Source organism: Melozone crissalis, unplaced genomic scaffold, assembly GCF_028551555.1.
Source record: "Melozone crissalis strain CALT ecotype California unplaced genomic scaffold, PUWL_Pcris_2 ptg000016l_1, whole genome shotgun sequence".
In the NCBI taxonomy this organism is placed as follows: Eukaryota; Metazoa; Chordata; class Aves; order Passeriformes; family Passerellidae; genus Melozone; species Melozone crissalis.
The window spans coordinates 155,283-223,040 of record NW_026535794.1 but is presented as its reverse complement, the minus strand read 5'-3'; the positions used below and the strand labels follow the sequence as shown (position 1 = coordinate 223,040).

Sequence of the window (67,758 nt, the reverse complement as noted above, 5' to 3'; positions counted from 1 at the left end):
GCACACGGACGGCTGCGGGGCTGGCTGCAGGACACTGCTGCTGCTGTGCAGGCATGGCTGCAAGCACACCGTGTCCGTAGGGAGCTGAAGGACGGGTGCGGAGTGTCGGAAAGGTGTCCAGAGTGGGATGACAGAGCCTCGGTGGCAGCTGTGGGCACAGGGGCACGGCAGGGGCTAGGCAGAACATACCTGGGTGTGACAGATGTTCACTGCTCACACAAGTATGTTCTCATGGCAGTGCTGATACTCGTGTCCTTTTGTGCATGGGGCCCAGGCGAACTGTCTCAACTGTGACTGTGACAATGTCCTGTCTGGCAGGGAGGAGAAGGAGCGCTGGATCCGGGCTAAGTATGAGCAGAAGCTCTTTCTGGCTCCTCTGCCCCAGTCTGACATCCCGCTGGGGCAGCAGCTGCTGCGGGCCGTGGTGGAGGATGACCTGCGGCTCGTGGTGACGCTCCTGGCCCATGGCACCAAGGAGGAAGTGAATGAGACCTACGGAGACGGAGACGGGCGCACAGCGCTGCATCTCTCTTGCGCAATGGCCAATGTGGTCTTCACACAGCTGCTGATCTGGGTAAGGCAGAACCCGCACCTCCACCACAGTGCTTCTGGTGCTATCCCAGTGCTTCCCCACCTCCCTGCTACCTTTATCCATCCTGCTTCCGTGGTTTCCCCACATGCCCACTTAACTGACCTGCCCCACTCTCTTGGTGCCCTGTCCATGCCCTCCCTCCCACTCTCTGCCCCCTGCCGCTGCCATGCCCGTGCCTACAGGGTTCCCAGGTAGCACTGACCAGCTGCTTGTCTCCCATGCAGTACGGAGTGGATGTGAAGAGCCGGGATGCTCGGGGCCTGACTCCACTGGCCTACGCCCGGCGAGCAGGCAGCCAGGAGTGCATCGACATCCTGCTGCAGCACGGCTGCCCCAGCGACAGCGCCGCCACGCTGACCCCCAGCCTGCCGCGCCGCAACGCCAACGCCAACAACAACGCCGCGCCCGTGGAGCTCAGCACCGGCCCTGGCACGGGCTAGCCCGGCACTGCCCTCTGCTCACCGCGCCCGTGGAGCTCAGTGCCAGCCCCAGCACGGGCTAGCCCGGCACTGCCCTCTGCTCACCGCGCCCGTGGAGCTCAGTGCCGTTCCCAGCATGGGCTAGCCCGGCACAGCCTCTGCTCACCGTGCCCGTGGAGCTCAGTGCCGTTCCCAGCATGGGCTAGCCCGGCACAGCCTCTGCTCACCGTGCCCATGGAGCTCAGCCCTGGCACGGGCTAGCCCAGCACTGCCCTCTGCTCACCATGCCCGTGGAGCTCAGTGCCAGCCCCAGCACGGGCTAGCCCAGCACTGCCCTCTGCTCACCGCGCCCGTGGAGCTCAGTGCCAGCCCCAGCACGGGCTAGCCCAGCACTGCCCTCTGCTCACCGCGCCCATGGAGCTCAGCCCTGGCACGGGCTAGCCCAGCACTGCCCTCTGCTCACCGTGCCCATGGAGCTCAGCCCTGGCACGGGCTAGCCCGGCACAGCCTCTGCTCACCGTGCCCATGGAGCTCAGCCCTGGCACGGGCTAGCCCGGCACTGCCCTCTGCTCACCGCGCCCGTGGAGCTCAGTGCCGTTCCCAGCATGGGCTAGCCCGGCACTGCCCTCTGCTCACCGTGCCCATGCAGCTCAGCCCCGGCACAGGCTAGCCCAGCACAGCCTCTGCTCACCGTGCCCATGCAGCTCAGTGCCGTTCCCAGCATGGGCTAGCCTGGCATGGCCCTCTGCCCATTGTGCCCATGCAGCTCAGTGCCGTTCCTGGCACAGCCTCTGCCCGTGCACAGCTGCCCTCCGGCCCTGCCGCGGAGCAGGGCCGCAGGAGCGGCTCCGAGAGCCCCACAGTCCGTGCCCCAGCAGAACCCCGCTCCGGCCAGGAGAGGCTGGGAGCCAGCTGGGAGCCAGGTCTGCTCCCCTGCGCTGGTCCCAGCCGCCTCTGGCCGTGCCGCTGTGCAGAGCCCGTGCTGGCAGCTTGTGAGGGCTCCTGCGCAATCCTGGGGTGGCTCCAGGGCGCCCCGCTCCCATGACCGGTACGTGCATGGGGAGCAGCGTCTCCTGCTCCCCCCACACATCTGTAGATAAAGCAGGGGCTGGGGGCAGCTCAGCTGTGTGGCCTCCCCTGCACAGCAGCCCCGGGGAGGCTGATGGCTGCGCCTGCTCCCTCAGGGAGGTCAGTGTGGTCACTTCCCTCCTGCTTTCCCTCCGTGTTGGCCTTGCCACACCCCCAGCGCAGTGCTGAGGTGGGGGGCAGCAGGAGGTGCGTGTTCCTCCATTGCACCCCAAAGCTCCTCTGCTTCTGGCCAGTGCAGGAGGGCTGCACGCACCCAGACTGCTCCCCGTGTGCTGATGCAAGGGTGGCACCTCCCCAGCACTGCCCCTGGACAAAGGCCTCCCCGGCCTCCCTGCTGACCTAGAGGGGAAAGAGGATGGTCACCTCGGGATCCCCAGCTCTGTCTGTCTGTCTGTAGAGTCACTGTCCTTCCAGGTTAAAGCTCCAAGCCATACACAGTGTCTCCATCAGAGCCTCCCGCTGGCTCCCGCTGCTGCCCAGGTGGGGCTGGTCTCCAGCTGAGCAAGAGGAGAGGAGAGGAGCATCTCTCTGCATTGGGGTCAAGCCTCTAGCTGAGTGCTGGAACCTCAAGGCTTTGGACACTGCTATGGAATGTCTCTGTCACTTGTGTATAAAATGTACATTGGAAATATTTATATGGACGCTCTGTATATACGGTTTCTTTTCCATAAGTTGCCCTGTGTGTGTTATCTGCAGCCAAGGAGATAAAGGCCAATAAAGCAACCCACCTCCTGCCAGGCCAGTGTCTCAGTGTGCTGCCTTTGGGGCCTCCACGCAGCCCTGGTTTGCAGCTGGCTCTGGTGACTCTCCAGCCCACACTGACCAACGTTCAGCCTCTTCTCCTGTGGCTCGGGCTCTGATAACAGCAGTTCTGTGCCAGAGCAGGCTCCTGGGACAGGCAGAGTGCTGAGGTTGGAGGGGAGATGTGCCAGCCTGGGGCACTGAGGGACAGTGCCAGAACATGGCCCCAGAGGAATGCCCAGCTCTGGGGATGGGAGATGGGCACAGCAGAGGGCTGTGCTGGAGAGGGGACATGCAGGGCAGGGACCTGGGCCAGCCGGTCCCTGTGCCCAGGATGGCAACGTGGAGCTGGGCTGGGGAAGGCAGGGAGTGATGGGCTGCCACACGCACCAGGAGTGCGGGCTGCAGGATCATCGAGTCCCGAGGACAGACCCCGAGCAGCGCGGGGAGCCGTGTGTCTGCCCTGCCTTGGCCTGCTTCTCGTGGCCATGGGCACGGCAGGGCCCCAGTGCTGGGCTGGCTGCGCCCAGGCCGCACCACAGCAGCACTCTGGGGTTCCGGCTGTGCCTGGAGTGTCCCTGTGCTGTGCTGGGGCCGGGCCGTGCTGCACTGGGAGCGGGCACTGCCCTTGGGCCCCACGCCCGTGCGGCAGTGCTGCAGGAAGGGAGGTGCCAGGACACCCCCAGCTGGCACAGGTACCCTCAGATGTCCCTGCCACGCCCTGCTGCCTCCTCCTGTGCCTCTCCCGTGGCAGAGGCTGCCTTGCTGGGGGCTGCAGACCGTGGCCCCAGCCCCTCCACTCCTTGATGTTCTGGCTATGCGTGCCCATGTTGACATGGTCCTCATCCTGGTCCTGGTCCCGGTCCTGGTCCGGTTCCAGTCCAGCCCCTGCGCCCATGTCACCCCTCATTGCCATCCCCTCGTGGTGCCCATGGGTGCCCCCACACCAGCCCTGGCCCCAGCCCAGTGCTGGGTTTGGTTAATTTCCTGGCGACTGCATTAACGGGAATGGAAGCCGAGGGACGGCAGCTCCTCTGGGGCCCATTAATCATCCCCCTCAGACAAGCTGCCTTGATTACAAGTGGCAAGAAATTCATTAGGGCTGCGGCTCTGACAACTTTTATCTGCGCGGCTGGATCTGACTCATTAGGCAGCCAAATTAAAGCCATGATGGGCCCTGATGAAATTCACTGCTTGTTTATCTTGTGCGATCTGATACATCTGCCCATACATCATCTCCTGCGCGGGATCCCGCCCTACCCAGCCCTGGCGCCTCCCTTCCCATCCCAGCCCTGCCCCAGGCCCCCAGGTGCCAGCCCAGACCCAGCCCTGCCCCAGGCCCCCGGGTGCCAGCCCAGACCCGGCTCTGACCCCAGGAGCCCCCGGGTGCCAGCCCAGACCCGGCTCTGACCCCAGGAGCCCCCTGCCTGTCCCCACACTCGGCTGTGGCACTGGGGCTGGAGCTGGGGCTGCGAGCCATGGCCATGCCACCAGGAGCCATGTGGGGACAGCTCTGGAACCAAAATCCTGCAGCACCCTGAACTGGAAGGGAGCACAGAGATCATCAATGTCCAGGGTCTGGGGCCACACAGCCCACGCAGTGCCCATGGGGTGCAGGCTGCTCAGGGCACATGGAGCCCTGGCCAGGTTCTGCTGGCGGTGGCACTGCTGGGGGCACACAGCCCCGTGGGGACAGGCCCTGTGCCCTACTGCTGCTCAGACTGCAAACGGGTGCTGGGGATCCTGGTGATGCCCTTTGCTGGCACCTGGGGCAGGGAATGCCACCAGGTCCCTGCGGGCTCTGATAGCGTCCCAAGGAGCCAAGAGTGGGCCAGACCCAGCCCAGCGTTACTGCAGTGTTGGGGCACATCTGGGGGCCAAGGTGACCAACGTGGCTCCAGGTGGGCCAGGACAGGCTGCATGAGGCAGGAGCTCCATGTCCACGTTCAGGGGAAGCGGTGTGTGTCCATGTTTAGGGGCAGGAGCCGTGTCTGTGCTCAGGGGCACTGTGACTGTGTTTTGGGGCAGGAGTCAGGTGTCTGTGTTCAGGCTGATGCCAGGGAGGGCACAGGCCAGCCCTCTGCTGTGCTGTATACCAGAGCATGTGCCAGGGCAGCAGCAGGGCTGTCTCTGAGTTAGGTGGCCCAGCAGCAGTGGCCATGGCAGCTCCACGAGGACCCTGCCCCAGGGAGGACTCCAGCCCCAGCAGCTCTCCCATCATGGAGCTGGGGCTGGAGCCGGGGCAGGGAGGTGGGTGCCACAGGACAGGAGCCATGGGTGCAGCCCCGTGCCATGAGTAAATCCAGGGAATGCAGCCCCTGGCTGGAAACCAGCCGTACCACAGGTTTGCAGCACTTCCCAGAGAGCCTGGGCGCAGCCAGGAAAAACCCCACAGGGCACAACTTACAATCAAAGCCCCACAGGACTTCCTGCAGCCCCAGCTGAGCAGGCACAGCTTCCTGGGCATCGGCAGGTGGGCACAGGTGGGCATGGGGCAGCACTGTCCTCCCTGAGGCTGCTGGGCTGGTGCTGGGCACATGCAGAGGTGGCCAGGGCAGGGGCCCTGCCTTCCTGTGTCCAGCCTTGCCTCTGGGGGAAAAGGCTCAGGTGTGACAGTGCCCCAGCCCCCTCAGGCTGTGCTCGCTCAGGTGCAGCACCCACACCCCACTCCCACACCTGACCTGTGCCCGTCCATGGAGTCAGGCCTGCAGGTGGGTGCAGACCTCCACAGCACAGGGAGTCCCAAAGCCCTGAGGGGAGTTCCAGCCTGGCTGGTGGGGACCCTGGACAAGCTGGCACAGGCTGCAGAGCAGCTGGGGAGGGTCACAACCTTTCCCAGGTGCCAGCCATTGGGACATTGTTTCTCTCCTGCACCTTGAGCTAGTCCTGGAGCCGCTGGCTAACGAAGAGTACCAGCACCATATTGTCTTGTGGGCCATCACATCTTCATACAAGACCCTGTCAGGGAATGCTGAGGGCCAGCTTTGTTGTGCTGAGTGATTAAACTCTATGTGGGATGCAATCCCTGCTCCTTCCCCAGTTTTTTGAGAAGTACCATACAGGTAAACAAGTGGACAGGTTTGGGTAGGGAGAATTCCCTTGTAAATGCTGAAAATGCCTTCCTTAGGGCAACAAAAGCCTTGTTTTATGAATGCGTGTATATATATATATCTGTGCATAAACATATTTATATAAACAAATGCATGTCCATGTATAAGCACATTCTATGTATTTATCTGTGTGTGTGTCTGCACCTGTATCTGCCTTTTACTCTGTGTGCACACACACGTGTGCGTACCCGGGCACATACATGGGTACCAGTGCTTGTGCGGAGATTCATTCCCCAGCAGCTCCCACTCCGGGACACAGGGTAACAGCCAGAAGCTGTGGATGGGAAATTCCAAATAGATGCAAGTGAAAAAACGAACTAGAGACGTGGTTGGGCACTGGTACAGGGCCCGAAGAGGAGGGGCTGCCCACCCTTGGAGATCCTGGAAGTCAGATGGGCAAATTCTTCAGCATCTGGAATGGGACAAGCTTCGAGCAGGTGTTGGAGCAGAGACCTCCCAAAGCCCCAGCCAGGCTCATGGCTCAGCTGCCCTGGGTCTGTCTTTGCTGCCCAGTTTCTCATTGTGGCCAGTTTCTCATTCCTCATCGTGGCCCTCCTTCTCCCACCAACCCCAGGCTGACCCAGCACCCAGAGCTCAGCTCATGGGGCCCCACAGCTCTCCCATCTCAGGAGGGGCCACAGCTGCTTTGGGCAGTGTGGGCAATGCCCTCACTGTGCTCACTGTGCTCAGTGGGCAGTGTGGGCAGTGTGGGCAGTGCCCTGCACCCTGCTCCCTGTGCAGTGTGGGCAGTGCCCTGCACCCTGCTCCCTGTGCAGTGTGGGCAGTATGGGCAGTGCCCTGCACTGTGCTCACTGTGCTCAGTGGGCAGTGTGGGCAGTGTGGGCAGTGTGGGTGGTGCGGGCAGTGCGGGCAGTGTGGGCAGTGCCCTGCACCCCGCTCCCTGTGCAGTGTGGGCAGTGCCCTGCACCCCGCTCCCTGTGCAGTGTGGGCAGTGTGGGCAGTGCCCTGCACCCCGCTCCCTGTGCAGTGCGGGCAGTGTGGGCAGTGCCCTGCACCCCGCTCCCTGTGCAGTGTGGGCAGTGCCCTGCACCCTGCTCCCTGTGCAGTGTGGGCAGTGTGGGCAGTGCCCTGCACCCTGCTCCCTGTGCAGTGTGGGCAGTGCCCTGCACCCTGCTCCCTGTGCAGTGCTTTGCTCTCCGTGTGCAGGAGGCACCAGAGCCGTCCCAGCGCTCAGGGTTCACAGGGAGCTCGGCTCTGCTCTGCTCGGTGCCAGAACACTCTGCTGCTCTGCAGCTCTCTCCAGCAGCGCTGGTGACAGCAGGAGTCTGTCACCTCCAGCAGCTCTACACAGAGCTGCACCTCTGCAGCATTTGTGGGGATTTCAGCCTGGCTGTTTGCAGGGCTGCAATGTGTGTGGGCTCTGGGATTGGTCTAATACAACAACAACAACAACAATAACACCTTCCATGCAGCTAAAAACTGTAGGTGTTGGATCCACCTCAGCAGCAGCCCATGGATGAGCATGCATGAGCGGGCTGCTCTGCACACGGATTTCGGGTGGGTTGTGGCCTCTGTGGTGGGGGACATGGGTTAAAGACACAATAAACCAGTGCTTCCACTGGGGCAGGACATATCAAGCCAGTGTCAGCTAGAAATGCCTGGTGGGAATAAGGGAGTTCTTGGACCTTAAAATAAAATTTGACTCCTTTTGATGTCACTGGCCCAGCCCTGGAGCTGTGGACACTTTCTGGAGTGTTGTGGTTAGCGTGCACTGCTGTGCTGTGATCGGCTGCAGTGGCACAGACCCCTCCTGTGGACACATTTGTAGTGGCAGAGCCCTGTGTGCAGCTGTGGAATGGCTTTTCCCGGCCCCTGCCCTCCCACACGGAGGTGAGTACCTGGCACAGTTCCTGTGCCCTCGCCACGGCTGCTGTGTCCCCTTTGCAGCACGGAGCACGGCTGAGGGCAGTCCCTGACCCAGAGCAGCCCCACGAGGATGGAGCAGGGGTGCAGCTCCAGCCCAGCCTGATGGAAAGGGAGCCGACAGATTTCCTGAGAGCAGGGCGCCGGGGGCTGCTGCCAAAGGACATTTCCTCCCCTGATCCACAGGGAATGCCAGCAGGTGCTGCTGCCTGCACAGGGCAAATCCATGCTGGGGGTGCTGTGAGCAGCACCGGGCCAGGCATTTCCTGAGGAAACTTTCTTGTTCCCAGGTCAGTGGTGCAGGGACAGAGGCAGGTGTCCTGTAGTGGAAGGCAGCTGTGCTGAGAAACCAAATCCTGAAAGGATCCCACAGGACCCTCTCGGTACCTCCAGCAAATATTTCTGTGGAAAAAGCCACCCACCAAGGACAGGTAGAAGCACAGCTTTGTCCAAACGATTGCTCTGATCTGAGCTGTGCCTGTCTGTTGGCCACACAACGGGAGCCAAGAGCCAAGGGCAGGGACAGCCACCCCAGGGCTCAGAGCTCCAGGGCACTGCAGGAGGACTCTGCAGGCTGAGCACGGACCCCACGCTGCAGGTGAACAGAATGCACCTGCCAAAGAGGAAGGGACATGCAGAGGGAGCACTGCTCCCCAGGCAGCGCAGAGATGGCCCGGCCCTTGCTGTGGCACCGGGGGAAGGTGGAGTCAGCTCTGGCTGTCGGGACAGCTCCTGCTCTCCCAGGGAAGGGGACAGCAGCTGGCTGGACCGTTTGTGACCCAAACTCCCTATCAAACCTGTGAGCAATCAGTGCCCCAGCCAAACCTTGGAGAGAGCCCTCCCCCTCTCCAGGAACCTCTGGTGACACTGCAACGGGTGTTGCTACCGCAGCACAGGCACGGGAGCTGCCCTGCTCCCTGGACTCGCCGATGTTTGTCACAGCAGGGCAGAGTTTTCCCAGGCTGGACACCCAGGGAGCCCCACGGCCCCTGTGCCCTGGGCTGGGCACGCAGCTGTGCCCTGTGCAAAGCCAGGTCCTCACGGGCTCCTGGGGCTGGGCTCAGTATCGGAGCTGGCCGGCTGCGGGAGCACCGTCTCCAGCACCAGCTCCCAGGAGCACAGAAAGGCGGCCTGGATGTGCGAGCCCCTTTGGTTGTTGCCCCTGTCCCAGGGCATCAGCGCAGGGAGCCGGGCCGGGGCAGGGGCCGCAGCCGTGCTGGGAGCCTGCAGCAGCACAGCACACACATTCGCACCCTCCGCACTCCGGGATGAGCTGCGGAGGCGCTCCCGGAGCAGCCCTGGCCCCGCTCCGCCGGCGGGAGGGCCGGCCTGGGGATGCTCCCGGCGCCTCCCGGCCCGCCCTATCCCCTTCTCCCTCCCGCATCTGGCACCGGCACAGCAGCGGGTGCAACGAGCCCGCACAGCCCCGGCTCCGCGGGTCCGGTACCGGCACTGGCACTGGCACTGCCCGAGGGGCGGCTGAGCCCGGCGCGTCCCCTTCTCCCCGCCCGCCTGCCGCCCCGACCTCCGCCGCCGCTGGCCCTGCCCGTGGCCCTGTCCCTGTCCCTGTCCCTGTCCTTGTTCCCATCCCTCTCCCTTCCCCGTTCTCCTCCTCTGCCCGCGCCGGGCCGGGGCCGCGGGACGCCCGTTCCTGCAGCGAGGAAGAACGTGGTCGTGCTCCATAGAAAATAATTTATTGAAATCACAGCTATACACGGGCGGGCGCCAGCGGCAGCGAGGGCCCGGCCCGGCCCGGCTCAGCCCGGCCCAGCGGGCGGCCAGGGCCCGAGGGCCAGGCGGCCGCGCTCCCCGCGGCACGGACAGAAGGACACGCTGCCGTATGTACAGAGTTTACACGGAATAAATAAGGGACATGTACACAGGAGGGGGAGCGCCGCCGCCGCCCGCCCCAGGGTCCGGGAGCCGGCCGGGCTCAGGGCCGGGCGCCCTGCTCGATCTGCTGGTGCTGGCTGCGCACGGCGAAGCGATTGACGTGCACCGGGATGGGCACCACGATCTTGGGGTTGCGGACGGGCTCTCCAGAGCGGTTGCTGACATTGCCAGCCTTGATGCGTTTCCACTTGGCGCGGCGGTTCTGGAACCAGATCTTCACCTGCACCTCGCTCAGCTTCAGGGCGTGCGCGATCTGCGAGCGCTCCGTCAGGCTCAGGTACTTCTTGCAGTGGAACTCCTTCTCCAGCTCCAGCAGCTGCTCGCTGGTGAAGGCCGTGCGGCGCCGGCGGCTCTTCCCGGCCCCGGAGCCCGGCGGGGGCTGCTCGGCGGCGGGGCCGCCCTTGCCCTTGCCCTTGGCTCCCAGCGCGGCGCCGGCGGCGGCCCCGTCCAGGAAGGGCTCCTCCTCGCTCTCGCCCGCCGAGCTCTCCTCCTCCCGCTCGCTGCACGGCGTCGCCGCCGACTTCACCTCCAGCTTCTCCTCGTCGGAGCTGTACGCCTTGCCGTCTGCGGGGCACACAGCGTCAGTGCCCGCCGCACCGCACCCCGCACCCCGCATCCCGCACCGCGCCTGGGCCCCTCCGCTCCCAGAGCCCCCCAGACGCGGGGAAAGCTCTGCCCGCTCCCCGGCGGGGGCTGCCGCTCCTCCCGCTGCCTCGGAGCCCGTCACCACCGCGTCCCGCAGCCCCGGCCCCAGCCCTGCGCCGGGTCCCAGCGCCCTTGGCCCCGCAGCCCGCCCGGTCACAAGGGGCAGCGCAGGCAGAGCCACGCTGGGCTCTGACCCAGCAGCAGCTGCCCCATCCCCATTCCCAGCCCCATCCCCGGCCCAGCCGCAGCAGCACCACGGTCTCGGTCTGGCAGAGAACATCACAACACTTCAGGGCTTGTCTGGATCTCTGCACAGGATAGAACGCCCGTACCTTGTCTCTCAGCTCAGCCCTCCCTGTCTCTCCCCAGGGCACCAGTCCATCGATGCTGTGAGCCAGCCAAGAGCTGAAGAACTGTCCTGGAAACAGCATCCAGAGCCAGCTCCAGCCCAGCAAACCTCCCTGCAGGGCTCTACAGGACGTGGGGGCCCCACTTCTGGCTCTCCCTCCCTAATCCAAGGATGCACCACAGCAGACAGGGAACAAGGGGCTGAGGCAGCCGATGCTCAGGGCTCAGCTACGCCCAGCAGTGGGCAGAGGGGCAGGACAGAACCTGTCAACATCACCCAACAGACAGCACCTCATCCCAGGCCATCAGGGAGAATGCAGTGCTTGGATCATGGCAGACACCTCTGCTAAGATGCCTCTGAGGATACTGATATGGTACTGGGGTGTGAATCTCTTCCTTGCAAGCTTCCTGTGTCCCAAACTGCTGCCTGAAGGATGAAACAGCCATGGAGCAAGGGAGGACACAGTGGGAGACAAACGGAGGAAGGAGGTTTGGAAGACAGTCCCTTCCATAGTAGAAGGGCTCAAAGTGAGAAGATGCTCTCAGCCACAGACAGGGGTCATCAAGGGAGGACCCACAGCTATGCACAAGCAGGTGAAAAAGCTTTTCTGTCATGCTGAGATTAGAAGAGACCAGAAATTTCTTCAAGTCTGACCCAAGAGCAGCAATCACGTCTGGAAGGAGTTGTCCTGAAGCACTGCTGCTCTATACAATCCAACATGCACAAGGAGAAGCAGCAGCTCTCCAAACTTGTAAGCAGTGTACAGGCAGTGGCCCATGCAGCCAGGGCCCCTGCTGGCCACCTCACCTCACCTCAGGGGGAAAGGCAGAAGGCCCCCAGAAGCCTGACAGCGCAGGGTTTAAAAACACAAACAGAACTGCAGGAGACTATTCGAGCCCAGAAGACATTCCTGGTAGCCTGGTGACTGTGGAGCTCCCACACCCCTTGTCAGCTTCCTGAGACCAGGCTTTGGAGATCTGGAATCTTCTCCCTGCTCCTCCAAAGAACACCTTCATCTCTATCCTGCTGCAGAGCGTAGGGTCAGGGGTAGGGGAAGAGATTTCCCATGTGCATAGAGGGTAAAGACCCAGAGATTTCGTGCTCGTGGGGCTGAGGATCAGCAGCAGGTGGCAAGGAGCACTTTGGCTGCCATTGCCAACCTGATGTCAGCACTTTGCTGAAGAAAAGAAGAGCTCTCACTTCTGTTTACCAGCTCTCTCTGGTGGAGCATGGGGCCTGACAAGGTAAGAGAGCTCTGATGAGGAATTCTGTCCTCCCCAAGGGCTCTTTAGGTCCTGTCCTGGCACTGCAGTTCCCCAGGGATGGAGGATGGCATCCCAGCAGCGAACAGTGCTCATAGGGCAGCTTGCTCCTGTCAGCCCAGGCTGTGCCCCTCAGTTGCAAGAAGACTGAGCAACACGATGGTTTGTAAAACAGGTGCTCTCTGAATACCCTCTTCTGAACCAGACTCCAAATTTTAAATGGAGCACTCTCACATTTGTGTCTTATAAAAGGGCTGGGTTTGCAGTAAGGAACTTGGAACTACTTGATAACATAATCTAAATTGGATGTGTTCACAAAGAAAATTGGTATATTGGTCTGTTAGTCACCTACTATGTCACCAGCAAGGAAGGAATGAAGGCAGGGGATCCCACCCATGTGGGTGGGGTGTACTGAGACTTTCAAGGCCTTTGAACATGAAGTGAAGGTGTCACGAAGCAAAGCATCATGACTGAAAAATCAACGAGAAGCAGTAAATGAAGAACAGGGTTGACCCGCTGGTTTGTTTTTCACAGAGTCACAGCTGTTCATTGATCTTGTCAAAGACATTGAAGAGAATCCAAAGGGGGTCACAAAAATGTTCTGAGGGCTGGAGCACCTCTGCTGTGAGGCCAGGCTGAGAGAGTTGGGGCTGTTCAGTGTGGAGAAGAGAAAGCTCCAGGTAAACCTTATTGCAACCTTGCAGTACTTAAGGAGGGCTTATAAGAAAGACAAAGAGAGATTTTAAAGTCTCTTGTGGTAGAACAAGGGGTCGATTAAATGAGGTATAGAAAGAATTATTCACAATGAGTGTGGTGAACACTGGGTTGCCCAGAGAAGTGGTGGATAGCACATCCCCAGCAACACTCAAAGCCTGTCAGACAGGGCTCTGAGCAACCTGATGTAGTTGAAGATGTCCCAGCCCATGGCAGGGGGTTTGGACTAGGTGGCCTTTAAAGGTCCTTGCCAACCCAAACCATTCTGTAACTCTATGATTATGGATGTGGAAAGCATGGTGAAGAGACCTGAGTGTCACAGGCGACAAAGCTGTCAGGGAAGCATCAGGAGGAGCAGGGTCAGGAACGGCTGTTGTGATGAGCCCTGTGCTGGTAAGGGAAACAGAAACTTCCCCCTGTCCCTGATTGAATGTGCTGTCACTACACCAAACCAGGAAAGAGTCTCAGACTTCTGCCTGAATCTCAGAGGAGATCTGAACAGCTCAGAACAAACCTGCTCTCACAAGAGGTGTGGGGAGCTAGGGATGTTAAGGACCCTTACACCAGGGGTCATACCTTTGTGGCAGCTGTGGAAATAAATCAGACTTCAAGCTTTGCTGCTTCTCACCACCAGTTTCCCTGCCTACTTCTCCCTGCTCAAGAAGGGTGGCAGTTGCTGGAAGCAAGTTTCAAAGCCAGTGGATGCAGAGAGAAGTCCTAAAATAGTGCATTAATTCCTTTGGCTGATCCAGGATGCAACTGATCCTGTGTCCACAGACACCTGCATGATGGAGATATAACAGAGCCTAGGGACAGCAGCAGTCACTCCAGAGTATAAGTCACTAAATGTCAGCAAAACTGTCAAAAGGGAGCATTTATTTTTCACAAGGTTCTTCTACAGGTAAAAAAATCTGTGTAACATCTTGCCATCTTGATGTGGCTGATGTCAAGGTTAGCCCTCCTTTCTGGTGGACTCCAGGGGAGATTAGATAAGGCCACAGAAAACAAATTAGTAGAAGTTTACTAAATATACAGAAACAACACTTGGCACAGGAAGTCCCCGATGTGCAGATGGTTGGATGTGAAGGAAGTATCATTTCAGAATTGACCATTGAACAGGTTGTGCTCTCTTGCTCTTCCCTGGACAACTGCTTTTGGTCAGGGCCACAGACTGGATGCGAGAGCAAACCGCATTATAGATAGTTTTTGATGACTCCTGTTGACATGAATCATCTTTCTATTCCTTAGTACTGGAAAAAGCTCACAACAACCCTCCTGAGTTTCCTCTAAGATGGCTGTAAAACAAACCCCACTGTCCATCTCCAGTTTTGTCTGGTACAGCCAGGAGAAGCAGCAGGTGAAGGAGAAGGCAGGCACATTTGGCCTGACAAATCCTCTTGGACATGGGCAAAGCAGCCCACAGAACTGGGTCCACATGGGCACATCTGTGCAGAAGGACAAGCTCCCCTCATGGCTCCAGAGCAGAGCCAGTGCTCAGAGGCAGCAGAGGATGAACAGCTGCAGCAAGACATCTTCCCTTCCATCACACCGTCCAGTTGCAACAGGAAAAGTCTTAGAGGTAGGATTTATTGGATTCAGAAGTGGCCACGGCCTGGGACAGTTCATCTGAGTCCCTTGGGAGGAGAGAACATATTGGGCTCAGTTCTGGAGAAGCCAGAGAGGGAGATCAAGCACAACACAGTTCATCTGCTCACAGATGGGAAAGGTGAGGTTGTATAGACCTGGTTTTGGCCAGGGCAATGCTGCCCTGAGAAGACTTCCACAAAATGTAAGATTGCATTGGGCTTTTGGCTCAGCACAGAGCCCAGGGAGCACTGGAGGAGCACCCAATAACCCACACAGGAAGGGGGAGGCAGAATGCCCCCATTGAAATGCCTGGTCTGAGAGGTCTAAGGGTACCTGATGAGTGAGTGCTCTTCTGAGGGATGAACAAGGCACGGCAAGGAAGGCACCTGGGCTTACCCAGGAGAGACTAAAGGGAGGATGGACAGCAAACAGCCAAGCACTGCAAGAAGCAGCAGAGATTCTCAGCACACATCCATGCCAAGAGGTCTGTGAGACAAAGGTGGATCCCGGGAGCGGCCAGGAGAGACAGCTCAGGAGAGGCCGCACCACAGAAGCAGCAGCTGGCTCGTCTGTGTCTGGCCGCAGGGAGCCCGTGCTGCAGGACCCGGGAGAAGAGCTGAGCGCTGGACCTGGCTGAGAAATACGGAGCAACAAGTCTCCGAGGCTGGTGCTGGCGCTCTCGGGGAGCGGCCGCAGCGCACAAAGGCGAGGGCCCCGACGGGAGCCGTTCCTGTCCGCACCGGGGGTCCCGGAGGGGCGCTGCCGCCTGCCCGCCCGTCCGGCCGAGCCGGTGCCGAGCGGGCGGCCGGAACGGAGGAGAGCGGAGCTGCTCCGCCTCGGCCCTGCGGGGCGGGCTCGGGGGAAACTTTGGAAAGCCGGTGGTCGCAGCACGCTGGGGACAGCGCAGCCCCCGCCGCACCGAACGGGACCGGGACGGGGACCGGCACCGAGATCGGCGCGGGCGGGGAGGGCTGCGGAGCGAGCCGCGGGACGCGCCGCCACCTCCGCTCGCTCGGCCCGGGCCGAGTGCCAGGACCTCGGAGAGCTCCGCGCAGCTGGCCCGGCCGCGACCGGTCGCTCTCGCCCCGCGGCCCGGCCGAGGCGGGCGGAGTTTGACTCCAGCCCGGGAACGCTGCGGACCGGGGCTGGGACAGAGTCGGTTCGGCGCTCCGAGCCGGGCCGGGAGCGCCGCCGAGGGCAGGTCCCGCCGGCTGCCCCGCCGTCCTGCCCGCCGCGCCCGGCCCCAGCGCTCGGCTCCGCGGCTGCCGTCCTGCCGAGCTCCGGCCGCGGCACCGCCCGCCCCCGGTGCCGCCGGGACGGCGGAGAGGAGCGGGCAGCTCTGCCCGGGCTGCGGGTGAGGCGGGGCGGGTGCTCCCCGCCGGGCAGGACGGGCCCACGCCGCTCTTACCTGCCAGGCCGGGGAAGGGCTCCGGGAAGTGCAGCGGCGGCTCGGGCGGGCCCTTGTCGCGGCCCGGGGGCAGCTCCTCCGCCTCCAGCCCGTCGGCGCCGCGCCGGCAGCCCGCGTCGGGGGCGGCGCGCGGCGGGGGCAGCTCCTGCGGGGGGTAGAAGCCGTCGGGGGGCTCGGAGAAGCTGGGCAGGGCGGTGGTGAGCGCCACCATGGAGGGCACGGCCTGGCCCAGGCTGGCGCAGAAGGTGTTGGTGAGGCGGCCGGCGAAGGAAGCGAGCGGGGCCAGCGGCGGCAGCCCCGACTGCAGCGGGGCGTGGGACAGCGCCTGCGGGAGCACCAGCGGCCGGTACGGCATGAACATGGGGTACCCGGTGTAGAGCAGGTGCCCGGAGCGCGGCGGCGGCGTCCCGATGAGCGAGTCGATGGAGAAGGCGGTCCCCTGGCCGCCGGGTCTCTGCATGGCGAGCGGGCGCCTCCGGCTCAGCCGGCACCAACTTTCCGGCGAGCTCGGGCCGCCGCCAACTCGCCGCGATCCCGCCGCCGCCGGGCCCCGCCGCCGCCGCCGCCGCCGCCGCCGCCGCGGCCCCGGCCCCGGCCCGCGCCCTCCGGCTCCCGTGGGCTCCGGCGCCCGGCGAGAGCTGCCGCCCGCTCGCTGTCTCGGCGCGGCGGAGTGGATGGAGGCGCGCTCGGAGCCGCCCGCCCGCCCCGCCGCGGGGGGGCCGGGCCGGGCCGCCGAGGGGAGGGAGGGGAGGAGGGGAGGGGAGGCGGGCGGGGGTGTCGCCCTCTGCTCTCATCCATCTTCTGCACATCACGGTCGAGTTCCTCCTTCAGCGCCCGCTCCGGCGGGGCAAAGCGCCCCACTCCCCCGGCACGGCCGGCCCCTGGGAAGGCGCCTCCCCCTCCCGCCTCATCAGCTGTTATTAATGGTGATTGATGATTAGCAATTACGGGGCCACGACAAGGGTGCTTTTGTGGGGACGGGACGGGGCCGCGCTCTCCGCACGGCCCTCTCCGGGCCCACGGACGGGGCGGACCGGCTCCGCTCTGCCGGCACCACCGGGGCTTCCGCAGCCGGAGCCGAGCGGGCCCTCCCGGCAGCTCCGGATGGCCGAGCCCTCGGGGAGGGGTCCGGGGGCGGCAGCGAAGGGCGGGCTCCAGCGCCCCGACGGACCGGCCCTGGCCAGGCACCGGTAGCGCCGTTCCGTGCCGTTCCGTGCCATTCCGTTCCGTGCCATGCCGTGCCGTGCCGTGCCCGCAGACCGCCCGAACAGGGCGCGGAGAGAGCAGCCCCGGGGCAGGGTCGGGAGTGCGCCCTTCTCGTCCCTGGAGCGCTGTCGGCTCGGAGCGGGGTCTCGGTGAGACCGGTGGGCTCGGGCGCCGCGGGGCCGGGCAGACAGCGGGGCCGCCCGCAGCCGCACCGGGGTCGGGGTGGGATGGGGTTGTATCTGCAGTGCCCCCTCTCGCTGCTCCCCCGCGGCACCGGCACCGCTCGCCCCCGCGCTCCGGGTGCCGCACGCGTCCCCCGGTGGCGGCCCCGGTGCGATCGCTCCATCCGCAGAGCGGGCGGGAGCCGTGCGAGCCGAAAGCTCCCGAGCCGCGGCTCCGCCGTGCTCGCTGTGTCCGGAGGAACATCGCCTGCCCCTTGTGGAGAGTCCCCACGCTAAAACAGAGCACTTTCTGCCCCCAGCTCGGCATTCGGGCTGTCCTGTCTATAGAGAGCTGCTCACCAGACCTGCAGGAGGCAAACTGAAGCCCGGCTTCAGAAGAGGATCAGGATTTTTAAAGTGCTTGGAAGCCAAGAAATGCAAGCTGGAGTCATGTCTATGCTCACTCCAGCTGTAGTTTCAGTGACACTCCAGTGGACTGTGCCACTCCAGACCTCTAGCTCTCAGCTATGGATATTCCTCTTCTCATGTGCCCTGTGTGCTCCTGCCTGCATCTCCCCTTTGACCAGGGATGCAGCACCCCTGGCTGCTTACCTACCCAGGCTCCTGGTGGCATCGATATCTGTGTAAACACATGGATTTCTCTACCTTCACCTTCTGCTTTGTCCCTGAGGATGTCTGGAATACCACTCAGAAGTGTGTGTTTTCTGTGGGACATGACAGCCCAGCCACGGAGTTGGACGCTTGGACCCTGTGTGGAGCATTTAAGTGAGGCAAAAATGGGCCCACTGTGCTCAAAGCGGGATACTCAGCCTTCCTCCACTAAACAGGCACAATCTGAATCCCAGGGCCCAGATATGACATCACACAGCCTCCTCTTTCTTTCTTGTCTTCTGTGCCTTTTTCTGTGGCACATCCTTGTGGTCTCAAAGAGTCATCTTTCCACAGCAAGAAAAGCCCTGCTCCAAGTCAGGGAAATGGATGTGGAGAAGGTAATGGTAAAATAATCATCCAGGCTCAGATATTGAATCATAAAACTGAGGCCTGGCATAGGGAATCCCTGTCTCTGATGCAGACACCCCCTGCCCTTGGATTGCTGAGAGAGTGAGAGATGCTCATCTTTGCAGGTTATTGACTGGCTGTGGCCCCCAGTCCAGGATTAGGGCCCAGATTCCATGGTGGGAAGGAATATGGCAGTGACAGGCATTTGGGTGAATCCCACCGCAGAGACCAGCAGTGACACCATGAGGGACGTGGCTCCAGGTCTGTGACAAAATGAGGGACATGGCTCCAGGTCTGTGAAACCATGAGGGACATGGCTCCAGGTCTGTGACACAATGAGGGACATGGCTCCAGGTCTTTGACACAATAAGGGACGTGGGTCCACGTCTGTGACACCATGAGGGACATGGCTCCAGGTCTGTGACACCATAAGGGTCATGGCTCCAGGTCTGTGACACAATGAGGGACATGGCTCCAGGTCTGTGACACCATAAGGGTCATGGCTCCAGGTCTGTGACACAATGAGGGACATGGCTCCAGGTTTTTGTCACAATGAGGGACATGGCTCCAGATCTGTGACACCATAAGCGACCTGGCTCCAGGTCTGTGACACAATAGGGGACACAGCTCCAGATCTGTGACACAATAAAGGACATGGCTCCAGGTCTGTGACACAATAAGGGACATGGCTCCAGGTCTGTGACACCATAAGGGACATGGCTCCAGGTTTTTGTCACAATGAGGGACATGGCTCCAGATCTGTGACACCATAAGCGACCTGGCTCCAGGTCTGTGACACAATAGGGGACATGGCTCCAGGTCTGTGACACAATAAAGGATACGGCTCCAGATATGTGACACAATGAGGGACATGGCTCCTGTGACACCATAAGGGACACAGCTCCAGAGCTGCTGGTCAGCATCCAGGTTCTGTCTGTCCTTGCCCCAGCTCTCCTGCCTCATCCACCAGATGTGTGTGGTAAAGGAGCCTCCAGGTTGGAGTCACCTCCAATGCACATAGCTTGGGTCCATTCCCTGCCATGAAAGCACCTTAGACCATGGAGAAAGTGAAAGCACAGCCCTGTGTCACTGGATCTCGCGGCTGCGCTCCAAAGGGCCCAGACTGTGCAAGCGGCTTTCTGACTCCTGAGCAAATACAACTTGATCACTTGTTCAATGGATCTTTTCTGTGTAACCAACCCACAGCCCACACCTGCAGACAGGTTAGCAAGGTGTTTGAGAGCAATGGGAAGCTGCTGTCTTTAGTGACCTTGCTGGAGACCCGAATGAGCTGGGGATGGGCTGTGTCTCGCAGGGAGGGAGGATGGCAGCCCGTGCCCCAGGCAGCAGGTCCTGCCTGAAGACCACAGAGCAGGCTCAGTTCTGCCCTCTGCACAGCAGAGCTGCACCCTGCCAGTCCCTACTGGTGTCTCCGAGGTTAAGGTTCTGCTTCCCTGGTCATATACTGGCATTCCTGCAGCCCCATCTCCCTTCAAACACTGAGTCTGTTCCATGCTGGGAGCAGCAAGGAAAGGCTGATTCCAGAGGGGGGGAAGCCAGGCAGGAAAGGCTGTAGCAAGGCAGGGGCCTCAGTGACCAGGGTGCATTCCCACAGGACCTGAGGAAGGTGAGCAGAGCAGATCTGATGACAGATGGCTTCATCCTATGAGTTGGCCCTGACCCTGGAGAGTCAAACCTCCCCCAAGGAGGGGGGATGCACTCAGGGCCCCAGCAATTTACTCCACTTTGGTTTACTTTGTCTCATGAGACTTTGTAGTAGAGATAGAAACTCATGTGCACATCATGAAACAAAGATTCAGAGAAGGATATGTTGAAGGATTACAGAAAAAAAAAAAAGGTTGTAAGAATAATAAAGCAAAGATGTGCTGCTATACTCTCATGTGTACATCAGATGGGACAGAACTCCCTCATCCACCATCCTCACAGGGTGAGCCAGCTTGGAATGAGGGTCCAGGCTGCACGTCCACCCAGTGGACTTCCATGGGCTTTCCCAATTTCAGTTGTGTGACCTATGTTGAATCTCCCACAGCTTCTTGCTGCCTAGTGAAATGCAGTTTCCATGGCTTCCACTTGAGGCTCAGACCTCCGCTGCTCAGAGGCTTCCTGGGCATCTTTCCCTCTCCACTCACCTCTGCAGAAAGCCCCTTGATTCCAGTTTAAAGGGCTCCATGCCTCCCTCTCAAGGAATCAGTGTATTTCCTTAATGTTCCTGAAGACAGAGCGTCCAACACACCAGGTACAGCAGAAATATTAATTGTGTGTGCAGTTTGTAAAGCCCCATGTCTCATTGCACTCTCAGCTGTTGATGGAGATCCCTCAGGACCTTGACAGGTACATTACCAGACACTGAGTTTAAACAGTCTCAGGAGGAGACCTGCTCTCTCCTGTTTTGGGGTCACTGTGCCATGGCTCATGTTTTTCAGTCTCAGCAGGTGATCCTGAGTCTCACCAAGCTGGGCCCTGAGTGCTGAATTCAAGTCCAGCCTCTGCCTTCAGCAATCACAGACCAGCCTGGCCCATCTCTCCATCCTCAGTCTGCCTTTGCTTACCACCTTTCCTCTCTGTTTTCTGCATTAGAACTTTAGAACTGCTCAAGCTTCTTCCTCCTCCTCATTCTTTGCTGCAGACATGTGAACATGGACAAGTCTGTCTGCCTGCTTTTCTGGAGTCAGCAGGAAAGCCTGGGGAGTGTCCTGCTCAACACTTGGCACGTGGGACAGTGTCTGTAGTGAAGGCAGTGCATGACCTGTCTGATCAGCACAGAGAACCCCAGGAGAAAACCTTCAGCCTTTAAAAATGTCCTTGCTCAGAACCTGCACAGTGGGATCCTCAGAGGCTGTTCATTAAGGAAAATTTGATCCCCTGCTACTGAGCAGGAAAAGAACCACCCAGGCCATCTCTCCCCTCTGAGGTGGAGAGTCTGGAGCGTGTTCCTGATGCACCAGCTGCTGGCCAAAACTGGCCAATTAATTTTTGCCGTATCCGTAATGGGTAAAGTTCTGAGTAACACAGCGCAGCAACCACAACTGCAACAGTTAAAGCGTAATGACAGACTGGGAAATGAAAGCAGGTCTTCCTAATGGAAACTGCTATGCAGTCTTAACTTTATGCTTCTACCTGCTCCACTTACTATCTCTGCACGGAATCTAGCACAACAGGACTAAATCTAGTCACAGCCTCTAGGCATTCCTGCAAAATAGCTGCGAAACATATTAAAAGCAAGGGTAACGTTGTAAAATTATTTACTCCAAGTTTGGGAAGTCTAGAGAGCAGGCTGTCTGTGGCCATGGTGCTGTTTGACCGAAGCTGGGCTCCCTCCAGGCACAGACCCTGCTACTGGGGGTGCCCTTGGCATGGTCCCTCAGGCTCTGCAGCCACACACTGCCTGAGGTGGGCATCAGCTCCTGGGCAGGGGGCACCCCGGAGGCCCCCGCTGCCTTGTACAGGGTCCCTCAGGCTCCCCGTGGCTGCAGAGCTGCCCCGCGTCCTTCTGTCCTCAGCTTCTGGCAGTGAAACCTGTCTGTGTTTCCCTGCCTGGGAAGGGACCTCAGAGCTACTCCTGGCAGGGCCAGAGCTGGGGCAAGGAGAGTTCAGGATCCTCGGTAACAGCAGCACGAGCATCCCCAGGTGCATGGGTTGGTTTGCTGCTGACAAGATCTCAGACCAGAATTTTTTGTTTCTGTAGTCCTGGACAAGGTTCACATATTCCTTTCACATATTTCTCTGAGGATTGTTCTGCTTAGGAGAGCCAAGCCCTCCCTCACTCCCGTGTTTGGATCCTGCTCAGGGAGAGCGATGTTAAACAATTCTTTAGATAATTTATGGGGCTTCCAAGGCACAGGGCTGGTACCTCTTGCATGTTTAGCCCACAAGCTGCTCTCTCCTTGTGCGCTGCTCTGCCCCAGCAGTTATGTGAGCATGGCACTCCAGAACTGTTCATTCCGGCGACATCCATCATCTGCAGGTCACCACGCAGACATACATCTCATGGCTCTGTGAGAGCCTATAAGCAAAGCTGGTGTTCTCAGAGTGCAGGATGCAGGATTCAGAACAAAATGGGTTATGCAACACCATGCAGAACACAGGCTGGCACATGAACATCGTTTCTGCAGCTGGGAGCAGAGCCCAGTCAAAGGCACCTCTGAGAACAGCTTGCCTCCATCACCTTCATGCCCTCCCCTCAGGTATTTATTTATCCACACTGATGGCATCCCTGGTGCCTTCCCTTCTCCAGGCTGAACTGTTCACTCAGCCTTTCCTCACAGGAGAGGTGCTCAGGTAATTTCTCCATGTTGAGATATAGCTATTTTGTCACTGCTCAGGTTTCCTCTTTGAGGTAGCTTTTGCTGTCTTCTGAACATCCTTGCTGTCTTCTGCTGCTACTGCAAAGTTATACCAGACCAGCTTTTGTTGAAACCTTTGCTGGGGATTCTTTTAGTGACCTGAAGCACGCAGCCTTGGTAAGCAGCTGCAGGTGAGGTGGGGAATAAGCCAGAGAACAGAGGGGGCTGACAGCCAGAGAGCACCAGCGTGCAAAAGGGGTCTGCTCCCTGGGGTTCCCCTGTGCAGCATGGCACCTCAGGAGATCAGCACGGAAATATCTGCATGGAAACAGAGGTGCAGGAAGTATTTGGAGCCTCGTTCCTCACAAAGAAAGAGGAGCAGCCCTGGGCAGTAGGAGAGCTGCTGTGGGGACCAGCAAGTGCACAGCATGGCCCAGCAAGGCTCAGCTCAGGGGGGCTGTGCTGCTGTGGGGGGGGCACAGCCCCCAGGATGGCCCAGCATGGCCCAGCTCAGGGGGCAGTGCTGCTGTGGGGGTACAGCCCCCAGCAAGGCCCAGCAAGGCCCAGCTCAGGGGCAGTGCTGCTGTGGGGCGGGGTACAGCCCCCAGCTTGGCCCCCAGCATTGCCCAGCTCAGGGGGGCTGTGCTGCTGTGGGGGGCACAGCCCCAGCAAGGCCCAGCAAGGCCCAGCTCAGGGGGCAGTGCTGCTGTGGGGGGCACAGCCCCAGCATGGCCCAGCAAGGCCCAGCTCAGGGGGCTGTGCTGCTGTGGGGGGCACAGCCCCCAGCATGGCCCCCAGCAAGGCCCAGCTCAGGGGGCAGTGCTGCTGTGGGGGTACAGCCCCCAGCATGGCCCCCAGCAAGGCCCAGCTCAGGGGCAGTGCTGCTCTGGGGGGGCACAGCCCCCAGCTTGGCCCCCAGCAAGGCCCAGCTCAGGGGGCAGTGCTGCTGTGGGGGTACAGCCCCCAGCTTGGCCCCCAGCAAGGCCCAGCTCAGGGGGCAGTGCTGCTGTGGGGGGCACAGCCCCAGCAAGGCCCAGCTCAGAGGGTCTGTGCTGCTGTAGGGGGGCACAGCTTGGGAAGGGCACAGAGGCCCCCACTGCCCCAGGTCAGGGCACTTTGCAGGGCCTCCTCAGGGGAATCACAGCCAGGGCTGCCCCCGAGCTGCTCCTGTGATGGGGAAGGGATGGGCTTTGCCTTTGTGGGTCACACCCAGTCCTGGGGTCCTTCAGAACTCCTGAGGACTGTCCATCCCACACAAGTGAAACATGTTTGGTGCTGCCAAACAGCTGAGACTTCAAAGATAAAGCTTGTGAGAGAAGTGGTGTAAGACCAAATATTTAAATAACTTAATAAAAGCCGCATCCCCATTTATTTCAGACTTTCTCAGAAACCACTGCAGCCAGGACATTCAGAGCAAGGAATCTGATAGAACCAGTACAGACCAGTGGGGTCAAAATGAAGGAAACTCAGGTTAAGTCAGAGCTGTCAATGAGGTGTGAGTGGAGTTAGCAGAAACTGGAACTTATTGTCCTGAGGCCAAACACAGTCCCAGTGGTGACAGCAGCTTGTGGCAGCCCAGTGAAGGTTGAGAGATCTGTAATTAATTGGCCTGATCTCTTTGGGACTGGGCTGAACTCCATGCAGATGAACCCTGGTCTGGGCTAGGGCAGATCCCCATGCGATTTAAAAACAACGCCTGAGAAAAAAAAATCTACATCAACCATGATAACCTGTTCTAAGATGCAATTAACTAGAAGATTAATTGTCCTTGCTATTAAAATTGTCTCATTTCTAGTATGTGTTTGCCCAGCTTCAGTTTCCAGCCCCTGTATCTGGTTTTACCTCCAAGTGCCCCTAGGAAGGCCTGACAGTGCTGAATGAGACCTCAGGGAGGCTGAGCAAGGGGGCACAGTGGGGTCCACAGTGGGCGTCAGGGGACAATGAAGGGGTCCCTGGCACTCTTTGGGGGTGGCTCTCAGCCCCTCCTGCCCTATGACCCCTGTGATGGAGAACAGGCACCCACAGCTGCACACAGGGCTGAGGAGCAGCTCTGGTGTGTCCAACCCCCTCAGCTGCACAGGACCCACTGCAGCAGCCCCTGCAGCCCAGCTCCCTGCAGCAGCCCCTGCAGCCCAGCTCCCTGCAGCCCAGCTCCCTGCAGTCCAGCTCCCTGCAGCAGCCCCTGCAGCCCAGCTCCCTGCAGCCCAGCTCCCTGCAGCAGCCCCTGCAGCCCAGCTCCCTCTCCCGGTGCTGCTCTGACCCTCCACTCTCTCAGCCTTTCTGAAATCCCCACCCCTGAGCAGAGAAGAGAGACCTGCAGCACTGGGCACCTGCCCCAGGTGTCTGCATGCAGCACACATTCTGCATAATGAAATCCAGTAACTCAGTAAATATTTCTGCTCTGCATTTGAAACAACTGTGTGCAGTATTCATATTTTACAGTGGTAATGAAATACTTTCTATTCCATCAGTAATTAAGGAAGATGCTAAACTGTGTAAGTAACAATTTTTATAATGTGCAGAAGAAGAGCTTACATCCAAGAGTATTTAATTGGCTAATGAGTTCACTGAACCATTTATTTTTTTCTTTATAACAAATCATGGCACACTGGGGAACTTAAGATTACTAGGGGGAAAAATACCAATGTCTTGTCAGTATTTAAATGTGTTCACATGGATATCCGAGAAACTACAAAGCAGTTAGTTCAACATACCTCCCAAGCAATCAAAGACAAGCATTTAAAGGATGTCCTGGGTAAGTCAGTGAAAACTAGAATCCAATGTAATTTGAAGGAGGTACTTTCAAATTATTTTACGTAACTTTTTTTATAAGCGTACAAGTTTTATAGAGCTAATGAGAGAGATGGGGCATGCTTAGAAATCTGTAAGTCATTTGACTAAGTTCTGCATGGCATTCTAATAAGAAAAATTAGCTGTATGCTGCAGTTGGTGTCCTCAGTATGAAGAGATCCAAAAGAACTGGGTGGCTGAGGAGACTTATCTTGCACAGCCTTTGACAGGTTCTGCACATATTCTCTGCACATATCAGCGCTGTATGCTATCAGCAATCAGGGAGAAATAAAAAACAATTGCTGATAACATTATTGGAATGGATAAAAGTGAATTGTTGGGATGGTAGAAGAGGTGCACTTGCTCAAGAGAACCTGATCTGGGTTGCTGCAAACACCAGGCTGAGGAGCAGCCAGGTTGGTTGCATTGCAGTGTAAGGTGCAGTATGTGCACAGGAATGGGGCTTCACTGTAATTCAGGGACAGTATCAGGGGTGTAACAGGTCTGAGCAACATCAGAGGCTGCAACATCTGCCATGGAGCACACACTGGCTGGAGGGCATCGCTGCCCAGGCCTCCTGCTGGGCTATGAAATGGGCAAATCCCATCAAATACGGGCAAATCCCAACAAATGCGGACCCAGGGCTCCTGAGCATTTGTGTGATCTCAAGTGCCCAGCAGAACGGCCCCCACACAAACACTGTGCACAGCTGTGCACAGCTGTCCTCCCTCCATCTCAGGGGATACACTGCAACAAGGAAAGCCCAGGGACTCCCTGTGTGTGGAGTCAGGGCTGGGTGACAGCTTCCACACAGGAACAGCACAGCTGAACACAATTCCAGCCCAAATAAGGGGAGAAATAGCACAGATCTGTGTAGGTTTAAGTTGTATGATGAAGAGAAACAGAAAATTGTTGCCCATATGTTCTTACATGGCATCAAATGAAACATAACAGTGATGGCAGAAAGATAAAGAGAGGGAGGTGATCAATGCACTGTGCAATTCTTCTCTCCTTCCCATAAGGACATCAGAATGATCAAAGCTCCAAAAAGTGACTGGTCAAATTTGTGGCAGAAAAAAAAAATCTCTCCACAGCCAAAAAATACAAAGATGCTTTTTTGACTCAAAACTACCTAAGAAGCAGGTTACAACTCAGGGTGAGTACAGACATGCTGGGAAAGAGCTTTTCTCTGCTTGCTTTGCCTGTAAGTACCTTTCTGTTAACCCTCATGACGGCCTCTCATGCTCCTTACTGAGGAATAGGAAAAACTGAGTGAGAGTCAAGCAGGTGCTTGAGGCTGGGCAGCCTGCAGTGTGCTGGCTGTCTGTCAGAAGGGATCCCAGGGATGGGCAGGGCTTTGGCTGCACAGGGAGGGTCACAGCAGGACCCAGTGGCTGCAGCTGGGATGGAAACTCCTGTCTGGAGCTGGGATGGCTCTTTCCAGAGCACACCACTGGAATGGCTGCGCTGAAAATGCAGCAGTGGACTCACATCTCCCCAGGCACTCCTAAGGGTGCATCTTGCCATGACTGCTCTGCTGACAAACCCGGGTGGATGCTGGAGCAGGAGCACCAGCCTCTGCCCAAGAGACATTCCCAGCAAACCCAGGGCACAGAAGGAACTGGCAGCTGCCCGTGCCTGCAGCACACTGATAAAAACACACCAGAAACACGTGTCCCTGTGCTAACAACCCCCTAGGTTCAGTGTGCTCAGCAGACAACACAGCCCTCCCACTCAGGATGGTTGAATTTCCTTGGCAAAATTGTCCCCTCAAGTGCATCCAAAGCTGCATTAGGAATTTCCCCTTCAGAAACCTGAGAAAATAGCAAAGCTTGTTGAGTTGCCAGAATGTGCTCTGGAACATTAAATCTTTTTAAATCTGTTATTGTAAATGTTTTTGAAAATCAATTGCTAATCAATTAGCATAACTGAGTTGAAGTCAGAGCATTTGCAGTCAGCCTGCATCTTAGCTTGAACCTTTCTGATTGTTTCCATTTGCCAAAGGGCTGGAGTTCCCAGAAGCTTTTCTGGTGGATTGGATTGATTTAGTTCAGTTTTTTCCCACCAGTTGCATTGGTCATGCTGTAAAAGGTTCTCCCTTTTTCCTACCAGCCTCACATTCCTTGAAGAATGTTATCCAGGAGTATCTTTACGCATAATGAACTCAGGCCCCTTTCAATTTTGGTAGGAGCACAGACAAAACTCAGTTTCTGGAGATATATGGCCAGGGATGGCCTGTTCCGCTCTCCACCCAGCCGACCTCAGCCCTCCAGGCACACCAGCATGCTCTGTCTGCAAATCTGATGGCTCTGGAAGGAGGAGGAGCCCTGGAAATGTACCTGCAGCCCCACGGTGGGTCCTCCATTGCAGCAGGTGCCTGTCTGGGCCACCTCCATGCAGGAAGGACCAGGGAGTGCCAGAGCTCCATCTGCTCCTGCCTTTGCAGAAACCAGACCCTGTGTGTTCACTTCTTGCCACTGGAGGAGCTGGAGCTGCCTCCATCAGCCTCAGAACTGGCAAAGCAACCAGCGAGACCCAGGAAGCAGCTGTAAGCCTGACAGCCACAAGTAACAACTGCAAAATAAAGCCAACTGTGAAATTCAACTCTTCCCTGTTCTGAGGAGGTATTACTATGGCTGAGCATGCATTACTGAGCACAAGTTAATGCAGGCATAGGGACAATGTTGGAGAGAGGGGTGGTGTACCTGTCCAGGTGTGCAGGCTGCCTTCTGAGCAGGACACCAGGCCAGGCTGAGGCAATCCCAGATTGTGCTGCCACCAGAAAGGACAGACCTTCCTGTTTCTGTTCGTCCTTCGCTCACAGACATCATCTGGCTTAAAATGAACTCTCTAAAGTGGTGATTAGACTTTGGGAACAAGATCTCCGACCCTGATCACATAAACGGATGACCTGAGCAGACAAGCAGGTTCAGCCAGTAGGAAGGAGGTAACTTCAGACTCCCTCCCCACACTGGTGCAAGGGAGATGCACCACTGGCCCATGGTCAGAGGGCAGGCCATCATCCACGTATTTCAGAAACTTTGGCTCCCCTGTACATTTCATGCCAGTTTTGCAGATGGTTGTGGTCACCCCAAGCCAAAACCTCACCTCTCTGACCCTATGTGTCATAAAGCACATATCCTGAGATAAACCATCTCTATGCTGCAATAGCACCTACATAAAGGCAGGCACAAGTGCTTCCTGCCACCTTGTGTGCACCTGTAGCACATGAACACATCCCTGTTAGCATTCCTGCTGTGGCACATCAGCAGTGCAGGCACATTAGGAGCAGCAGGATCAACCTCTCAGTGTGGTTTGGGGCTCACATCCCCAGAGCAGCAGGGCTGAGGGCACAGAGCTACAGCCCCTGTGCCCAGAGAGGCAGGAGCAGAGAGCACCTCTGGGTCTGTCACACAGCTTTCCCCTCAGAGCAGCACGTTGCAGAGTCCTGCTGTGGCCGTGGCCGTGGAGAGAGGCCCGGCAGAGCGACTGCAGCAGGAGGAGGGACCCACTGCCCTGCACACCTGTGCCAGCCACCGCCCTGGTGCTCGGGCATTCCTTGAGCCACAGGCAGTAATGCAGTTTGCTTACAGCAGATCTTAAAGGAGGGATAGTGCTTCCTTTTCTTCATAACTGTGTCTTATGTCACAGGATAAAACATTTCCCTTCACCTTGTCAAGGGAGTGGTGCAGCCCAGGCAGTGTGACCCTGCACAGTGCAACCCTGCACCATGCCCTGGCTGGGCGCAGCAGCCCCAGGACACATTCCTTCCCACCAGCAGCAAGGTCCTCAGTGCTGCACAAGCACAGCCACCCTGCCCCAAGCTCCTGAGCCAGGTAACCCAGACATTGCACTTTCATAAAAGGGGCTCGACTGAACACCCACCACACATTTCCCTGTGAGAAGCAGGTGGGTGCACAGCTCTGAGTGCACATTCCACCCCCCCTTGGCATGTCAGGTGAGCTCTGTCAGGACAATCTTAAAAGAAATGAAGTCATGCTCAGGTTGGTATAAAGAACAGGATTTATTCCAAACACCTTTGGGTACAGACCAAGCAACTTGACTAAAGACAGGACCACAGCAATCATTCAGGGCACCAGAGTTGCCTAGTACAGGATAGGGTATTTGGATTTGGGATAGGGAATCTGGTATCCTGCTACCAAGCCTGTGATCCATGCAGTGTCTTTGCTCCTTGTACCACAAAATTCCCTAATTGCCATACCTCCTTTCGTTAGTCTGGAGTCTGTCTGGATTAGCATGGACAAACAGAACACTCCCAAACCGGTGCATGATGCAGAGCACAAGGCTGGGTGGGACTGGGACCCAGCAGCAGGCCTGGCACAGGGGGCTGATGTGGCCAGGCAGGATGGATTGAGGGGAAGGGGGGAGCTGCAAAAGCACAGACTGCACTGGCAGGTGGAACATGTGCACAGAAAGGCACAGCAGGACTGGAACTGCCACCCCTAGTAGAGAACGTCCTCGAAGCCGAGCAGCAGGAACTGGTGCAGGGCGCTGGGCAGATGCAGCTGGGACAGGACCAGCAGCAGCCGGCCCTCCAGGAGGCTCCTGAGCACGCAGCGAGCCAGGTGCTGCAGGGAGCGAGGTCTGTGCCCCAGGGAGAAAAGGGACTGGTAGAAACATGGGTATTTCTACAGAGAGAAAAAAGGAGCAGAGGCATGCACAGCTGAAGATGTCACCCTGGGACCAGAGGTAGAACCAGACATCCACTTGCCTCACTATGGAACATCCTCCCCATCCCCAACAGCCCATCCCTGTGCCTGCAACCCCCCTGGCCAGCCCCAGCTCCACCCAACCCTCCCTGGCAGAACCCACCAGGGCCTGGACACGTGTTCCTCAGCAGCAGCCAGCACTGGGTCCCTTACCTGCACCACCTCTGCTGGAACTGCTGCCAGCCAGTCCTCGGAGACGCGCACGTGGCTGTAGCTGTTCACCAGGGCCTCGATGACACGCGGGCAGCTGTGGCAGCACCGCAGCACCTGGCACGGACAGACAGACGCCTTGAGAGGCCACCTGGAACAGGGGCTGGACAGTGCTCAAGGAATAAAGCAGGGATTGATTAAAAGGCCTTCAAAGGATGCGCCTTGGGCAGTACAAGAGCCTGCCTGAGGCTACGCCCAAGATGGACTCCGAGTCACGGGTTGTCATATTTTTATAAGTTTTGGTCCATTTACATACTGGGGTTAATTGTCCAATTCCAGCTCCAGGTTATGCAGCCCCATCCTCCCAGTTTGCTCTCCTCAATTCACTGTTGTTTGCACTTTTTGGGCCTGAAGCTGGAATGGTATCCTTGGTTCTGGGGCTGGAAAGGGATTGTTTTGTCTGACTAAGCTGTGAAGAGAGCTTGCTAACACTTTATGTAAAGTTCAGAGTTATACACTAACGCAGTACAGAATCTGGAAAATATGAAAGCTAAAACTTAAGGCATCAAGAGCAGGTGATCATCATCATTTGGCAGGATCCTGCAAGTCCCACTCACCTCCTAAAGTACTGCTCAACCAGATGTAGTAAATCTGGTGAACTCCTGTCCTTCCCTCATTGTGACCCAGGAGAGAAAAACCAATGCAGGTATGGAGTACCAGAGCATCCCTCCTTGCAAAGAGGAGGGCTGAGCCATCATTCAACATGCACAGCATGGCTGCCTTCAGCACAACCCACAGCTCCTCCTCAGTCACAGAGACCATTGTGCATGGCTGGGGTGATGATCCCCACCAGCTTCACTGCTGCAAGGAGCTCATAAACACCAACACTGCTTTGAACCAGACTCCTTACCTCACATTGCAGTAGTTAGAGCATGAGCCATTCCAGGGCAGGGACTGGCATTCACTTTGTGATCAGACAGAGCACAGCACACCATGCCTCTTTTGAGGGCCACACCGGGGGCTCAGGGATGCAGGATTGTGCCTCTTTGGCTGCAGAGACATCTGTACCTGTGTCTAGAGCGGTGCTGGACCCATATAAAGGGTGGCACAGAACCGCAGAGGACTTCACAGGTATTTGTACATCATCTCTGGTGTGTCCCACACTGGTGTAGGTGCAGGTGACACACCAGCGCCGTGTACCTAGCAACAGTTCAGCCTTTGGAGAGCACCCCACCCAGGCAAAGCTGCACAGAGGCAGATTTCCCTGGCTCCGGGCTGCCACTCCCCATGGCCCAGGCCAGCAGTAGCTGTCAGAGTCTATTCTGGCTGTACCAGTGATCCTCATTATCTGGCGTTAATAGGAGATTAATTAGTGTTAATTGTTGATTTTCCTGTATTTTCCCAAAGGGGAGAGCAATCTGCTGATCTCCGGGCTGGGTAATTATTGCAGTGCTCAGGAATTAAGACAGGAAATTAACCCTTTGTCTGCGGGTGTTTTGCAGAGACAGCAGGAGCTGGAGGGTGTACCCCTGAGAAGAAACACCTCCAGAGGAAAAGGACCAACAATTTCTAGAGCAAGTAATTATGGAAACTGGGGTGAGTGCTGTCTACACATCTTAGCAGACAAGCACGAGAGTAGTACAGCAAAACACCCCCCAGGAGAAAGCATCAGGGATTCCCATGCCAGTACCGGCAGTTCTCCCGGACAGGGCAGGGCAGCGAACAGGCTGCCTTGGAACAAGCCCGGCTGTGACAAGAGGGCCCAGGGGGCCCTGGTGCTGCTCACAGCCCTCCCCTCCCGCCCAGTCCCCGCACCTTGAGGAGGGAGCCCGGCCAGACGCGCACGGCGCCGTGGTTGAGCAGCGCTCGCACCACGAGCTCCGGGCGGTGCTCCCGCCGGTAGGCAGCCACCTGCAGGATGTTGTGCAGGGCCGTGTTGCCGCCGTAGTTCATGACATTGACATTGGCACCCCGGGCCAGCAGTAGCTCCGCGATCTGAGCGTTGGCATTCTTGCAGGCCAGGTGCAGCGGGTGCTGCCGGTCGCGGTCCTCGGCGTTGACGCTGGCGCCGCTCTCCACCAGCAGCTGGCACACGCGGTAGTAGCGGTCCATGTCCTGGGGCTGGTGCTGCTGGGCACAGGCAGCATTCAGCGGCGTTTGCCCCTCCTTGTTCCTCAGCTCCAGCTGAGCCCCGTGGCGCAGGAGCAGCTGGACGTGCTCTGCCAGGCCGTGCCGCGAGGCCACATGCAGCGCTGTGTCCCGCTCCTCCGTCTGGCTGTTCACACTGGCACCGTGCTGCAGCAGCTGCTGGACACACCTGTGCGGGCCAAGGCGACTTGCTGGCCATTCCTCATCTCCACCTCCCAGCTCCCACAGCTGTACCATCCCAGCTTTTCCCCAGAGTCCGAAAATCCCTGCTCCTCGTGCCCTGGAGCAGTGCTTTTAAGCCGGGATGACTGGTGAGCAGAGATGCTGCCCACCCTGTGCAGCTAACTCTGCACAGACCTCCCAAGTGTTGTCACACCTGTGCCTGCTCACACGCACAGCGGATCTGTGCAGGAACACCCTGAACATTACAGTGAGACCACTGGCTCCTCAGCTGCGCCTGCTAAGGACACGAGCTTGCAGTCACCTGCTGGAGCTCAGGGCTGATCCGGGTGCAGGAGCAGGCACCAGGGCCAGCCCGCTCTGCACCCACCAGCCCTGAGTGAGGAGGGACCCTCCCACACGGGATTAGCCTTGAGCAGGCACCAGGGCCAGCCCGCTCTGCACCCACCAGCCCAGCCTCAGGGGTGAGGAGGCACCCTCCCACACGGGACTAGCCTTGAGGGGCGGGAGGCTGGCTGCTCCCCGGCAGGCAGGACTCACCCGATGGAGTCGGAGCTCTTGCAGAGGTGCAGGGGCCGGTGGCCCTGCTCAGACACGGCCTCGGGGTCGGCCCCGGCGCGGAGCAGCAGCCGCGCGCAGGCCGCGCTGGCGGCCGCGCAGGCCTCGTGCAGGGCCGTCCTGCCGCCCGGGGCCAGGTCCACGGCGGCGCCGCGCAGCAGCAGCAGCCGCAGGCACTCCGTGTAGCCCCGGCCCGCCGTGATGTGCAGCGGCGTGGTCAGCTCCTGCTCGTAGCTCAGCGACCACAGTCCTGCGGGGAAACAGAGCTCAGGCAGCCACGTCCAGCCGCGGTGCACAAACACGTGCCCTTTTCCTTGAGGTACATCCCCTGAGAGACGGGTGTTTCCCCTCAAGGGACATCAAGGCCCTTCCCTTGCTGCACTGGGACTGGCCCCAAGGCAGAGATCCCTGGAAGGCGCTCAGGCCACACAGCCGTGCAGACAGGGAGCTCCAGGGAGCAGCAGAGGCTGCTCTGGGCAGCGTGCCCTTCACCTGTGCCTCAGGGGCGACACGGGGCTGTTCTTCTCAGGGGTGCAGCAGATGGAGGGTCTGGGGCACGAGCAGGGCTGATGGCAGTGAGGTGGCTGGGCTGCACACTGTGTGTGAAGCACCACAAATACAAGGAACCAGGCTGTAGAGAGGTGTCAGAGCCAACTACCACACACACAGGGATTCAAACAAGCCCTGAGCAGGGTGCAGACAACAAGCTACAGCAAAGCTGGACATCTAGGGCCTAGGAGAGAGCAAGGGGCTGATATGTGCCAGCTCTCAAAGATGCTGACCCAGCACAACCCACAGCTGAGCCGGTGCTTTCTGCTGGCTGACAGCCTGCAGATGCTACAGGGAAAATTCTCCTTAAACTGTGCTTCTTACTGCCTACCCAAACTGAGCTGGAGATAACCCAGACTGCATGGTGTGTTCCATACTGCATCCTCTCAGCTCCTTCTTGCAGAGGCAGTACGTCACCTGTGTTTTCCAGGGCCAGGTTCAAACTGCACCGTCTCAAAGGTCTAACTCCTGTTGTGATAGCCATCACAGGCTGTCCTGTTGTGACAGGACCATCTCAAAGGTCTAAACCATGTTGTGTCAGTCTGGCACAACCCGCAGTGGGAGCCCACAGCTCCCAAGCACTCAAGACAATCCCTGTGGGAGGGACCAGGGTTCCTGGATGCACCCTGTGCTCTCAGAAACAGGAACCCCTTTCCACAAGGAACACAGGGGAACCTGACCACATCCCCATGCTCTTGTTCCCGTTCTCACTGCTCTGCAAGCCAAGGAGCACCCGTAACCCAGAACCCCAGCAGCAGTGCCCTGCAGCACACAGCCCAGGCTGAGCCCCACAGCCCAGGCTGAGCCTCACAGCCCAGGCTGAGCCCCACTGCACGCAGCCCAGGCTGAGCCCCACAGCCCAGGCTGAGCCCCAGTGCAGCCATGCCCCACAGCACACAGCCCAGGCTGAGCCCCACAGCCCAGGCTGAGCCCCGCTGCTCCCCATACTCAGCCCGCGGGGGTTGAAGCGGTAATTCTTCCACTCTTCCAGGTCGCTGCTGTCAAACACAGTGCTGGCGCTCAGGTTGTTCTGAGGATCTCCGAGGATCTCGGCTATGGTGCCCTGATCCCCAGCCAGCAGGGCCTGCCAGAACACCTGGGCAGGGCCATGTGCCTGCCGTGTGCGGATGGGCTCCTGGCTCTCGTCTCTTCCGCCTGTGGTGCTGCCCATAGCACCCGAGCAGGCTCTCCCCAGAGAGCAGGACAGGAGCTGCCGTGCACCCAGCCAGGCTCTGAGGCACAGCCCCACCGGCAGCCTTGTTTGGGCCGAGAATCTGCCTGCCTGCCTGCCAGCCCAGGGCGTTCACAGGGAGGGGAGCACATCACACCCCTCTCTGGCTCAGGCTGGGCACAGCTGAAGTCTCAGCTGTTCTATTCCAGGAAACCTTGTGACCAAACGCTGGGGCCAAGAGGCTGATAAATGCTCTCCACTCAGGCAGCAGTACCTCAGCAGTGCCATGCTGGGAAGGGGAGACCTTCAGGGAGGGCAGGAGAGCTTGAAGGGTAGAAATGGGGACGAAACATCACTAAGATGACAGAGATGGAAATGGTTTTCATGCCTATGCAGTGTGTTGCCCAGTGCTGCCCAGACCACAACAGCATGACCCCAGCAGCTCCACACACATCTCCAAGCCTTTGTTCACCTCTTGGCTCCACATATGTCTCCAGCACTGCCACCCATCTACCAGTTGCATCTGAGCCATTGGCACTAGGAAGATTTTAAAATAAGCTACAGGACAGCTAGTTTTAATCAAAGCCAAAGAAATGGTAGAAATAGGTAAAAGGATGGGAAAAGTTGGAGGTAATTATCCTTTAGACCCTCCCCACTTCCTCCTCTTTCTTGATATCCAGCCTTGCACAGAGCCCCTGCACAGCTTTAGTGCTCCCTTTCAGCCCTCAGACACTCCCCTGGCTTGGCTGCTCACTGCAGCGCTGCCACCTGAGCTGGTGCTTTCCTCTGAGCCCACTCGGCTCACACAGCCAGCCTGCCCACCCGGGCCACAGCAGAGCCCGCCCTGCTCACTGGCATCAGCACCGTGCACATACTGGCCACACCATGTGATCCAGAGAACATGTCAAACTGCATGCAAGGCTAGTGGAGTTCAGTCTAATTTTGTGTCATGGAACTACTCAGATCATGCAGCTAAACACCAGTTAAGTGACCCCAACAGACCACCAAGCAACAATTACCGGAAGACCAGAGCCAAGTGTAAGAAAGACAGGGAACTTTACCCTTCTCAGTAATGAAAATAAATGAGCAAGTCCTATGCTGACAGTATCCAGTTTGCTCTGTGTGTGCAAACTTCACCTTGTCTGACTGAAGTGTACCTACAAAAAGGTAAAGAAAGGGAAGCACCTGGCAGATGTTCCCACCTGATGGGACCGTCTATTTACACAAGGATATAAGCAGGTATCCCATGAGAGCCTGAGGTTCCCAGTCACACACCAGTAAGGCAGCAAGTGGTGTAAGTATCAGTGACACCAGACAGTTTACACTTCCTCTGGGCACCTTAAAATGCCAGCAAGGTGATCTGGGAAGGACAAGGTCACTAGAACCTACTGTTAAGGTCACTGAGTTCTGGGAACCTGTCCCTGCCTATCTCAGGTCAGTGAGATACAGAGACAAGCCTCAGGTAGCGTGAAGGTTTGGTTTGTTTTTTGTTATGTATTCTTATCTGACAAACTTGGCAGCACATTTTTGCTCTGTGCTTGAGGAATAATCTTGTTTGGTTGAGTTTTTCACGTCTTGAAACTTTGTTGGTTAGAGAAATTTCTGCATGAGGTTGTTTCACGTTGTTCCATTTTCTCTGGGGCACAAACTTTTACCAGCAGAGAGCCTGGCTGCTCCAGTACCTGCCAGCCTGGCACAAGACAGGAGTTACCACACTCAGTCCGTATTTTACTGACAAATTATCTCACACAAAAGTGAGTGTGATTTCAGTGATTTCATTTCTAAATAGATTGTAACAATTCAAAACCCGGGTCTTACAAATCTTGCAACTCAGTCAATAATCTTCCCCACTCTCCAGTAGCAGCATGTGCACCAGCAAGCCCACGCACCCTGTTTGTCTCTTGCTGCAGTGCATCCCCACAGAATGCCATTGTCTGTCCCAGCACCAGGACATTTGGCCTGCTCTCCTGGGAAAGCAGAGCTCTCATTTCAGCTTTGTCAACAGCTCTTCCATTCTCCTATGGGTGGCTTTTGCCACCAGCCTTCTGTTGAGGAGGCTCTCCACCAGATTTGCCCTAAACCAGGACAAATACAGTTAAAGGCCTTCCCCACTTGACGCTCTTAAATTCTGGAAGTCTGCCTGCACCAGCTCACCAGGTGACAGCAGCAAGAGCAAGGGCACACCCACGCTGCCCAGCACACCTCTGCCTTGGACACACACACCAGCTGCACTGCTTACTGAGGAGCTTACAGACCATACTGATGAGAAGGCAAGTAAAAGGGACCAGAGAGTCTGGAAGCATATATGGTAGCCCCAAGATGTGCCTGGACAAGGTAGAGATGGACAAGTGAGATGTATAGGTGGAAAGAAACACCAAGAATGATCAGCTCCTGCCTCCTGTCACTGAGGAAAGCTTGCTTCCACCATCTTTCTCATAGACTGGATTTCTGCTCCCCTTGTAAAATCTGTGTCACAGAACAGAGCAGCATTCTGGTGCCTCTCCACCCATGCACACTCCCCACTCACAGGTATTTCACATCCGTCCCAGCAATCTCTAACATGACAGTCCTAGGGATGTGCTTCTCCAGCAACTCTTCCAGGGGCCCTATTCTCATTATTTCCCAGTAGATCTGCCTCATGCCACCTTCAGCAAGCCTGCCACTACCTGTTGTACAGCCTTGGAGACTTCCTTCCTCACACTAAAGCTGTTCTTCTCAAGTCCTTCTTCCACCACTGGGCATTCCTTTCAATATTTTTCTCAGGTGCCTGAGCCCTATCCTTGGACCCCATCCTGGGCATTTTCTATCCCCACCATGTCCCAGTCCCTCCTACCCACCACGTTTGCTGCTGGTCCAGCGCAGCACATCGCCCCTGGTCTCGATGATGAGATTGATGGCTGAGCTCTTGGTGAAGTACTTCTGCACCATGTCCAGGTCTCCAGTGAAGAGCGCATTCTGGACCAGCAGGTCCTGGCACTGCAGTGGCTCCAGGCGGCCGAGCTGGTGCCTCCAGCCATGTGGGCTCAGGCTGAGCTGGCTGTGCTGGGAGCTCACACTGCAGGAATCCTTCCAGGGAGCCGGCTGCAGCCGACGCTGAGGGGCAGGGCGGAGAGGAGAGGTGCAGTCCATCGCAGGTAACTCACCAGAGGAGGCTGAGCCACACAGTGAACGAGCTATTACAGCAAAGGCCCTCTTGCTCAAAGGTTTGTCCTCTGCAGCCTGCTCCTGGGTTCCAGCTCCCCTGCATCTGGCTGGACTCAGGCAGAGGCCTGAATCACCCAGTATAAATAGCCTGGCTTGGCAGCTCCTCATCACCACCTCCCCTTCTTCCAAGAGCTTATTTTCAGCTGCTGGGTGCAATCACCAGCACGGACTAGGCACAGAGAGGGGTGGCAGGTGGCCTGGAATGCTCTTTGTGCTTGCTGGCTCTGCAGAGAGCCCCTGCTCCACACAGTGCTCCCACTGAGAGAGAGGCAGAGCAAGGTGAGGCAACCACGGCAGGGAGGCAGGTGGGAGAGGGGACTTGGGAAAGGCCTGGATCAGACTCGGGCTCAGAAGTCATAGAGTCCCAAGGACAGAGCTCTTCCCCACAGGCAGCTCCACAGGGACCAAAAGAGCCTGACCAGTACCACACACTGCTCTGGAATCAGCCCCTTCCTGGGCAGCAAGGCTGGCTGCCCACAGGGCTGGGCAGGATACAGAAGGGCAGAGGGGGAGCCCTGAGAAAAACACCTTGTGCAACACTGTCACATTGGTTCCAAACTGTAGCCAAGTTCTTCATGGTGTGGCTGGAGGCGCTGGTCAAACAGGGAGGCAGACTTTGCTTGTGTTCCTGTTGGCAGCTGTTTCCAGAGCAGAGCAAAGAGAGCCTTGAAGCTGAAGAGGGTCCATGAACCAGTCCCAGGACTGGGATCATGCCAAACATTCCCATTGCCACAGCACAGCTGCTCTGTGCCAGTGCAGCACGCCCTGGTGCTGGGCTGGGAGCACATTGTTCTCCTGAAGGATGCAGTGGCTGCATGTCCAGCTCCACTCTGGAACCCACACTCAAGCTTCGGTCTCCTCCAGCCAGGTGAGGGCTCAGAGCAGCAGCCCTGACTGGGGGAACTCTGAGCACAGGAAGTCTGGATTCCCTAAGAGATTAGGAAGAGGACAAACTAAGAACTCCTAGTTCCTCTCCAACTGTCTTTACAACTTGTGCTGTTCCTGGAACCAATGCCATCATTTTCACCCAGCTAGGGGCTTGGGACCAGAATCCCAAACAAGCCCCTCTCACTCAGCACTGTTCCCACACCCAAGGCCATCCAGGAAAGGTCCCTGGGAGGAGCTCCCCCACCCATTACCCGTGCTCACACTCAGCATTTCACACTCCTGGGTCTGCACATCCTTGACTGCACCAGCTACCCTGGACATTTTCTCCCATTCCCATGGCTAACAACAAAAAAATCCCTAAAACCACTTCAAACAAACCAATCAACCCAAAACTACATACAAAAAACTCACACAGAAAGGAAAAAACAAAAAAAACACCGAACCCACAAAACACAAGCAGATTCCTTCAGCATGTCCAAGCCCTGCACCCACAGGTGCCAAGAAGGAAAGTCCACAGGGACACTGAGGGCACTGAGGGTCCTCAGCTGCTGGCAGAGAAAAGGGTGCCAGCAGATCCATCCATTTCCAGCAGAGCCATGCATTTCCTAGCCAGAAGAACAGCCAGCTGGGTCACTGAGAAAGAGACAAATGTCAAATGTCAGAATACAACATCTGTAAGTGCATCTGGGGCTTTCATCCTCACCCCGCTAATGTTTGGTCACAAGGCAGCACTGAGAAAAACCACAGTGGAGACCCTGGCTAGGAGAGTCTGAACATGGTCAGGAGGAAGAGGATAAGGACTGAATACTGCCCTGTCCTCCCACAGAGGATTTCCATCCTGCATGGCTTGAGGGTGCCCACACAGCAGTCAGAGAGAAACAGAAAGAGCAGCAAGGCCACTGTCCCAGCCTGCACTAACCAGCACCCACAGAACCACTGCTGCGGCTCCATCAGCTCCCTCACACCAGTCCCTCCAGCTCGTGCATGGACATTCAGGGGCACAGGCTTGTCCTCAGCTTCAGAGCCAGCCCAGGACAGCTGACACAACTCCAACAGTGCCCTGAGCACCCCAGCTGAAAGCCCTGCGGCTTCAGGGTCAGGAACCTGCAGTGACACAAGTCAAGGGCTGGTCAGAAAGCGATCTCAGGTGAAGGCCAGGAGCGCTGAACAAGAGTTCCATCACCAGGCATGGCCCACAGACTCAATTCCCATGGACAGCACCCAGGTGCCGTGACCTGGCTGTGCCTTATCCCTCACCCCAGAGGACACCACGTCTATCTTGTCACATAAATGTCTCCATAGGGCCAAGCACTGCAGCCTTGGTGGGGGAGAGGCATGCAGAGCCTCAGAAGGAGGCTGTGGGGAGGGAGCAGCGTGCGTGGAGACGAGCCTGTAACGAGTTTGTAATATGCATGTGTGGCACGGCCCGCGCAGCGTCATCACAATGGCACAGGCACTTTCCCGCCTCATTGCCTCCCAAATGGATTTTAAATATCATTCCGAGGACACAATTATTTAAAACGCTGAACTAAACACTCACTAATGGGAAAACGGCGTGTGGCCTGCAGCAGCCATTCCTCATGGGGCCACTCTGCCCATGTCATCCTCTCCTCCAGCCCTACACCCGGCATGGGGCCACATGGCAGCTTCCTCCTCCTCTTCCTCAGAGGCCAAATAGGGCACCAGTGGTACCTGTGCTGAGCCCAGGCCAGCCCATTGCTCATGTGAGAGCACACCTGGTGTTCCCATCCCAGTGACCTGCAGCCCCAGAGCAGCTTCCAGGCACCAGGGACACTGTGAGTCACCCCAGGGCTCCAGGTCAGGGTCACCTCACCAGGCAGCAGGTCTTCCTGTCTCTGCCCAGTATGGCATCAGGTAACGCAGGGCTGCACTGGGAGAGGATAAGGATGAGAGCAAGGATGCCTCCTGACCCCCTTTATATGGCCATGGAAGTTGTGGTTTGTGCTTACAACATAAGATTTACCTTTTCACTTAGTCTGAATACCTCCCACACCCCAGGCACAATCCTGAGCAGGGGAGATGAGGAAAGCAGCATTATTGTGGGAATCCTGAGCACACAGAGCATGAAAAGAGAAAAATCCCAAGGAAACAAACTCTTTGTAGCAACCCTTGCTGGGGAGAACACAGGTGGAGACAGCCCCAAGAATGCTCGGTGCCCTTACAGCACTGGCAGCATCAGGGGTGACAGAGCTTCAGGCAACAGTGCGTTGGTGATGGGGGAGTGCCTGCCTGACCTTTGAGCATGCCCCCTCTCCTTTCCTCCATGCAGGGATTCCAAGGCCAGCACAAGCTGCCAGCCCTCAGAGAGAGCAGCCAAACCCAGCCTAAAGAGAAGGGAAGTGACCCAGAGCAGCAGCATCCCCAACACGAGCAGCTGAGCACACAGAGGCTGAGAGTCCATCGCTGGAACCCCGGCTGTACATCAGAGGTTCATCTTTTAACAGCTTTGGCATCACCAGGGCTATCCATCACCAGCTCATTTTCCTCCTGTGCTGTTTGGAGCAGTGTCTGAGAGACACCAGAGCACCACCTGGCAGCACGGCTGCCAAGGGACACTACATGGCAAGGGGAATGCACACAGGTCTGCTCACTGCTGCCAGCCTCCACTGCCCAAAAAGCTCCCTCCCCTCAAACCAAGAGCACATGCTCTTAAGCCACTGCTCTCTCAGAGAACAAAAAACAGAGCACAGGCACTGGAGATATTTTCATGAACACTCATTCAGCACTATAGTGCTCTTTTTGAGAGGTTGAAGAAAGGGACAAAGAAAAAAAAATGTTTCTAGCCCACAGACATGCACAGCTTAGTCAGAACACAGACGTGGGGCCAGGGACATGCAACATGAGAGTGATTTAGTGTTGCAGCACTCAAAACTTGCTGCGAGACCTGCGAGGACACAGGCAGATCTGGACAAAGACAGACCCTCTGGAGCAAGGCAGCCCCAGCACGCTTTGGAAGAGAACCTGCACAGGCTCCAAGTTTTGCTCGTAGTGTAACCTGAGTACTTCTGAGTTGTTCTCACAGTGACTGGTGCTCTGTCACCGGGCAGCAGAGCCTAAAAGCAACTTTGCCCACATCTCATGGGAGCCACAAGCCCGGTGTGAAAGCAGCTGAGCTGAGGCACGGCTCTCAGCAAAGCTCATCAGCTAAACACAGGGTGAGGCCTCAGGAAAAGGCAGCCTGTGTGACACCCTGTGCAGCTCCAGGGGGACTAACTGTGGGGAAACGAGCAGGATTCCTGCACAGCGAGAGAGAAACCCCTCACGTGGGAAATGTGAAAGGACAGTGTGGCTAGGTTCAGCCCTGAACTCCCTCATTGCAGGAGCAACCTCCTCCTCCTTCTGCCCCTCCGTTCCTCTGCACCCCCTGCCGCATCTCCGAGGAATGCAGGGATCTAGTAAGAGGAACGCGAGCTCTATCTCCAGCTCCATCCTTCAGGTCTTTGTTGGGAGTGGGGGGAAGAGGGGGATGTGACACGAAGCAGGATGCAAAAGTGGAGCACTGGAGAACCAAGCACCTACAGCTTTAAATCCTCACTCCCCCGGCGCTCACCCGGTGCTCGATGCTCTATCAGACATCTGCAAGAGACAGCCTCTGACTTCTCATAAACCAGCACCTTACCCACAGAGCCAGCCAGGCACCTGCCGAGCGAGCTGGGCTGCCGGCGGAGGAAGGGGCACGGTCCCCGGGCAGTGCTCCGAGCTGGGCTCAGGCAGTCACAGACACCCGGGCAGTGCTCCGAGCTGGGCTCGGGCAGCCAGAGGGACCCGGGCAGTGCTCCGAGCTGGGCTCAGGCAGTCACAGACACCCGGGCAGTGCTCCGAGCTGGGCTCGGGCAGCCAGAGGGACCCGGGCAGTGCTCCGAGCTGGGCTCGGGCAGTCACAGACACCTGGGCAGTGCTCCGAGCTGGGCTCGGGCAGCCAGAGGGACCCGGGCAGTGCTCCGAGCTGGGCTCAGGCAGTCACAGACACCTGGGCAGGGCTCCGAGCTGGGCTCGGGCAGCCAGAGGGACCCGGGCATCGCTCCGAGCTGGGCTCGGGCAGTCACAGACACCCGGGCAGGGCTCCGATTCGAGCCCAGGCAGAGGGACCCGGGCAGGGCTCCGATCCCAGCTCAGGCAGAGGGACCCGGGCAGTGCTCCGAGCTGGGCTCGGGCAGCCAGAGGGACCCGGGCAGGGCTCCGATCCCAGCTCCCGCTCACTCGGCAGGGATGGATCCCAGCTCAGGCAGGCAGAGGGACCCATCTCCAGGGCAGCAGCAGAACTGCAGCTCCGGGCTCCTCAGCGCTGCCCATCCCTCAGAGCGCGGCTGAGAAGCTGCTGCAAAGGGAAGTAAGCTGTAGTGAATGCCTCAAAAGTAAGGAATGTTTCTCCGTTGCCTCCTCAAAGATAAAGGTTTGCAAGTTAAAGTTTTGAACTGCCTCCAACAACGAACAGAAACTGGTTTATTTTAGAAAATGAGGCACCCCCTTTTCTGGTCATTAAAAGAGCTTGTAGGTGATACATGAGTATCAAGTATCACCTACAAGCTCTAGCAAGTAATAGACTTTTGATACATCAGGCAAACTTGGCCAGATGCTAAGGAGCAGCCAAGGACATTTTGGCAAGCGAAGATGAGGATCTCGACACGCCTGCCGTTGATAGGAGGTGGCTGTGACCTTGCCACGTTCAACATCCTCTGTAAGCAAGTACCTTACCTGCCACAGGGGCTGCAAAATCTACAAAACGACAAAGTCTTTGCTGTCCTGGCTGCTCGTACGAGGCTTTTCGTGCCTCACTCTGCTGGCCTGGCGCTGCTCCCTCTCTGGCTTGCTTGCCAGCTCTCAGAAGGAACCCACCAGGCAAAGACCCATCACACCAACACCGATCTCCCCTGTTGCACTCTATAAGCCAGCTCTGGACCTGTGGTGGTGGTCACCCCTTTCCTGTGCTTTTCAAAATTATTCTTGGGATTTCCTTCTTTTTTTCTTTGCTTTTCTCTTTTATGAAGAAAAAAAAAAAAGTTGAATTATTGCTTTGTTTTCCAACATGTAACCTCATTCATGTTTTGATCTCACTTTCAGGTATGTTTAGAATCCAGTTCCTTTCCACAATTATGGATCAAGGCAACACTTGCCTGTCCTCACCTTAGGCCTCCCACTCTTGGGCTGGACTCTCGCAGGCCTGCCTCCAAGCCATGCATGCAGCTGAGCATCCCCACAGCTCTCTGCCCCTGGTGCCAGCACGCAGCCTCTCCCCCAGCACAGCCACCACCAGGGCTGGAGGGAGGAGAACAGATCCCTCTCCAGTGCTGTCCTGCAGCCAAAAGGAAGCAGAGTCCCCAGCAGAGCCCTTGGCTCTCTCCCAGCCAGCCCCACTCCACAGCAGCAGGGTCAGAGCTGCAGGGAGATGCTCGGTGCTGCTGCTGCCTCCTGTGCGTTCCCCAGAAGCATCACACACACCCAGGCTGGCCCCCACCAGAGATCAGCATCTGTCACAGCTCATGAGACCCAGCAGCACCTCACAGGCTGGGGAAACCCAGGATTGCCCCATTTGCTGTCACCTTGACACTTCACACAGCTCTGGTCCCTCCTGGTACTCCCACCCTGACAGTGGCTGTGAAGATAGGACATCAGAACCAGGCATCCAGTCCCACCCTGGAGCTGACAAAGGGCACTGCAGCAGGTTGTCCAGAGAAGTTATGGATGCCCAAGCCTCCAAAGCCAGGCTGGACAGGGCTTGGAGCAACCTGGTCTAGCAGAAGGCGTCCCTGCCTGTGGCAGGGAGGGGGACCTGGAGGGGCTTTAAGGGCCCTTTCAACTGAAACTATTCTGTGATTCCCCACCCAGAACATGGAGCACGTGTTTTCTTCACTGCAGCACAGACCCTGAGGCAGCAGCTCCATGCAGAAATCCCCACACACCCCAGGAAGGTGCTGTGCTTACAGGGCAGCCAAGCAGCCACCACAGGGCTATGGCTCTGGACACAGCACTCAGCCCTGTGGGCTCCACGTGGACAGACAGAAGAGCGCCCATGCTCCATTCAGGGCCCTGCATCCCTCCTGTGAGAAGCACTTGGGGCTCAAGGAAAGGCAGAGAGGGTCAGTCACGATATGATGGTCCAAGGCAGAACACAGGACACCCAGCCCTAGCTCAGTTTAGAGCCCTGCAAGATAAAGCTCTCTTTAAAGGCACTGGAAGCAAGTAGAGATGATGGCCACATGTCTAGAAAGAAAAGTGTGGTTTTTTTCCAGTCAGTGAAGCTCATTTTGCTTCAGTCCTGCCTATGCCAGAAAAGGAGAAAGTTTTCCCCAAAAGGAAAAAAAAAAAAAACAACAAAAGAACCCACAAAACCAGCAAAACTCAAACTAAACAACAGCAATAACAAAAACAATACACAAAAACAGCTAACAAGGAAAAATTCTCATTTGCACAAACCACCAGGAAAAAAACAAAACAACCCAACCAAAGGACAACAGCTTTGAAAATAGCTTATAAACATTAGAAGAACCCTTTACACAGTGCTAATTTGATCCTATTGACCCAGAGAGATTTAGCATCTACTCTGACCAGTATAAACTGATAACTTGGGCACAAAGACCCACCACAGTTAGGAAGCAGTTGAAGAACAGCAGGACAGTCAAAGGCAGCAGAGGTTTTTAGCAGTCAGGAATCTGAAAGCCATAGTAAGGGGTTTGGAGAACTGCAGAGAACCCACTATGCTTCCCACAACGACCCCAGCTTTGCCCAGGCACACCCTGTGGTCCCTGCTCCTGGCTGCACATGGTTGTTGACAAACAGCAGCTGCTCTTCCAACCCTCCCAAGCAATCCCCACGGCCACAGTTTAAAGCGTCTCACAATTTGTGATGCCAAGATTAAAGCCACGCCCCGTATTTCCATGCATTTTTTATTTGCAGGCAGACCGCACGGGGTTCCGCTTTCTCAGCTGAGAAAGAGCCGAGGCCTTTCCGGCAGGAGGAGGCGGCGCGCCCGGGTCACTCGCCGCCGGTGTACTTGGCCACGGCCTTGGTGCCCTCGGACACGGCGTGCCGGGCCAGCTCCCCGGGCAGCAGCAGCCGCGCCGCCGCCTGCACCTCGCGGCTGCCGAGGGTGGCGCGGCGCCCGTACTGCGCCAGGCGCGCCGCCTCCGCCGCCAGCCGCTCCAGCATGTCGCTCACGAACGAGTTCATGATGCTCATGGCCTTGGACGAGATGCCGAGGTCGGGGTGCACCTGTGGGACACAAACCGCGGCTCAGGGTCCCCCCCAGCACCTGCAGGGAGCGGCAGCTCCGTCCCCTTCGCTCCGACTCCGAAGGCACCCGCAGCTGCCGCCCCGAGGGTTTCAAACCGTGGGCCGCTTCAAACTCAGGACAGGCTCCCATAGTGCTGTAGGAGCTTGGGGATTGCACTGGCAGGAGCCTCCTCACAATCCCCGTGAAAAACATGGCTGTGAGGGATGGAAATACTCCCACCTCAACTCCTGTCTACAGGCTCATGCTGACAACTGTGGCCTGGAAAATTCATGGCCACTTCAAAAATGCTCTCATCTCCCCATCAAGAATCACCAGACATCTACTCACAGGGCCAGAAGCAGCTACTTCTACAGTACTGACTTTCATGAAATTACTTCTTCAGGCAGAGCTAAGCACCAGAGCTCATTCCCTCTAGGAAAAAATTTCTGCTCTGGATGCATCTCTACTACCCCTAGAACCCACCCCCTCAACTTCTAAGCTTCAGCTGGGCCTCTCCTGTACCTGCAATCACAGTGTTTTTTTCTTTCCCCATCTCTCTAGAAACTCAGATTTTTCTTTTCCACTCTCTTTATGTTGCTGACATACAACAGGCAGCAGTTACCTTACGTACAAGGTAATTTCTAGCAGGAAGAAACATTTACTCACCTGCTTCAGTACTTTGTAAATGTAGACTGAAAATGCTTCCTTTCTCTTTGGCTTCCTCTTAGATCTTTTTTCCCCAGAGGCAGCAGCACGACCACGTTTCTTCAAAGGTTCTGGGCTCATCTTAATCCCCAACAGAACAGCCAGCAAGTGCTGTGGGGCTGGTTATATAGCACAGGACTTACCCTGCCTCAGTTGCAGCCCCCAAGAAGCAGGACAAGTACACACCTGCGGCTGATGATTCCACTTTGCACTAAACGAAAAGCAGCTGGCCTGAGAGGAGCTTGGAAGTGACAGATTCAGCTAAACTTTCAGACCTGAGAAGTTTGAGTGTAACCGGGGCAAAGAGGGGCAAGAGCAGAAGCATCTGATTTACAGGGGACAGCATTACCAGAGAAGAGCCATTCCCAGGTCCAAAAGGAGCTTGGTGAAAGGAGGGATCTTGCTTTGGTGCAAGACTGTGAATTGGAATAGTCAAGGTACTCCAGAATCAAATGGAATCACATCTGTTCTATGGAACAGGTAATGCCATCAGGGGAAACGCAGTAACTGCAGGGAGCATAGGTCCAGAGATGAAAGGATGGCACTGTAAACATCCTGCCAGCCCAATTTCCCCTGCTACCTAGCCTGCTCTTGGGATCCCACCTGCTGCACACAACAGGCAATGTCAGGAGCAGGGCAGTGGAGGGCTGACACCCCAGGTGTGGATTGATCTGTCTTGGAAACCAATGATTACACTACTGAGGGTAAATGTGACACAGGATTTAGGCATAGCCAGGAAAAACGTGCAGCAGCATAGCAGGGACATGAACAAAACAGAGTTTTCTGTACGTTGGAGAGAAAAGGAAGCCTTTCAGCAGACATCACTGCAGCATTTCATAAAGGGGTGATACCAGTATGCTTGTGTGGTGGGGGAACACACCTTGTTTGGTGGGAGTCTCTGTGCTGGCAGGTGGAATCTCCTGCTTAGGTACACACATCACACTGGCACAGCCTGAGCAAACCACATCTGCCAAAGAGTGAGCCTGAGGGCCTACTCATCAGTCAGTGCTTCTGCTGCTGCTTGCACAGCCCACAGTGTTCCACTGAATCCCTTTATTCCCAGCCTGTCCTCGTGGGGAGGCACCTGATCACCCTCCCCTGGTGCCAGTGACTGTCACAGTGACAAGGGGGGCAGTGCCACAGCGAGGTTCTTGCTCCCAGACACTGAAACCTTAGCGATCAGGCAGTGCAGGCTGCAATGGTCGTGTCAGTGCATCTGTGAAGGAGAATGGGCTTGTGGAGATCTGGGATCCTCTTGAAACAGGAGTGACTAGTACTGGCAGTGAGGAGCAGGGGACATCACCACCTGTGCTTCCTAAGGGACCCTGTGTTGTCAGGAGCAGTACAGGGCCCACCCTGGGAGGGACATTCCACCACTCCTTGCAATGGGAGCTGTGTTTCCTTGGCCACAGCACACGGGGAGGACTCCTGTGCTGAAGGAGCTGGGGGCTGTTGTATCCCTCCCCAGCTACCACCTGTCTGTGACACACAGCCTTACACAGTGATAAACACACAGCTGTCTTTTCTGAAAAAAACCCATTTAGCTGGAAGGAGCCCCTGGGTGGAGGAACAGCACCTGGTCACTCAGCATTAGGCACAGAATGTCTTCACACACCAAGGGTGGAGGTGGTCCACAGAGCAGTACAGTCAGCCTTGGACCCTCAGGTTTGGGAATTACCCTCTGCTTCCCTGGACTGCATGGGCTAGAGGCTGTACAGGCTGCTGTGCTGGTTTGTGGGGTATGGATCCACCTGCAGCACACACACAAGGGAACCCCACAAGCCTGCACCTGCCCCCTCTGGCTGTGCTAGAGCCAACCTTGCTTGTGGACAAGAGGCAAGTGTGATTGTGCAGGCACTGGGTCATTTTAAGAAACGACCATCCTAGCACCTGAGCAACTCTTGTAATTTATCAACAGTTTTGCTTTTCTGTAAAACCAGAAAACTCTCAGCTGAAACAGCCTGAAGAGGCACTGCCTCAGCTTGTTGCTATCTCTGAGATCAGCGCTCCAGGACATGTGTCACCCACAGCTGCTCCAGCACAGCCCAACACACTGTCACCACACAACAAACCGAGGTTAAACCAAGGCTGCTAAAGCACATTTATGGATTCTATTTCACAAGTCCTGCCCTACTGTCACCCCTAGTGCAGCTACAGCTGCTTTTGCTTCAAACATGTATCTGTGGCCCTTGTTTATACATCAGAGACGTGTCTGCATCTGGGAAGTTCCTCCTCTTTGCAGCAGCAGAGAGGTGACAGTGCTCTTCCTGGCTCCATGAGCTACAACAACGCTCCAGCTACTGCCCCTGTCATCCCAGCATCCCCCAGCCATTCTCAGGATTTACCATTCCCAAAGAACTCAGTGTAAGATTGTATTTTCCATTTATTACTACAGATCTGAAATGTACTGAAATGTATTGTTGCCAAATCTTTGGTAAGAAAAAGAAGTTCAGGACAAATAGCTCTAGCTTCAGTGAGGACTCTGACCTCACCATTCTCAGAGCTACTTCACAACCATTTCCAACTCACCAGCACCTCCTACAACCTAGAGAGGAGCACAAACAGACCTGTATTAATCTATTATTGTTAAACTTTGTGGCCCATTAGTCTTTTGAGTAATCACTTCTGTGAGTTTTCACACCCTCACTCTACCTGATAACTTCCAAGTCCTCCACTGTGAGATATTAATCCAGGTGACATTTACTACCATCTAGACTTTTCTGCAGAACTAACTTGGAAGCGCTTATACTAACTGGCATTATTTTCCCAGAAAACATATTATTTTTCTCCTCTCAGGTCATTGCTAGAACCAGTAAAAACCTGAAGGGTCCTTTTTGATCTACTAGAAGCAGCTCACATTTGTCCTATGGATGACACTCAGTGCTTCCACAGCAGCAGTCACAACTTGGATGGGCCCTTTGGGAAAGAAAATTAAGGAAAGACTTCTTATAAGTCAAAGTCAGTCAGTTGGCACCAAAGAATGCTCTGCATGGGAGCACAACTCCTTCATTTGTCCTGTCCTTCCATTCACCCAGGCACTGGTGCTGCCACATGGGCTGCTGGGCTACACGAGCCTCTCCTGGGACCAGGGCTGTCACTCTCATGGCTCAGAAGTAATTCAAATGATGACCCATGATCAAAAAACCTTTCTCTTTAGTACTTTTTATTCTAGTACTAAATTAAAAATGTGTTTTATTCAAGCTTCTGTGGCTCAGGGTGAGATTTGAACACCAACTTTTCCAAAAATCTGTTACTGACACCAAAAATAACAATTAAACTTCAGCTGATTAGTCTTTAGTTAAACCTGCAAGGAACAAGGAACTAGTTCAGAGTCCAAAATCCCTACATTATTTAGTCTTATTATTAGACACTTCAAGGTGAAGCAAAACGCCACACCTGAGCCAGTGTGTTTGTAAGAGCACAGGCTGGTGGTTCCACAGATCTATGTTCTGCCTCTAACAATGATCTGTGGAACACTTTCGGGTTGTGTCTGTCACTGTCTGTGACAGAGGCATCCGTGGCCTGTTCAGGGACTCGCTGGAAATGCAGTGTTCAGTGTGAGAACCCTGTTCAGTGCCTGCACAGCTCAGGACTCCCCACCCACATCTCTCAGGTTCTGGCCGCAGCCTTGGTTCCACTGAGGAACTGAGCACTTTGCAGGCAGAGCTGCTCTCACTCAAAGCTCAGGACTTGCTCACTCACCCCAGCACAACCCAACTACCATGGCTCACAAAACAAGACAAGACTGTTTTTCTCTCTTTATTGACTGATGGATTCTCAGGCAGATCTGTTAATTACACTGTTAAATAATAGTTAAAAACAAACCAAGGCCAGAGGAGTTTGAAGTGAAGTATCTAAACTGAAGCAGAAATTGGGAAGGAAAAGGCAGGAGAAGCTGGGCTGGGGTCTCCACTTGTGTATCACTGCAGCTCAGACACCCCAATGGCCACTGTTGTGACCCCAAGCCAACAGATTCCAAGGCCTGGCTCAGATGGGACGTTGTCTAGGTAAGGAAACAGTTGCCCAAATGTAGCCAGATCAGAAGAGAACAGCTCTGTCCAGACACAGAGGTGCAAGGCAAGTCGAGGGGAAGCAGTATTGCAGCAATCCTAGAACGCAGCCAGAGGGAGCAGCAGCTGTGCCCCGCCGTGGCCAGGCCTGGGGCTCCTCAGCTCACACGTTGTGGGTCCGTTTGGTGAGCTGCGGGTCCTCATCCACCAGCTTCGACTTGAGATGCTCCTTGTAGGCAAGGATGTCCCCTTGCCACTTGGTGATTGTCTGCTTCTCACAGACCCAGATCTCCTGTGCCACCTGAGAGACAACACACCACGACGAGGAGAGAGGTTTGCAGTACAAATTTTTATAATCTTACCAAAAGTATAAAGTTAACTAAAAACTACTCTCTGAAGTCTTGCAAGAAAAGTTTGATAACTTTCACATTTAGACTATCAAAGAAAAGTATCTACAGGGAAATATTTTCCCTGGTGTTTTCTGCACCAGAAATACAGGCCCCTCTGTATTTCTGGTTTTGTTCATGGACTAAGATGAAAAGCCTTTCTTGCTAAATTGGTAATTGAAACAAAGTAGTTCTTGACCTGAACTACTTGGATCTACCACAGTGAAAAATAAAATAATATCTGAACTTGCAGCCAAAGCTATAGCGGATCGATCAGCACTTCACATTTGTGGTGGTTTTTATTTTATTTTAAGTACCTAAAGTTTTCCTGGGCTAGCTCAGCAATTGTTTAACATAGCAGTAAGGGAATTGCGATTTCTTTTTCACTCACCCATCTTTTTGGAATGAGTAAGAGCCAGCCAGTTGAAAACACCTTGTTTTCATGACTAAAATGTTAGAAAGGTGCTCTGACAAAACTCACAACTGTCCTTACCTGTTGGATGAGTCTGAAGTCATGGCTGACAAGCATCATTCCTCCCTCGAACTCATTGATAGCATCTGCCAGTGCATCTATGGTTTCTATGTCCAGGTGGTTGGTGGGCTCGTCCAGGAAGAGCATGTGAGGGTTCTGCCAGGCCAGCCAGGCAAAGCACACACGGCACTTCTGCCCATCAGAGAGGTTCCTGATGGGGCTCACCTGCCCAACACACACATGGCTTGCAGCTCTGCAGGGACCTGACAGCTTGCCACCCTGCCCCAAACCACCTGGGTCTCATCTTGGGCTCCCAGCAGCTCCACAACACAAGAGTCAGCCTTACATCTGCATCGACCTCAGTTAGCCTTACACCCACACCAGCCCCAGTTAGCCTTATACCCACACCAGCCTCAGCCTTACACCCACACCAGCCCCAGTTAGCCTTATACCCACACCAGCCCCAGTTAGCCTTATAGCTACACCAACCTCAGCCTCACATCTGCATAAACCTGTTAGCCTTATACCCACACCAGCCTCAGTTAGCCCTATACCCACACCAACCTCAGTTAGCCTTATACCCACACCAACCTCAGTTAGCCTTATACCCACACCAGCCCCAGTTAGCCTTATACCCACATCAGCCTCAGTTAGCCTTATAGCTACACCAACCTTCTCCCACCCTGGGAAAAAGGGAATTCCAGGGGTTTCTGAAGGACTGTACACAGCAAGACCCAGCTTGTGCCAAAGGTGTGTAAGGACAGTTAATTGGTATGACTGGTATTCACCGACACAACAATCAAACTACTCTCAACTTTTGCAGTGATAAATGGGCAAAACCAATGTAAAAATCAATGCTGAGCTGCAGCAGTGTGGACAACTGTCACACACAGGACGTATCATGTACAGGAGCGTGTCATGCTGGGCCTTGGAGCACCATGGGTGATCCCACCCTCTTGCCTGAGCCAAGTGGACCCTACAAACATCTGAGAATCTTCTAGATTCTCTTCTGCCTGGCATTCATCTCGGAAATAAGAGAAGCAAAATAGTTCAAATTATAATTAAACATGCTCAGGTCTAGCAATATACCAGAACTTGCTTTCTTTTCACCTGGAGTGTGAGGGAGTCACCCCTTCCAACCCACACACTGCTGTGATCCAAAGAAAGTTTCCATAAGCTGTGAGTTAATTTTTTCTGTAATTTCAAAGGCAGAGATGGAAAAAGCATTTTGATGCTGTGGTGTGGCATGCTGCATGCTGAATCACACTGTCAGGTATCAGTAAAGTAACAGAAAACACAAAACCTCTGCTCCCCTAATGAACAAAAAGCAAACCTCAACAGCTAATACTCACCTGCTGCTTCCCTGTCAAACCATATCTGCCAATGATTTTCCTCATCTCCTCCTTCTCCTTGATCTCTGGGTAGCATTTCAGCATGTACTCCAATGGTGAGAGGTCCAAGTCCAACTGCTCTTGCAAGTGCTGACAGAAAGGAAAAGTCAGCTTCAGGCTGTGCAGGCCAACCACTCCATGGCCCTAAGCACTCCCCCCTTGCACCCCTCTGGTACCAGGGGAGCAGCTGAACGCATGAGCCAATAATCCCACCCACAAACAGCCTCTGTGCCCAACTACTAGGGAATAATTTAATAACTGCCATTTGAGGAACAGGAGTCTGCTCCAGAACAGGAGGCTTGTTCACCACCAAACACAAGGCACCAGCTCTGCTGCAGCAGGTGGGAGACTGAACAGGAAGGACCACAGCCAGGCTCCCTGCAGGGTGAGAACGCGAGCTGGAGCCCATTCCATGGAACAGCTCCTTCCCCCATCTCCAGACACAGAAAGGCAGCACTGAGAGAGGCCTTAGAAGCAGAACTGGAGGGACAAGGTTCCTCATTCCTGACAGCTTTTTCCTCAGGATTCCCTGTCCCCTGGGGCTGCTGTAGGGAGTACCTGGTGGTATCTACCGATCTTCACATGCGAGTGCTTGCGAATCATCCCATCTGTGGGCAGCAGCTAGAAGGGGAAGATAAAATCATTTCAGCAGGAAAGCCCTCCTCTTGTAGTATGCCAGAAATACAGAATCCAGCCCTCGCCAGTCTGGCACAGGGGAGACAGTCTGAACAGGTAATATGAGAGAAAAAGCTCTATGTTTCACAAGACCACAGGACTTCTAAGGCCTGACCAGGGTGTTCTGGAAAAAAAGCGCACTTTGCTGAAGACTCTTCCAAAAGCAAAGGCCCAGAGCAGGGTAGACAATGCACAGAGCAAACCTCTCCTGTGAGCAGCTTCAGCAGTGTTGACTTTCCAGCTCCATTGGGTCCAACAAGAGCTACACGAGTATCCAGGTCAATCCCAAACTCCAGGTTATTATAGATCCACGGCTGCGAACCACAAAAACCACAAAACATTTTCAGTACTCTCCAGAACCTCCCCGCTGCACCTGTAATGCTCTGTCCCCAGCAGGCCCAGCATTAGCACTGCCAAGAACTTTGCTCCACTAGCCATATACTGCAGCCCCCTCAGGAAGCTCAGCCAAAAGTCTCCCACTCCCAAAGAAGCAGGAATACAAGTGATCTCTGTATGCATAGTCCCATACTCACCCCATCCTTGGTGTATCTGAAGCTGACATTCTGCACCATGATGACGGGAGGGGGAATTTTCCCACAGGGTGGAAAGTAGAATGACAAAGTCTGTTAACACAGAATATCCACCTGTGAGACACCCAGATCATGGGACAGCCCACTCATTCCAGTATAACCATGCCTCACTACCAACATCAGCTGTAGACCAAGGCACCAGATTGTGCCTTTTTATAAGCCCTTCTTGCAACTCACTCAGATTTATTCTGATGAGTTGCCTGCAAGCTCATCTGCTGGCCAATAAACCCCTATTTCTTTTCCTTTGAAACAAATGTGGGTCTGCATTCTCAACACAAGTAAAAGGTGCACTGAGCATCCTCTCCTATCTCCTATGAGCCCTAGGCATTCCTTTCTGATTTTTGCAAAACAGCCTTATTAATAAGACAACTCCACTTCCCCCCCACTAGAAAACTCCTCCTTCTCATTGTTCAGCATTACTCCATGCTGAGTACAGGCATACTTGGCATCAAGGAGGGGTATCTTGTTCTTGCTACCAGCTCTGTCAGCCCTTCCCGCTGTCTGCTGAAGACCCTTCTCCTCCTGTAGTCCATGTTTCAAATACAGATCTCTAGATGCAATTCCACATCTGATCTTACCTTATCATTCACAACTCTCTCTGTCAAGCCAGAAGCCATCATTTTTTGAAGGGTCTTCTCCTTGCTCTGAGCTTGCCTGGCCAGCTTTGCGCTACCATGGCCAAACCGTGCAATGTAATTCTGCAAAGAGTCAGCCAAAAGGCACAGTGATAAGGCTGATGAGGGGCAGGAATGCCCACTGAAAGGGTAGGAGGGTGCTTGTGCAGATAGGCAGGTACCTTCATATGAGCGATCTGGTCTTGCTCCCAATGGAATCGCTTCATTTGATTTTCCTCTAGCTCTAAGCGGGTCTTTACATACTGATCATAATTTCCCTGGAAAGAGAGCATGGCACATCAGGTGTGTCCAGAGAACAGCCCCTGTTCCTGCTCTGGTTACGCAGGGCTCTGTTCACTCACCGTGTAGTACTTGAGTTTGCGGTTGTGCATGTGGATGATGTTGGTGCAGACGCCATTCAGGAAGTCCTGGGAGTGGGATATCAGCACAAGAATCCGCTTGAACCTGTGGCACCACGTAAGTTATTACAGACTCAGTTAGGAAAAGAAATCCCATTTGTTAGCCCTGATGGTGACCAAGGCATTATATGCATGCTCTGGTAAATAGCAGTGAAGCAGCTACAACCAATTGCAGTGAGTAAATCCTGGCAACAGTTCTCACTGTAGTAAAACACCCCGAACCATTACATAGTCTTTGCCTGTTACCACAAGAAGTCCAGAGTTGATTGCCTTTGAGGCAAGTGACTTGTGTCACTGCTGCAGCTGCCTCCACTGGCATCACGTTTCTAAGAGGTTTCAACCCTGGCTGCTTACTGTCCCCTAAGTACAGACTCCCATCCACATGCACACTGCAGCTGGCTCTGCTCCAAATCCGTACAATGAAGGGTTAAAGCTCACCAAAAGAGGTTCAAAGTTCTTTTCTAAAGCACCTCACTTCTAAAGCAAGGACACAAAAGGTTCAACTGACAGAGCTGATGGGAAAACCTCTGCAAAGGCAAAGCCCTTCTCACAATACAGTTCTTTTAATGCACACCCCATAACCTGAGCATCCTAACTGTTCCTAAGCTTTTTGCCTTACACCTTAACATTTTACCTTTGTTATGAAAAGCAGGCACCTCACACACTAGCAAAAGATGAAACCAACACACTCAGATACTACAGTTCTGTGAAAACAGAGAAATGGTGGGGAGGAAGATGAGCTGAGAGCCAGGTCTGGAAAGGTCATTATGTACTAGTACAGTACATAATGCTGGTACACAGGCTGCCAAGGCCTGCTCCTGGCTTTCAAGGAAGCACCTTTAACCTGGGAGTACAAATCAGCATTTCTCATTTCTTCAGTGCCAGGGAGATAGGGAGTTGAACTGAATTCTTTATCCTTGTGTCAAAGAATCTCACACAGCAGCAAGCGGGTGTCACTGGTACTGCAACACGGTTTTGCACCCACAAGAACCATAGAGTTACTTCTGCAGAACTTGCTTAGGTGCTGACAAGATGTTCAAGCTCACACGCTGACAAGCAGAAAAGCACAACCCACAGAAGCACCCAACTCCTCCATGCTTACGTTTTCAGCTCTTCCTCCAACCACACACAGGCATCCAGGTCAAGGTGGTTTGTGGGCTCATCGAGCAGCAGCATGAAAGGCCGAATGAAGAGTGCTCTGCAAGGACAGGGGAGATGACAGCATAGGGTAAGTGCAGGGAACCCAAAGCCTCTCAACCTGCTCTGAGTCCTTCCAACTGCCTGTGACTGCAGTCACGAGCAGGCACGCACTCTCACTCACCTGGCAAGTGCCACCCTCATTCGCCAGCCACCACTGAAGTCCTTCAGCTTCTTCCTCTGCATGGCTGGCGTGAACCCCAAGCCGTGAAGGATACGTGAGGCTCGTGCCTCTGCCTTATCAGCATCCAGCTCCTCCAGGCGTTCATATAACTCCAGGAGTTTCTCACACTCCGCTGAAAGAGAGCCTGCCAGTTAGCACCCCTGCCCACAGAGGGCTCTCAGCTGCACAGCCCCTCTGCTCTGCTCCTACTGAGCCCCCTCCATGGCCAAGCCTGAAACATTTCTTAAGACCGCATGAAATAATTCATCCAAAGAAGTGTCATCTGTGCCCATCAGTACAGGGCAGCTGGTGGAAACAGGTACCACAACATGTGAAATCTTCCCAAGGAACCCCAATTTCTTTGGTAGGGAAGGAAAGGGAGGAAATGTCTCTTGGGACTATGAGAAGCTTTACCGTCCTCATGAGCTAAACGCTCTGCTTCTCGCTCCAGCATGGCCCTCTCTGTATCCACCTCCATCACACACTGCAGAGGGGTCTTGTCACTGGGAGGCATCTCTCGGGTCAGGTGATAGATGTCAATGTGCTCTGGGATGGGCACTTCTCGCTTCCCAATAGCTGACAAAAGCATGGATTTCCCTGTGTGCAGATAATCACAATTAATTGCTCAGTCAGTGAGATACAATGTCAGTGAGAGTTGGTGAGATACAACGTCACAGTGAAACAGATGAGATATACTCAGATCCCACTGTGATTCCTTCTCTTTCCAACCTCAAAAAATCCTGGGGAATTTTTTTCCCAAGAGGCCAGAAGAACTGGAGGCACAGTAGAGCCCATTGTCTCGGTAGGACAGGCTGTCCTCCTCGCTAAGGCTCACCACCCCAAAGACAGAACTGAGACATGAAGAAGCTTTTTGGAAACCACTGCACTTCAGCCCTTACCCAGATTTTGGAAACTTATCTCTGCTGTAGTTTCTGCTGTCTAACCAGGTCTGACAGCTGGTATCACGATCCCAGATTCCAGAGACTTCTAACACAAGGAAAGTAATGCACTCATCCCTAAACAACCTGGGTTTTCCTGAAACTTAAACCAGATGGTTACTCTTACTAGCACCTCCCTAATCACAGCCATATTCTGCATCTCTCAGTGTAGCATCACTTTCTCCATGGACTGTACAGCTGTTTCCCTAATCAGGCCAAACCACACGTTTTCTAGTTCTCCATACGGTACAAGTTCTTTGACCAACACCAACAGCACTGGGTTTACTGGCTCTACTAGGCTAATCAGGCAAACAGGAATCAGGCAGATTAACAGCTCCCAGACAACTCTCCCAACTCTCCACAGAAACAAGATCAAAAGCACAGTCCAAATCTAGAATGCAATCTCAGACATCTATCAGCAATCCTAGTAATTCCCCCCCTGGGTGGAGATATGGGAGAACAGAAACTGCTGGGTCCCATTCATATCTGCCTAACAGCCCTCCTTCTGGTTTCCAGCACTTCCCACCTGCACCTGCCCAGCTTCTCAGCAGAGACCTATGCTGAATTCCAGGGAGCCACGGAGCTTCCCCTCGGCTTACCAATGCCATTGAGTCCAATGAGGCCATAGCGTCTCCCAGAGTTCAGCTCCAGCTTGGTGTCACTCAGCAGCTCCTGGCCATGAAAGGTCAGGGAGAGGTTGATGATATGCACGTCAGTGCTGTTGGGGTGGGAGGCCAGCACTCCTGTCACGGCTCGGGCAGCAGCTTTCTTTAACTCAAAATCCTCCAGCTCCTTCGTAAGAGCATCCACCTCTGTAGAGAAGACCAGAAGTGTTACTGATTTACAAACACAAGGGAAGCCATAAGCCCCTGCACCAAAAGGCCCAGGACCACAAAAACAACTCCCATTTCTACAGAAGAGTTAAGGAGATGAGGATGCAATGACACTCAGCTTTTCAGCTTAGCAGGAGGATATATACGGTCTAGTAGGAACTTCCACCAGCTAAATATCTAAATGTCATCTAAACAAAACCGGACCATCAGAACTAAGTGAGCAGACACAACAGTGGGCCGCTTTCTGAATGTGATGGGACTAACCTCAACTTGCAGGAAAGACTAGACTAGGAATAGAGTGTACAAAGTTTTGCCTGCAAGTGTAAGAAAAGGCTTGGACAAAAAATGAATTGACTAGAAAATAAACAAAGGGAAAGCTAAGAACAGAGAAGCAGCAGGGGAACAGTCCCTACTAATTTTCCGAGAAGGTACAGTGCTCATCTGCATGTTCCCTCTTCCTTTCCTCCTACAGTACAAGAAAATCATGGAATCAAAGAATCCCAAAATGGTTTGGGTTACATCTTCCAGAGCATTTAATTCTAAACCTGCTGCCATGGAGAGGGACACCTTTCACTAGAGCAGGTTGCTCCAAGCCCCGTCCAGCCTGGCCTTGGACACTTCTACGGATGGGGCAGCCACAGCTTCTCTGGGCCGCCTGTGCCAGAGGCTCGCTGCCATCCTTCCTGTCATGCTGACCTTCTGTCACAGGCCAACTTCACCCAGTGAGAGATGCTGCCCTTTGAAGCAGCCAATGGCACTGGGGATCCTGGCAGGCAGACCTGATTTCTGATTGTGCCAGCGCAGAATGACACCCTGCCTGTCAGGATCCAGCACTCCGAGCGAAATCATCCACTCCGCTAAACCACTATTAACACCGTGGCAAACGTGCCTTAGCCAAGGAGCAAAAAATATCACTGGCACTGACACAGGACTCCTTTGGGCAATGCCACAGAGCAGTGACCACAAAGAATGAAACAGGTGAGTGAAAATGGGTAGTGGAGTGTTGCCCCGATGCATCAACAGCTCAGCAAGAAACACGCCGGTACTGACCCGCATAGAATCACATGATCTCCTGGGCCGGAAGGGACCCACAAGGACCACGGAGCCCCAGTCCCGGCCCTGCAAGGACACCCCAGCACCGCACCCGTGCCCGGGAGCGCCGTGCCAGGCGCCGAGCTCGGGCCCGCTCCCGGAGGGGCCGCCGGGGCGGCGGAGCCTTCCCGGGACCAGCGGGCCCCGCCCCGCCCGCGCTGCACCAATAGCAGCGCGCTATGCAAATCACCCGGCGGAGGCGGCGATTGGGCGGCTCGGGCCGGGCGGCCCCCGCGCGCCGGGGCCTCACGGAGCTCCGGCCCGCGCTGAGACCCGCGGCCCGCACCGGCCCCGCCGCCCCCGGGACCCGCGGCCCGTACCGGCCCCGCCGCTGGGCACGGCGCACCGCGGGCTGAGCCCCACAGAACCCTGCGGGCTGCCAGCTGAGCTAAAGGAAGGCCCAAAAATGAACTCTTTGTAAGCGTTTCCAGCCCCATTTCCTTTAGGACCAACAGCTCCCTGCGGCAAAGCCTCTCTCTTTAACAGGCACCAAGCCTCTTTTAGAGGCAGGCTCTTAGTTTTTGCAAACCAGGTACTTCTCAGAGAAACAGGTGAGCAGAGAGTCACAGCAAATAGCAGTAAGAGAATAGATTTAGACGCTACAGTGGTTTCCGCAGCAGGAAAGAAAACTCCAAACGAAACGAAAACCCGAGAAACCCCACACAGGTCTGGGCATCAAATAGCAGAAGGTAGGGACAGTGAGTGAGAGAGGGAAAACACCATCAGCCCCCTCCATCTTCACACTGCCGTGCCTCAAGCGAGGGCATCCTTCACACACACGGCCCATGCGGAGCCCCCGGGCCCGCGGCTGTCCTGCTGCCTCAGGGCAGAGCGGTCCCGATGGCAGCTACTGCAGCCGCCGGTTCCACGCAACCCCCGCCGAGGCGTCTCATCAGAACATCAATGTCGCGGTTCGCCCACCCGGGACACAGCCGAGCGCACACGGTCCGCCGGAACGGCGCCGCCAGGCCCCTGCCCTGCGATACGCGGGGCAGACACAGCACCGGCCGGCTTCTCACCTGGCAGCACCGTCCCGTTGGCCTCCGGGGGCCGGACTTCCTGCGGCTCCAGCCCGGCATCACCGTTCTCGTCCGGGACCCGGCGCGGCCGCTGCCGGGCCTTGGCCGCCTCCTTCTTCTTGGCCGCCTTCTTCTTGGCCAGGTCGGAGGGCATGGCACGGGTGGGAGCTACGCCAGAGGGGGCGACAGGCGCCGTTAGGCCGCGTCGATCCGGCCTGGCCCGGGTCGCCCCGCCTCTGCTCCCCGGCCCGGAGCACACGGCGCCGCCGGCTCCTGCCGAGGGCTCCTGCCCGCCTGCCGAGCTGCCCGCGCCGCGCTGCGCCGCCCACCCCGGCCCGGCCCGACCCGACCCGACCCGACCCGGCCCGACCCGACCCGGCCCGGCCCGGCCCGGCCCGGCCCGGCCCGGCCCTGCCCCGCTACTCCCCGCTCTCGACTCCCCGGGCCCGCCCGCACCGGCCGCTCGCGCTTTCCTTCTGTCGCAACAGCCCCGCCGCGACCGCGTGCGAGCGCCCCGCCCCCTCGGCGCACCGGCCAATCGCAGCGCGGACCGTCACCGGCGCCGGGCGGCGCGCGACTCTGGGCAGCGCCGTCCGCACGCCGCCGCGCCTCCCGGCATGCCGCGCGCCGACCCGGCCCCGCCCCCACAGGTACCATAGAGGCGTCGGCGGGGCGGGCCAGAGCGGCCCTCAGGCAGCAGCGAGGGCGGAAGCGGAAGCGGAAGCGCGCGGGGCGATGTGGCCGGTGAGGTGGCAGCGGCGGAGCGCGGCCCGGCCGAGGCCGCCGTCACTCCCCGAGCTCCCGTCCCGGAGCTGCGGCCCGCTCTCTGTCCTGTCACCGGCCTGCAGGTAACAGAGCCCGGGGGCCACCGTCCCGCCGGACCGCTGCCGCCCGAGCGCCCCGCGCCCGCCATGTCCTGTGGCTGCCCCGGGAGCTCGGCCCGGCCGTAGCCGCCGCGATGCGCCTGGGCGCGGTGCTGAGCGCGCTGCGGCCCGCGCTGCCGCTTCTGCTTGGGCTGTCCCTGGGCTGCAGCCTGAGCCTCCTGCGCGCCTCCTGGAGCCACGGCGCGGCTGAGGAGCGCTGCTTGGCGCCGGGCCCGCCCGCGCCGCCCGCCGGCGGCGATCCGCCCGAGGCGGCGGAGGGGAGGCCGGGCCCGGGTCACGAGGACTTCAGGCCGCAGATTGTGCCGTACTACAGAGACCCCAACAAGCCTTACAAAAAAGTGCTCAGGTAAGGCATGCTTTTTCTGGCCTGGATTTTCTTCAAGCAAAATATTCTCGTGGGAACTTTTAAGTCTGCGTGTAATTGAGAAGGTTCAAGGTGAAATCTGATGTTTGAAATAAGTTGTGTAGTGACAGTGTGGTACATCAAGGTAACGGCCGAGGTTGTTGCCATAAGGAGTGTAAGAGATGCATTCAGGAAATTATCCTGAGGGGAAAAAAAGGCAGCAAAACTGCCTAAGAAGTGTGAGAATATTTATTCTCAGTACAGGGAGGCTGATTCTGCCCTGCTCAGGTCAGACTCCACCTGCAATGCAGCATCTAGTCCTGGGGTCTCCAACACAAAAAGGACCTCAACCTGTTGGAGTGAATCCAGAGGAAGCCACCAAGATGATTGGAGGAGTGGAGGAAAGGCTGAGAGAATTTGAGTTGTTCAGTCTGGAGAAAAGAAGCTTCACAGTGATCTAGCTGCAGCCTTACAGTACTGCAGAGGGAACAGCCAAGAAGGGTGGAGAGAGACTGCTTAACAAGGACATGGAGTGATGGGACAAGGGGGGATGACTTCACACTGAAGGGGAGTAGGTATAGATTAGATATTAGGGGGAAAGTCTTTCCTGTGAGGATGGCCAAGCACTGGCACAGGTTGCCCAGAGAAGCTGTGGCTGTCCCATCCCTGGAAGTGTCCCTGGCTGGGTTGGACAGGGCTTGGAGCATCTAGTGGAAGATGTCTCTGCCTGTGGCAGGATGTTGGGACTAGATGATGTTAAAGGTCTCTTCTGCCCCAAACCACTCTGGGATTTGGGGATTGTCTTGTTACTTGTGTGTAATAGAACATGTTAAATTATTCTTTAAAATTTGTTTTAACTGGTCTACTCATTAGGAAAATACGGGTCAATTAATCATAGTGCATGTGTTAAGGAAATTTTCCTTCCTGACCATCCAGGAGCCACTCTGGGTATCACACTGCCCCTGTGCCCCCGGGGCTGCCCCTGCCAGGACCGAGGCTCCTTTGCAGATACTGCTCTGGTGACCCAAGAGGTGCCCTGCTCAGCTCCTTCCACACACCACGCTCATACTGCCAGACAAGTGTCCTTGGCCCCAGGTTTCCTATAGCAGAGTCTCTGGTTTCTCTTAGTATTTCACTTATGGTGTAGCAACACCATAACAGCTCAGGGTGGTGCCTCTGCAGAGGGGCCCTGAGCAAAGGGACCCCTGGGCTTTTGTACCCTCACAGTCTGTGTATTCTTTGCATGTTTCCTCATGTGCCCCTTGGTGCAGTGGTGGTTTTTGGTCTGGAGTCCCCTCATTGTTCACTGGGTCCTGCAGGGCTTTGTGCAGGGGTTTGTGAGGCCAAAGAGAGCACCCATTGCTGGCTCGTGGCCTGGGTCTTCAGTGATCTCCCAGCACCAAGGGCCCCATGTGCAGCTGGTGTACCCCAGCACACCTCAGCCACCAGCACTAGAGACTCCTCAACAATCATTCCTGTGTTTTTGTTGAGCATACCTGCTAAGCTGCACCATGTACTAAGCTCCAAGTGGTTAGCTCTGTGCTATTTTAATTGCTGTGGTACAGTTTTCTAGCTCAGATAGAGAATGTGAGATTGTAGCTACCTTGAAAGAAGCAAGTGTTTTTACAAAATGGGATTTTCACTAGTGAGTCTTCTCTTCAACCTCTATGACCAGGCTTGACTTTTTTGCCCTGGGTAGATTCCAGCATTTAATGACGTGTCCCAGGTTACCATAATTCTTTGATTTTTTTTCTCCTCCAGCTGTTTGTCACATAGGTATGTACTTCCTTTACAGAACTCGCTACATTCAGACAGAATTGGGATTTCACGAGAGGCTGTTTGTGGCCGTGCTGACCTCCAAGGCCACGCTGAACACACTGGCCGTGGCAGTGAACAAGACCGTGGCGCACCACTTCCCCCGCCTGCTGTACTTCACGGGGCTGCGCAGTGCTAAGGTGCCCCATGGCATGGTGCTGGTGGCCCATGGCGACGAGAGGCCCATTTGGCTCATGTATGAGACCATGAACTATATCCACCAGCATTTTGGTTCTGACTATGACTGGTTCTACATCATGCAGGATGACACCTATGCCCAAGCTGAGCAGGTCAAGGCTCTGGTGACACACCTGAGCATTAACCAAGATGTGTACCTGGGCCGAGCGGAGGAGTTCATCGGGGGGGACGAGCAGGCCCGGTACTGTCACGGGGGCTTTGGCTACCTGCTGTCCCGGAGCCTCCTCCTAAAGCTGCACCCACACCTGGACAGCTGCCGCAATGAGATCCTCAGTGTGCGCCCAGATGAGTGGCTAGGTCGTTGCATCATTGATTTCCTTGGCATCACTTGTGTTTCCCAGCTCCAGGTACTGCCTCCCTGCTCAGATTTTGTGTTAGCTGAGCCTGACAAAGCCCAGAATCTGATTCGTTCTCTACTGCATAGCCAAGAGGCTTTTTTGTGGGCTGCTGCTGTGAGTTCCAGAGGAAGGAAGGGCTCTGTGCTATGGCAGTGTTGGTCGGGGGGCCAGAATCACAGCTGGGATGTTGAGGAAGAGAGCACACACGGGATTTAATTTTCAGCCTTACTCGCAGGGCTGATTCACAGGTTTTTGAAGGCATGATAAAAGGTATGTTGGTACTGAAGCAAGTGCGAATGCAGTGCAGGGTGGGATGGACAACTTAGCCCTTTTTTTTCTGGGTACTGCAGTCGGTATGGAAAGAGGGGCAGGCGTGTGTATGGGGTGAGGAAAAGCTGCTCTATGAACTCAAGTTCCATGCTGGTCTTTCTGGCTTTTGTCTGCTTCAGGGCCAGCATTACCGCACTTATGAGCTAGCCAAGAATACTGAGCCGGAGAGGGAGGAGGAGGAGGACTTCCAAGCGGCTCTTGCCGTGCACCCTGTTTCTGACATGACTCTGATGTACCGGCTGCACAAGCAGTTCAGCAGGATCCAGCTGGACAGAGTCTATCAGGAGATCCAGGACCTCCAGGTATGTGGGGAGGGCTACCTGCAAACACTCCTTGACCCAACGGAGGATTTCCTTCATTTTCAGCACACTGGAGGAAGATCATTGCTTCTGTTTGTGGGCAACTGTCAATCAGACACAAGCTGTAGTCCCTTGTCTCAGAAACAGAGCTTCTGATACCACGTTACCCAAAACTCCTGGTGTGGCACTACCCATGTACAGTTGTAGGTGGTGAGGTGGGCCTGGGGAGGAGCTGGCCTAGATCTCTTTGAGAACATAGTGGCGATCAGTTTGTGCTCTCTCTTTGCACAGATGCAGATCAGGAACCTCACAGCACTAACCCCTGCAGGTGAGGCAGGTGTGACCTGGCCTGTGGGCATTAATGCCCCGTTCCTTCCAAAGTCTCGTTTTGAGGTGATCAGCTGGGACTACTTCACAGAACAGCACCTGTTTTCCTGTCCTGACGGCTCCCCAAAGTGTGAGCTCTCTGGAGCCAGTAAGGCAGATGTCAGTGAAATCATCGAGTCTGCGGTGGAGCAGCTGAACCGTCTCTATCAGCCCCTGCTCCGCTTCAGTAAGCGGCAGCTGCTGAACGGCTACCGGCGCTTCGACCCCACACGGGGCATGGAATACACCCTGGACCTGCTCCTGGAGGCTGCCACCCAGAAGGGTCACAGTCATGTTCTGGCCAAGCGAGTCAGCTTGGTCCGACCCTTAAGCAAGGTGGAAATTATTCCCATGCCATATGTGACAGAGGCCACACGAGTGCAATTGGTGCTTCCCTTGACAGTGCAGGACCTGGATTTTGTAGCAAACTTCCTGGATATGTTTGCTATGAACACACTGGACACACATGATAATGCCTTGCTGACTTTGCTTTTTATCTACCATCCCTATGATGCCCAGAGAGTTGGTCAGATGGATGTTTTTGCTGGAGTCAAAGCCATGGTAGGAGAGCTAGAGAAACGCTATGCAGACGTTAAAATCCCGTGGATTAGTGTTAAAACAGAGGTGCCATCGCAAGTGAAGCTCATGGATATAGTCTCAAAGAAGCACCCTGTGGACACTCTGTTTTTCTTGGCCAGTGTCTGGACCGAAATCAACATGGAGTTTCTGAACCGCTGCCGCATGAATACCATCAGCAATTGGCAAGTCTTCTTCCCTGTGCATTTCCAGGAGTTCAACCCTGCGCTGGTGTACCGTGGTGAGCAGACAGCATCCTCCAACACTGACTTCCTGAGAGACGGGCATTTTGACAGACATTCCTTTGCTGAGGCCTGCTTTTATAATTCTGACTATATGACAGCACGTACCAAGCTCGCAGCTGATATCCTGGACCGAGATGAGGTGCTGGAGAGCATGGAGGTATTTGATGTCTTCCTGCACTATTCTGGCCTGCACCTATTCAGGGCTGTGGAGCCAGGGCTAGTGCAGAAATACACACTGAGAAGCTGCAATCCCCGGCTCAGCGAGGAGCTGTACCACCGCTGTGTGCTCAGTAACTTGGAAGGACTCGCATCCCGCTCACATTTAGCCATGGCCCTGTTTGAGCAGGAACAGGCCAATAGCACTTGAGAGATGAGAAACATCAAGAGCTTCTCAGCACCTTAACACTCGTCACTTTCCATCCCCTTCCCCGCCTTGCCATGGGTGAAGGGTATGTGAGGTCAAGGGAGGAGGAAGGCTTTCCCAGATCCTGAGGCACATGGGCTATGGAATGAGGCTGTTTCCATAAAGGGGGTTTGGTTTGTTTTGGGTTTTTTTTTAAATAAATTTAATTTTCTTTCCAGGCAGAGTAATGTCATCACTTCTGAACTTTGCAGCCTCTGGGATGAGGGATGTAAACAAGCAGTAGAATGGACCTTACTTAAAGCTATGTAGTTCTGCTGAGCAGTGCAGGGAGAGAATGAGTATTAGCTGTGTACTTGGACAAAGTTACCTTGACTGTGCTATTTTCAGGGCTGTTGCTGCACCCTCCTTTGTATTTATGCATTTCACTTTTTCAAGAGGTGTAAACACAGCTTGTCTGTGTTAACTGGACAAAGCTATTCAACCACTTTCACTTTGGTGGTTTTGGCTCTTCCAAAGGTACAGAGTGGTTCCAGTTTAAATATCTTGGGGATGGGGACTCCCAGCAGTAGAGTGGATTCACAGTAGGGTAACATTTACAGCTCAAAACTTCTTTCTCCTGTTTAAATGAAATTTTTTGCATTTTAATTTGTGCCCATTGCTTCTCTCGGCATTACAGGATGCCGCTGAGCAGCAGCTGTTTGTCTTCCTTACACTTTCCCATTACTGACACACACACAGATGACAGAAGTTTTGAGGCTGTTCTTCAGACAAAACAGTCCCAGTTCCCATTACTTAACATTGCCCTGTCCCTTTACTGGACTAACTCCAGTATGTCCATGTATGTCTTGTATTGAGAAGCCCAGACTGGACTCAGCACTCCTGGCATGTCTCACTCGTGCTGAGGAGATGGGTCATTGTCCTTGACCTGCCTGCCGCAGTCCTACTGCTGTGGCCCAGGGTGCTGTTGGCCACCTTTGTTCCGAGGGAATGCTGCTGGCTTAGGTTTAGCTTGGTATCCACCAGGACCCCACTAATCCTTTTACTTTTTCAGCTTTCCAGCATCATTTCTCCAGCCAGCATCCCAGAAATCAAAGCCCTGATGTGAGCTTGTGAGTTTATGTAATAAGCTGGCAAGTGTGACTGACCCTGTTCAGCGCTGCAGGGTGGCTGCTGAAGGAGAGAGGTTGTATGTGCTACACTCATCTCATGAGGTGAGCAAGGTGAACATCTGGTGTGGACAACAAAAGAGATGCTGAAAAATTAGAAAAACTTGAAAGAAGTATTCAAAGTCAGGAACATTGGTTAAAATTGGGTAGAATTTTCAGATTTTCTTATTTAAGTAAGGCACGTCTCAGCTACATTTACATGGGAAGATCACAGATGTTTGCAGTGCCTTATGGGGATGAGTGTTTGTTGCTAAGCAAATGAAGCAGAGCAATGCAGAGTCTCCAGGCAGGTGCAAAGGAGAGCCCTTTATTGCAAAAAACCAGGCCTTTTAAAGTAGTTAGGCTGT

General features: G+C 55.6%; 6 protein-coding genes across 7 annotated transcripts in view; 2 read left to right on the top strand and 4 right to left on the bottom strand.

The window, feature by feature from the left end:
* Window positions 1-1,155, top strand: part of AGAP3 (ArfGAP with GTPase domain, ankyrin repeat and PH domain 3) — a 118,744-nt gene extending 117,589 nt beyond the window's left edge. For both annotated transcript variants that reach the window (XM_054273911.1, XM_054273909.1), the window contains exons 17-18: window positions 319-574; window positions 817-1,155. In XM_054273911.1, the coding sequence (XP_054129886.1) occupies window positions 319-574; window positions 817-1,032 (472 nt within the window). In that variant the 3' untranslated portion in view covers window positions 1,033-1,155. The remainder of the gene's footprint in view (window positions 1-318; window positions 575-816) is intronic.
* Window positions 1,156-9,646: 8,491 nt separating this feature from the next.
* GBX1 (gastrulation brain homeobox 1) lies at window positions 9,647-16,491 on the bottom strand. Its single transcript, XM_054274106.1, is given in 3 exon segments — window positions 9,647-10,292; window positions 15,694-16,368; window positions 16,371-16,491. Coding segments are annotated over 3 exon segments (1,320 nt in total). The 3' UTR covers window positions 9,647-9,768.
* A 12,975-nt stretch (window positions 16,492-29,466) lies between these two features.
* ASB10 (ankyrin repeat and SOCS box containing 10) lies at window positions 29,467-37,789 on the bottom strand. Its single transcript, XM_054273365.1, has 5 exons — window positions 37,498-37,789; window positions 32,923-33,190; window positions 31,870-32,371; window positions 30,058-30,171; window positions 29,467-29,823 (listed from the first exon to the last, which is right to left on the bottom strand). The coding sequence occupies exons 1-5, from the start codon at window positions 37,787-37,789 to the stop codon at window positions 29,638-29,640; spliced, it is 1,362 nt and encodes a 453-aa protein (XP_054129340.1). The 3' UTR covers window positions 29,467-29,637.
* Window positions 37,790-45,745: 7,956 nt separating this feature from the next.
* LOC128935218 (late histone H2B.L4) lies at window positions 45,746-50,412 on the bottom strand. The gene is made up of 3 exons (XM_054273364.1): window positions 50,391-50,412; window positions 46,650-46,807; window positions 45,746-45,982 (listed from the first exon to the last, which is right to left on the bottom strand). The coding sequence occupies exons 1-3, from the start codon at window positions 50,410-50,412 to the stop codon at window positions 45,746-45,748; spliced, it is 417 nt and encodes a 138-aa protein (XP_054129339.1).
* A 22-nt stretch (window positions 50,413-50,434) lies between these two features.
* Window positions 50,435-61,001, bottom strand: ABCF2 (ATP binding cassette subfamily F member 2). The gene is made up of 15 exons (XM_054273562.1): window positions 60,944-61,001; window positions 60,488-60,655; window positions 58,143-58,355; window positions 57,020-57,202; window positions 56,567-56,738; window positions 56,348-56,443; window positions 55,189-55,291; window positions 55,009-55,104; window positions 54,791-54,910; window positions 54,156-54,245; window positions 53,826-53,936; window positions 53,506-53,568; window positions 52,909-53,037; window positions 51,578-51,781; window positions 50,435-50,999 (listed from the first exon to the last, which is right to left on the bottom strand). The coding sequence occupies exons 2-15, from the start codon at window positions 60,639-60,641 to the stop codon at window positions 50,862-50,864; spliced, it is 1,872 nt and encodes a 623-aa protein (XP_054129537.1). The 5' UTR covers window positions 60,642-60,655; window positions 60,944-61,001; the 3' UTR covers window positions 50,435-50,861.
* A 444-nt stretch (window positions 61,002-61,445) lies between these two features.
* CHPF2 (chondroitin polymerizing factor 2) lies at window positions 61,446-66,610 on the top strand. Its single transcript, XM_054273776.1, has 4 exons — window positions 61,446-61,717; window positions 63,510-64,074; window positions 64,515-64,697; window positions 64,986-66,610. Exons 1-4 carry the CDS (start codon window positions 61,446-61,448, stop codon window positions 66,246-66,248), a joined length of 2,283 nt encoding a protein of 760 aa, XP_054129751.1. The 3' UTR covers window positions 66,249-66,610.
* The last annotated feature ends 1,148 nt before the right edge of the window (window positions 66,611-67,758 follow it).

Excerpts from the sequence above, each read along its gene's own strand:
- LOC128935218 (XM_054273364.1), bottom strand. The coding sequence starts at position 50,412 with ATGGTAGTTGGGTTGTGCTGGG. Across the intron at positions 46,808-50,390 it reads GGTAGTTGGGTTGTGCTGGG|CCCCACAGCACTTGCTGGCT; the intron begins GTGAGTGAGCAA and ends CTATATAACCAG. Across the intron at positions 45,983-46,649 it reads TTTACAAAGTACTGAAGCAG|GTGCACCCCGACCTCGGCAT; the intron begins GTGAGTAAATGT and ends TGTGTCCCACAG.
- CHPF2 (XM_054273776.1), top strand. The coding sequence starts at position 61,446 with ATGCGCCTGGGCGCGGTGCTGAGCGCGCTGCGGCCCGCGCTGCCGCTT. Across the intron at positions 64,075-64,514 it reads CTTGTGTTTCCCAGCTCCAG|GGCCAGCATTACCGCACTTA; the intron begins GTACTGCCTCCC and ends TGTCTGCTTCAG. Across the intron at positions 64,698-64,985 it reads AGGAGATCCAGGACCTCCAG|ATGCAGATCAGGAACCTCAC; the intron begins GTATGTGGGGAG and ends CTCTTTGCACAG.
- ABCF2 (XM_054273562.1), bottom strand. The coding sequence starts at position 60,641 with ATGCCCTCCGACCTGGCCAAGAAGAAGGCGGCCAAGAAGAAGGAGGCG. Across the intron at positions 55,292-56,347 it reads TTGGAGGAAGAGCTGAAAAC|GTTCAAGCGGATTCTTGTGC; the intron begins GTAAGCATGGAG and ends GTGGTGCCACAG. Across the intron at positions 53,569-53,825 it reads TGAAGCTGCTCACAGGAGAG|CTGCTGCCCACAGATGGGAT; the intron begins GTTTGCTCTGTG and ends TTCCCCTTCTAG.
- ASB10 (XM_054273365.1), bottom strand. The coding sequence starts at position 37,789 with ATGGACTGCACCTCTCCTCTCCGCCCTGCCCCTCAGCGTCGGCTGCAG. Across the intron at positions 33,191-37,497 it reads CTGGACCAGCAGCAAACGTG|GACTGTGGTCGCTGAGCTAC; the intron begins GTGGGTAGGAGG and ends GTTTCCCCGCAG. Across the intron at positions 32,372-32,922 it reads AAGAGCTCCGACTCCATCGG|GTGTGTCCAGCAGCTGCTGC; the intron begins GTGAGTCCTGCC and ends TGGCCCGCACAG.